The sequence below is a fragment of the Coffea arabica genome, chromosome 8e (genome assembly GCF_036785885.1).
Source record: "Coffea arabica cultivar ET-39 chromosome 8e, Coffea Arabica ET-39 HiFi, whole genome shotgun sequence".
NCBI lineage: Eukaryota > Viridiplantae > Streptophyta > Magnoliopsida > Gentianales > Rubiaceae > Coffea > Coffea arabica.
In genome coordinates this window covers 6884580-6956668 of record NC_092324.1, presented here as the reverse complement: position 1 = coordinate 6956668, position 72089 = coordinate 6884580, and the positions used below count along the sequence as shown (strand labels likewise).

General features: G+C 34.1%; 1 protein-coding gene and 1 long non-coding RNA gene across 2 annotated transcripts; one reads left to right on the top strand and one right to left on the bottom strand.

The window, feature by feature from the left end:
- Positions 1 to 24916: 24916 nt before the first annotated feature.
- LOC140012514 (uncharacterized) lies at positions 24917 to 29763 on the top strand. Its single transcript, XR_011819671.1, has 3 exons — positions 24917 to 25705; positions 25878 to 28052; positions 29489 to 29763. It is a non-coding gene; the product is annotated as an uncharacterized lncRNA (long non-coding RNA).
- Positions 29764 to 32937: 3174 nt separating this feature from the next.
- Positions 32938 to 37577, bottom strand: LOC113703362 (lysine-specific demethylase JMJ32-like). Its single transcript, XM_027224705.2, has 5 exons — positions 36680 to 37577; positions 36303 to 36478; positions 34132 to 34202; positions 33704 to 34027; positions 32938 to 33446 (listed from the first exon to the last, which is right to left on the bottom strand). The coding sequence occupies exons 1-4, from the start codon at positions 37415 to 37417 to the stop codon at positions 33822 to 33824; spliced, it is 1191 nt and encodes a 396-aa protein (XP_027080506.1). The 5' UTR covers positions 37418 to 37577; the 3' UTR covers positions 32938 to 33446; positions 33704 to 33821.
- Positions 37578 to 72089: the final 34512 nt, after the last annotated feature.

The window sequence follows — 72089 nt, the reverse complement described above, 5'->3', positions numbered from 1 at the left end:
GGTTTGGTTTCAGAATATTGCTAGAGCTGCATGGTTTTTCTTCGTTTTTTTTTGTGCGTTAACACTTAAGGTCTTTAGATTGAGGAGTATGAAGGATGTTCGATAATCCTGTTGCTTGAGTTCAATTTGCATTGCACTTAAATTAGCGTGTACAATTCTGCTGCAATGAGTTGGAAGTTCCGGTTGTGTTGCAGCAGTTTTGAAACGAAAAAGACAACCTTTTTGGTCTGCTGAAATTTTTCTGGAGTAGATTAAATTGTCTCTTGGGTGTTTGTTTGTTGTTTGATAGCATCCCACGTATGTGTTAGCTACCATTTTAAATAGCAAAGTGCAGAATACTTTTCGATTGCAACAAGTAGCTAAAAGGCTGTGGCAGCCGTGACTTTCCCCATGCTTGTTTAAGTTTTGCTCTGTTGGGTTTTCGATATTATGACAGCAGACCGTAACCTGTCATTTGCTGCTTTGCCTGTGGCTGCATTTTGTCATATTACCTAAGGTTTTGTGTTCTTAGACAGTGACCTTAGGTGTAGTTTCATCCTTAGATACGGAGGTTTTGTGGCTGCAATAGAGGCCGGTAGCTTGCTGGGTTTGTAATTGCTGAAAGAAAAATCTTGCTGTAGTATCCTTTCTTTCTTGTGTTGTTGATTAGACCAGATTTACCATCTTAATCTTGCAAACAAAATTTCTGGTTTGATGAACTTGCTTGTATGATGAAGTGAATGTAGTTGCTGCTGGAAATTGCAGAAGTTTTGGAAACAAAAGGGAGCAGCCTTTGTTTTTTTAGTTGCAGAATCTTAAGTTTCTACGTATGCATGCATGAAAACCAAAAGAAGCATTTGCATTTTACCTCTCAAATCTTCCATAATGCTGATTTGGCCCAAGTATATTGCAAAACCCATCAAAGTGATCCCTCAATCTTTCTTTTCTTTTCAATTTAATCTTAATTTTATGAATCACTAGTTGTGTAATTGCTTAATTGTTCTCAATGGGTCAAATTCATGTAATTAATGGTAAATTTGAGATGCCTTGACCCCTCATATTCCCTCTCCCTTCCAACTGGGTCCTAAGGTGGGTGCAAGTTGAGTCGTTACTTGGCTTTATTATTTTGGGACCTTTGTAGGTCTTGAATGATTCATTTGGCCTTGATTGTGTTTGATTAGTGGTTGCTTTTGGATCCTAAAATGCAAGTGAAACCACTCATTGACCTTTCCTTACTCTTGGGCCTTTAGAATTCCTTAAATGATTCAATTGGGCTCGAATGGTTGGTTAAGGGTTATGTTTGAGTCCCTAGTGGTTGCTATATTTGAGAGTTTGATGGATCATTCCACTCTTCTTGATAATTATGCACTACGTGATTTCATTTGAGTTGCAATTGTGGGAATTTTGGTGATTTTGTTTATATTATCAATAAATTGGTACCTTGACCTTTTTATTGTTTTGAAGCCATTCTTCCTTCATTTGATCTCCAATTGCAAGGGAGGTAACCTCTATCTCCTTGATTTTCATTTCTCTTATGTGCTCCTACGTGTTATGTGGATATGCATGTCTACTTCGCTTTCCTTGCCTTGTCTAAATTTCTTTCCATTATTTCATTTACTTTTTGCTTTTATTTAAGTTATTCATTATGGGGTATGTGTACGCCTCTTGGCTTGTAATAGATAGGGCTCGGATAGCATCTGGTCCATTTCCCCCTCCCCTTGGTTGCTTGCTTTTGATGCTGCATGTTCATTTACTTTTGTTTTTTATTTAAGTTATTCATTATGGGGTATGTGTACACCTCTTGGCTTGTAATAGATAGGGCTCGGAGAGCATCTGGTCCATTTCCCCTTCCCCTTGGTTGCTTGCTTTTGTTGCTACATGTTTCATTGCTTTATTAGGCTCTTGCATCTAGTCGAGCATGCTAAATGTTACGTGCTACGTGTTTATGAGTATTTGGTATGTCTACTTGCTTTCCATAGTGTGGATGAATGGAATGGATGAATGTACGTCACCACACTAGTCCAACGCTAGCTGTGGCTTCTTTTATCGTTTCCACTAGTCTAATGCTAGTAGGAATTCATAGAAAGGGCTAGTCCAACGCTAGACCCAATAGGATTTTTCCTTTGTTTTTTCATTAATGCATTATTTGCCTGTTCACTACATATCATGCATTTTTCTTTAGTTTTATCATCTGGCATGCTCCTCGATTCCCCTTTCCCCTCACTTTAGGTCTTGCATCTCATGCTAGTTAGAGTACATTTGCCTGAAGAGTCCCCTTAAATATGGGATATAGACGAGTGTGGCTTTTTCTAAACTTTAGCACGCTTATATTCCCTCTATCAAAGAAAAAATCAAGTCACAAAGTTAGGAGTCCCCGTACCCGTTTTGCTTGCATTCCTATAGGATTCATGCATTTCATTCATTCACTATCACTTACTTTATATTCCATTCCTCTTTCTACATTCTCACTTCACACTACTTTCATTTTGCACGTTTTATTCAACTACTTACACTCTATACCATATCACTCGCACACATGCACCTTATGGCATTTTTCACTTTATTACTCTTTACTTACCTTACCTTGTAAAGACATTTGCACACCTCCACTTATATCTTATTACTTTTATCATTTTTCTCACTTCACACAAACTCACACTTTCACATGGCATGCATTCCACTCATTTTTACGTCATTTAGGATTACGTGTGACCTCTCCAAAGGATCATTATTGGGCTTCACAATTAATGTGATTGGCACCACTCAACATTTGAAGAGAAATTTCCCCCATGTCCCCCTAGGTCTAGGTTTTTGCATTCATATAGACATATCCAACACGCAATACATACCTTGGGTAGAAAAATTAGGAAAAATTGGTTTAAGTCACGTAACTAGCCTTGGCTAGGTCGAAGGGGTGCCTTGGATTTTTATCCTTGCCTTCCCCTTCGTCAAATGTGACCCCCGATCCCTCTTTTGGTTACGTAGACCCAAAAGTTCTCTAAAAGGGTTTATTTACTTTTTTATTCAAAAACAAAAATCATTTTTGGGTGACTTGGTACACCCTAACCCTATACCAAGTGGCGACTCCATTTTTTATACAAAAAACCCTTTTTGAACTTTATATGGCCAAACCGTCGCATTATCAAGTCCCATGGCCTTTATTTTCATTTTGCACACGTTCACACACACACGACACACTCACATCTCACACCACACTACACACACCACTCACCACATTCAAAAGTGGGGCGCGACACGGTTCACAATTTATCTAGGTCAAAAGTACAGATTACAGAACCAGAATGTCCTTGTCCGTATGGTTGTCAATACTGAATTCAAATGACGATAACTCAGGCTACACAACTCCGTTTGAGGTGCTTTCAGTTGCGCTGGAAAGCTAAAACATAGGGCTAAAATTTTCATGTTTTGTCCAAAGGCTAATTTGATACAGATCAAGGTGAAAAAATGCAGCCAGAATGAGAAAATGTCAAAACTGTCCATAAAATTATACCTACGGCAGTAAGGGTAATTTTGTAATTTTACATGATACAGTTCTCGGATTGAGCTGAAATTTTACAGGCAGTTATAAAACATCATTTCCTATAACTTTTATGTTTTAATCTAAGGCTGATTCGGCCTCCATCATGGCCGAATGAAACTAGACAGAACAGGGTAATACTAAACCGAAAACTAGAATTCATGCATTCAAGTGCTAATCTTCACAATTCTAGCTTGAAACACTACTTCACCTCCTTATCTAAACTTATTCACATCATATTCTATCTAAACAAGAAGAAATATAGCTGAACAATGCAAAACCCTAACTTACAAATTCTCCATAATCATCAAAACTACTTGCATAGCTATCAATTAACCAAGAATATGAGTTGTATAGCAACTTAAGCAAGATTAAGGGAACTAAAGATGATGGACAGCCAATATACCTCACTATGATGCTTGTAAGAGATATCCACCACCTCTCCTTGTAAAGTTTTAGCACACCAAGTTTCCCCAAGTGCTCAAAGAAGGGACTAATCGATTTAGTTTCTTGATTTGTCACTCAATAAGCTAAGCTACAAGATGATAATGGAGTTTTCTTCCCTTGATTTTTCTCTCTCAAAGTCTCAGCCCCGAAGCTGAAAAATGGAGAAGAATGAAGGCTAAGAAAGGTTATAAGGCTTAGTCCTAGTTTGGGTCAAAGATACATGGATTGCTTCCACTTGTCACCACCAATTTCTCTCTCAATTTTTTGTCTTTTCTCTTGGCTTTTGAAGTCAAAATTTTCGGCTACCTTGATCAGATTTGGAGCTGATATTTAGGCTCTAATAACAATGAGATTAACTTGATAAAATGGTGGTCAAATGGTATGTTCAATCGGTAGTGAACGGTACACTTCGGTTCAAGCCGATTTTCCTTAAATCGTGTATACTAGGGTTTTAACTTATGATTCACTAACTTATTATTATCACTTCTAATCACACACTATTTTCTCATCTAAAACTCACTCTTAATCATCAAATTTAGTACACACTCCGCACCGATTACTCATACTACAAAAAGACGTAAAAATCCTAATTTACGCTAACAAGAAAACAAACGAAAAAACCCTTGATTCTATGTTTGTTTACACTTATTGTGGAGTGAATGAGTAGTGAGGCGTTTAAAAATTAAGAAATGCCAAATAAAAGGGAATTTTAAGAAAAACAAATAAGAAAATTTTCCAGTCGTCACACTCTAGCTCACGAAAGGGCCACGAATATACCATTTAATTACATAGAGGGCCCAAAGCATTCACTTAATAGTTGGAGGGTTAAAAATTCAACTTTTAAATAGTTCGAGAGCCATCGGGACATTTTGCCCTTTTATATATCAAAAAGTTAATGTGCAAATTTTGGATAAAAATATGTGCCCACCCTTATGTATGAAATTGCATGCCATTTTACTGTAGTTGATATGTCGATATGAGTAACATAATTTTCCAAACGGAAAGGATGAAAAAATATTAACAGTATTTAATCTGTTGAATATATTATATTTTCATAGATCAAAAGTTAACGTGCAAAATTTGGATAGTAGTAAAGCAGGTTAACAATTTATTTATGTGGTATATTGTAAGGCCAGTAAAATGTGGAAGTTAAAATTTAGATACCAGCAAAGTGCAACCTATAACAAAATAAAGCTACATAACTAATGCCTGCAGTAGCAAGGTAGTCAGCAATCCATTACATTTTGAGACGCTAAGAAAATGGAAATTTCACATCATGTTTTATTAGCTAGATTCTAACAAGGTAAGTGGAAAATGGAATACATAAACTGTTTTTTTTTTTTTTTTTGCGAGGGGTGTTGAGAATAAAAGATGTTGTATTATGTATATAGTATACAACGACACTATTCATGTGAAGCAGGAATAATAACGTAAAAGATACAAGGATCTCAGTGCTCAACATAAACAAAAAAACTTTGTTGGATAAGTATCCCACATAAGAACATTAACTTATTTATTCTACACATTGTCACAAAAAAACTATACAACAGTTCAATCAGCTAACCAACTTTTGCCCCTTGCAATTGTCTTAATCAATAATGGGGTTTTTTTTTGCAAATTAAACCTAACATGGTTTCTACCATGTTGCAATGTCAATTGATTATGTATAGTTAGTCTCTATTTATGATCACAACAACCAGTTTTTGATATGAGTGTTTCTGGATATGCATTTTGGGACAGACTTTGGGATGTCCCATTTTATGAAAAACCCACTTACTAACTTCAACCACAAAGCATTCATTACTAGATTTCTCAAACTTGTTTACAATAGCAGTTGTTTTCGAGTCCGAAACAAGTAAAGATATGTGTATTACGAAAAACAATCTACAAGCTAATTGAACAAAAGAAAAATTGAAGAAGATAATTAAGAGATTCACCTATTTCTTTGAATGTCCAAGTCTCTACACACCTATTCTTAACAATCTAAAGTATGTAAAGAATTAGATTTTTACCAGTCTAAGCATGCAAGTATAAGACGCTTTCGAAAGAAACAAGCAGGATTTTTTTTTTGTTTTTTACAATCTCTTTTTAGGCTTCACAGGGTGAGAGGAGATTTACATACATAGGATTCCCAAAGGACAAGCACCGCCAAACATTAAATAGCAGAACCAGATAAAGTCTAAAGATAGTTTTAAAACAAAGCATCAAAATCCACTTTGATTATACATCTTGAAAATTACTAAACAAGATGAAAAGAACAAACTTACAGAATTGAAACTAATGAAATAGCATATCCAGAAAAGAGATGGAGGGTTTGACAACTTTGAGTTCGGATTAGCAGAATTTGCTATAGAAGAGGCTGAAAGCACCTTCAGAACCTACAAATTAAAAAAAAATGAATTTGCATATAGATCTTGAAGCAAAATCAAGTTAAGTGAAGCAAAAGAGAATTACAGCCTAAATTACTAAATTATTTTCTATGTTTAAGGAGCGAACAATCTCTTGAATAGTATAGGTGCCTGTAGCACATATTAAAGAGAACATGCAATTACTTGAACATGCTATCTCTGATGGCTATAATTAGTTGATCTTCAAAAATTGAGAGCCCTTGATGGCTGCTATTAGCAAAGCATACATTGTAGTAAAGTTTTAATCGTACAAAAAGCTATAATTAGTTGATCTTCAAAAATTGAGAGACCCTAAAGTCAATTGAAACAAAAAGATTTCTAATTCTCGACAAGTAGAAGGTTGATGATTAGCCATCATCAACCATGTTGAAAATGCGTTGTAAAACAAAGAAGGATCTCACTTAAGTAAAGGAACACCAAAATTAAATGGAACAAGCATAAGAACCTAATCATCATGTATATGAACTACTGATTCTGTTCTTAAAGCATATCACATAAATTTTAACTACTATATCGTTAGGAGCATGACATTCCAGATGTCCAAATAGTGGAAAATACTTGAGAATACAAGATTTATTATTCAATCCTTTATCAGCTATGTAATAGTTATACCCAGAGCTGATTCGCCTATATAATGGAATAAAGAATCATAAAGGTTAAGCCAATAACTTAAAATTCAATCACCACAAAAAATTTCACAAGAAACTAATACCTTAAGGACCACTACGGGCTAAAGATGGCAACAACAATGACAGCTTTTTTTCCTTCATGGTTAGTATATCAATCTAATAAAATTCCCCACAAATTAGAGACCAAAACAAATTAAACATTGAATTTGCTAGATCCATAAACCTAATTACCACTTCCATACATAATATAGCAAGGTCGATGAAAATAACATCATTCAAACAAACAAAAATTTACACTAAAATTAACTATCCAAAATATCAACATTTCAATTTCTACCTAATGAAAACAACCACTGATGAGATGTTTCTGCACATGTGAAAAGTGCCATGTTGTTAACATAGTTCCACAAAATATGTATGCTGTGGTTCCCAACCAAAAAATGCCCACTTACATTTGACCTAATATGACCCAATGGCATAAATAGCAGCCAAACTTTTACAAGGACAGATATGGCAACTCATAGTTAAATCTTAAAGATAAAGACAAATTTAGTACCACTATCTTAACATTTTCCAGGCCATTGTCAGATCGATGAAAATAACATCATTCAAACAAACAAAAATTTACACTAAAATTAACTATCCAAAATATCAACATTTCGATTTCTACCTAATGAAAACAACCACTGATGAGATGTTTCTGCACATGTGAGAAGTGCCATGTTGTTAACATAGTTCCACAAAATGTGTATACTGTGCTTCCCAACCAAAAAATGCCCACTTACATTTGACCTAATGTGATCCAATGGCATAAATAGTAGCCAAACTTTTACAAGGACAGATATGGCAACTCACAGTTAAATCTTAAAGATAAAGACAAATTTAGTACCACTATCTTAACATTTTCCAGGCCATTGCCAGATTTTATAAGGCCGACGGCCATGAGAAGTAAAAACCCCAAACAAGAGACTAAATAAGAAAAAGTTTTGCAAATTCACCAAATTTCACATACAATATATAACTAAAGCTTTCTAAATCTGCAATTGAGTTTCTTAATTTGAGAAGTCACCATGAAAGAAAAGAAAAGCTTGAGTTTAGTCAAATTTACCAGTCCAATATCATCATTCCTGATGATGGAGAGGTTTATCATGCGCTTGCAGATACGAGAGTAGTCATAGCAGAATGGAATGGAGTACCTCACATAAAGGCCAATCGGGACTTATGTACTGCACTTGGAATTGATTTCTTCTATTTTCCAACCAGATAGCATTTGCATATTAGTGTATTTCAGGTAATATCTTGATCTATTTTTGTGGGTATTCCTTTTGATACTAATTAGAAAAAAGCAGCATAAAAACCTTGTGAGGTGAATCGTGCACCACTCCCAAAAAAAACAGCATAAAAGCCATCCCTTGGTTGTATATCTTAATTCCTCATCTTGTAAACAGGAAAAATGGATCAGTAGGAACCAAAAAAAGGGTTCCAAAGAAGAAAAAAATATAGTAGTACTATATACAGTTTATAGACAGCACAAAACCAGTGACTTTGATTAATGAATTTCTAGGAGAGTACGAAAGAGTGAAGGAGAAAGATAAAAAGAGAAAGTTGAATTATACAGTACCCATACCGCATGGCCAAATCTAGTTAATATTTTCTTTACTTGACTGCATCAAACTGAAAAAAAAAATGGCTTAAGGGAAAAAATTTTCAGAACATAACATGAACTTTATAATACCAGGTCTCTAAGAAAAAAAAAACAACAGACCTGGAAAAGTAAAAATCATGGTCAAGGATAAAATTGACTCCAAAATTCCGACTACTATCAGCCAAGAATAGAAAAAAAATTAGAAAATCAATCAAAAGTCACCATAGTCAAGGAATTCATAATAAATAGGTGAAATGACAAAATCAGTTTTGCAGAATATCAAAACATGAACTTTAACCTTTATGATTCCTATAAAGTATATATTTTAACTCAACCAAAAGCAAAAATTTTTCTTGATAGAAAATAGAATGCTTGGAGAGAGATTTACAATTCTCCACTCCAAGATTTAGTTCATGGGTATATGAAGAAGGTTTGGTAAATACTGACTTTCAAATTTTTTGCCAGATACTGACTTTCAAAAAATTTTTAAAGGAGGATTTTCTAAGACAAGAGTAACATGCAAATTAACATACCAATTTATCTTAAAACTTCTATGCTTGCTACTTCAAGAGTAGAAAATAAGATGAATGCACTTTTGATAGACAACTTTGATAGTTTGGTCTATGTATATAGTAGCTTCATTTTTTATATAAAGTTTCGTCCAAGTAATTTTAGAATAAACAAAGCAACCTCTCTTTATAAGGCAGCAAAAGTCACAGACCTTTACTGTAAATTATACCTTATTCATGGTATTGGTTATGGATCTTCAAATGACACCACCATCTCGACCAAGAATTCCAGAAGTCCATCATGCAAAATGGTTACATTTGAAAGCATTTTCTTGCCATGTAACCTGAAATTTGGCAACCAACATTTCATAATCATAAACTAAACATAGGGAGAGCCAGTTACTAATTAAAAGAGGGGATAATTAAATTAGAATATGGTAAACCTAATCCATTCCTTTGATCCCTAGTCTAACAGATATAGTAGGAAACAAATGCTAATAACCATCAACTATCATTGCATGAAAACCAAATAGTGATGGGCCAATAAGACCCTAGCAGAATAAAAATCTTAAAAATCTCCTAGCAGAATAGTGATGGGCCAATAAGCCCCTAGCAGAATAAAAATCTTAAAAAGCAGGATTTGATTATTAACAATTAGTTTAATCAACAGAGAAATATAGTCTATTTCGACAATTTCTTAACTATCTGCATAAGAATCTATATGTCAAAGAAATCACACATACCACTCTTCTTCTTAAAGACTTACTACACATTGTAAATTCTAAAAGTGTATGTTAAAGCAATCAAAACTAAATTTAACCCCACTATAATGCAAACATGAATAGTGTTTAGAGCTGGACCTTGATGTATAAGGTGATCAAGTGACCAAGCAACACAATTTAACCCAATTCACAACCTCTCTCCCTTGATAGGCTCTTTCTCACAAAACCCCCATTTCACATTATATATGCTACTTCTATAAACAAGTTTTTTGGTACAATTGCTCACTCACATGTTACTTCACGGCTCTACAAATATACATAGATAAAATAGAAAATAGACCTGTATACACTAAAATCTAGGGTCAGGGTTCTGAAATCGTTTCCTATGGCAGATGATGGAGCAACGTTGCATTACAGCAGAAAAAAAAGAAGGCCGAACACAAACTCAGAAGCATACTTGAGAAGAAAAGAAAAACACCAGATCTCTGGGTTTACAAATACTTCCAACTTTTGGTGCTTTTGGATGGGTTAAGATGGAGATTTTATTGTAGCTTTCTTCTTTTTTTTTTAAGATCAAAGAAGGAGATGGAAGAATAGTGTTTCAGACCCCTGGGTTATTAATCGAAAGACTAACAAATCCTAGCAGGAAAAATGTCTTTCTTTTTTGAATAAAGGAAAGTGTAAAGATTTAGGGAAATATTGCAGCATACTGATCAAGATGATTTCTGTGTCTCATGCGTTTCGTAGCTTCAAATCCAGACCAATTCTAATAAGGGAAAAAAATCGGTTAGAATCATATAACTCAAAAAAGAAAAGAGAAGAAAGGGAAAAGGGAGGGGAAATGGAAAGGAGAGATAGAGAAAAAAGAAGTACCAAATTAAAAATAACAATTGGAAGAAAGGAACAAAGAAAAGAAAAGAAAAGAAAAAAGGAGATTTGGAGAAGAATCAAGTGGCGGAGAGGGATGAAAACAAAACTCTTGGGAAAACAAAAAAGAAAGGGATTTTTTCAAAAACCTCACTTGAAGTTTCTAACAATTACACATAAATACCCTCTAATATCAAAAATTACACTACACTCCCCTTGATTGACATATTTGATAACAAATTAAGTCCATGTCACAAAAAATAATCTTAAAAGTGATGAATCATCTTGTCAAAGAATTATATTTCAAGTTTGCCCTCATTGACCCTCCAAGAAATGAGTTAAAATTTTGGATAAGAAAAATGACAATAAAAAAAGGAAGACAAATTGGCACCAAGTTGATCCCCTTAGAACATGTAAATAACATTAGTTAAATTAGCATTCTGGATAGTAAAGTCCTGCAAGCACCATTGTAGGGTTGCAAACGAGGAGAGTCGAGTCGAGTTTTGGCCTAATCGAGCCGAACCTCGACATAACTTCATTAACTCGAACTCGAGCTCGAGCTCGATTCAAACTCGAGCTCGAGCTTGACTTGATTCGAGCCGAGCTCGAGCTCGAAAAAAATAAAAAATAATTATTTTATTTTTTAAAAAATAAATAAAATAATATTTTTTTCTTAATAAATAATAAAATATTAAGGATATATATGTAATTTTACTATTAAAATAAAAAAAATAAAAAATATATATATACTTAAAATAAAAAAATAAAAATATATATATATACTTAAAATAAAAAAAATAAAAAATATATATATACTCGAGCTCGCGAGCCGGCTCGTGAGCTAACGAACTTAATATTTTGAGCTCGATTTCGACTCGAGCCAGCTCGAACTTAACTCGAACTCGAGTCGAGCTTGACTCGAGCGGCTCGATTCGTTTGCAGCCCTACACCATTGGAAGTGCAACGGTACTTTTTGGACAAACATATAGCATAAATACTGATGAATGAGCCAAAAACAGAGGCCAAGTTCAACTGAATACAAAGGCAACTAGAGGCATATTTAAACAAGTATCATTCACAAGCAGAACCTTTGAAGAAACTTGTTTTCATCAAATTATCATCAGAGCTCACTTCATGTAGGCACATCATTGAGGATCAAAAACAGAAATTGGGTATGTATGCAAAGCAACAATTAGAATTTTCGAAAGCAAAAGAAATCCTGATAGGTTATATTTTGTTGTTCTAAGTGTGGCTATTTTGAGTGGTTTGATGGCAATGAAGCTAAAGAAGTGAGCAGTTGAAGATAAGAAGATCCAACACAAGTTCAAAGATCAAAAGGCATTGGCATAGATCTTTAACATCTCAATAGCTTTCGATCAAGCTCATATGGTGCAAATATGTCACTATTTTCACTAATCCTTCACAAGATGAAGGATTTTATTAACTTCCCTACCAGATCTCTCCGTTCTCTAGAGCTATTTCTTCTACTCTTTACAAGTAGTACAATTGCTAAAATGGCACTAGAAGCATTATATATCCCAAGGTTAATGTTGCTAGATTACATATAAAAATATTATACTTGGAAAGCTTATCTTTTTTACTTTTCCCCATATTTGTAGTATTTTAGGGATTGATTTCTGAGGGTATTTTGGTCACTTTATTCTCTTGAAAATGACATTTGGTCATATCAAAGTTGTGACGCCTCCACCTCTCCCTAGGGCGAATTCTAGGGTATCAGCGGGACGCCTGCCCAACTCTCGTTAGGATTCACGCACTCGTTCAAGTTTAATAAAGGATCACAAATCAACCATCGATTTAATTAAGAAATACTTCGAATGTACAAGTCCAAAACTCCAAAGGCTAGCATATACAATTACAATCCACAATTCCCAACATAACAAAATTTACAATTTAAGAGCCTCCAATTTCATACAAAAGATATACAAACTTCCCCCAAAACCCGCTAGTTTAGAATCTCCAACTTCCACCTCCAAAGCCTGTTAAGGAAAACAAACTTAAAGAGATGAGCTAACGTCAGTGAGGCCAAGAAAATCAAGCAAGCAAGCAAGTAGCACCAATCAATCAAATAATATACTTGAAAGCGACGTTCACATGAAATTTCATTTGAGTGCACAAATAGGAATTAAACACACATGGAAGGATACAGGAGCTCTCAGGAGCTATTTCCACGTCTCGACCGATTCCGGCCGTTTGAGGTTGACTCTCCGTCAACTCAAGTAGTAACATGACTGTAGTGTTCCGCTTACTTCCTCCATCCAACATAACACCCACTCGGATCCGGAACCAAACATTCATGCAGCGGCGATACTATTCGAGTATGCCAAGCGAGATCTCAAAAGATCAAACTATATCATTTCCCAAGGTTCACCAAACTTCTCGACCAAGCCCTTGCCGATTCGAATTACAAGGTTAGCCAATGGGTAGGGGCGTCCCCAGAAGCATGATTGGTCGATGAGACAACGCTCCAATTGATTTAGAATCGTTCATAGGGTGAGAGGCACCTCCCACTCGAATAGGGTGTGGTACATGCTGCCGCTCCGTGCTCACGAGTTAAAACATTTCGAGTACAAGTGCAAGTCACAAACATTCATGTAACAAGTATCATTTGATCAAGAGAGAGAGAGAGGATAAGGGCAGTAAAGTACACCCTCGCCTCTGCAAGTTCACGTGTCATATAGCACTTGCACAATTACCATTTCAATCATAGTAACATTGAACATGCACTTGACACTCACCATAAGTCAAGAGCAAAACAAGAGCAAAGCGAGGGTCAGACAAGCTCCTCGACGTCCACGTGACCACCTGAGACATGTACAATCACGATTATCTAGGTACTCGACCAAGGCTAATAAGAAAACATCTTCTTGTTACCCACACTCAAGGTCACAAGTTCAAGTCAAGTTAAAGGAGGTTTTCTCGCTAAATCATTGAAATAATACTCAAAAGTTGTTTTCGAGTCAAGTCTTGGCAAGAACTCTTAGTTCCAAAAGAAAGTACCATACTTAACTTTCGGCACGAAAATCGAGAAAAAGGGAAGATGGTTTTCATCTCTCAAAACATCTAATCCTATGCCCAAGTTTTAGAATATTAAGAAGCGTTCACATTTTCTAAACTTATGGAATCAAAATTCATCAAAATTTCACTCATTTTCATAGTAAATGTTAAAGCTAAAGGTTCCAAGTTTCGAGTATAAAATTAGTGAAATTCTTCAAGAATTACTCTAACTAAAACGCTCCATTTTTAGGGTTCAAATTCATGTAAACCAAGAACATAAGACTAGGGGTCGAAATCCATTTCTCAAGTATGAAATGAGGTGCAAATAACTAAGAAAATAATGCTTGTAACCTAGAGAATGTTTCCAAGTGACTTTAGAGTATTGTCACTTTACAAGGAAAATTTCAGTTTTGGCAACCGTTTTTAAAAAATCATAACTTGAGTTCCATAAGTCCAAAATTGGTAAATCTTATACCGTAAGAAAATAAACTTGATGATCTAAAACTCTCTAGAAGACATTTTTTCTAGATTCGAATCTGAAATTAGTCAAATTTTAGCTCCAACTCACTGTTCCAGACAGAATAGAGCAAAACAGTCTTGCATTTTCAGTGAACTTGGAAATTTGGCAAAATTCATAGAAATAGAATCAGCCTTTTAAATTTATACCACTGAAAGAACTTCAAGTATAATTTCAAATGTGACAAACGGAACTCAATTTGGACCTTTATACACCAAGATAGACAAGTTTCATAAAAGCTAATTTTTAGGACCTGGTTCACGGAAATCCAACTTTGGAGCACTTGACACAGTTTGTAAATCAGGTCATAACTAAAGCTTCACAAATCAAAATTTAACTTGGTTTATGGCGTTGAAAACTAGATTCAAAATAATAAAATTCACTAGAAGAAACTATCTTAAAATTCATTTTGTAAGATGAGTGAAAATGAGTTACAAAATGCAGCTATGCTTGTTTCTCGGATTGAAACAGTGAGGAAAATCTGTCAAGTTTGCCGGCTCACTACGGCTCATAGAAAACGAACTAGTAGGTGTATTTTATACCATTGGAAATCCCTCAGAGTCTAGTTTCATATGCTACAAACGGTACTTGATTTTGACTCCTGGACGAAAAGTTATGGGCTGAAACGTACACACTAGTCTGGTATCCTGATCAGAAATTTTCCAGATTTGCTTCCTCACTTTAACCCAACTTTCACTCAACCAAATGATATGCTTTTTGGGAGATAATTTACACACATAAACACCAACATATAACAAGTATTTTGGCATCAAAATAACCACAAAATTCAAAATTAAAATGAAGGAAATAACCAGCAAAATTTCGGATAGCTTGCTCCTTTTTCTCTTCAACTTTTCTTTTCAACTATCTCAACCAAAACCAGGTTACCATAACTCATCAAAACAGCAACTAAACAAGCAATTCCTCAAGGCCACTACCTAAGAAGCCACCTCAAGACATCTACCTAGAATCAAGATTCATTGAACCCATCAACAACCCAAGCCTAACTTAGTTTAAAACTAACTAAACTAACCATAAGTTGGAAGGAAAAAAATGAGGGTTTTGGGAAGTTACCTTTCTTCCAAGTGTAGGGTACAAGACTACAAGGAAACAAGCTCTAAACCACCAAGTTTCTTCCTCCTTCAAGTCTCCCTTCAAGCTTGAGTGATGATCCAAGAAAGTGAGCAAGATTGGAGTGCGTTTTTGGACCAAAAATGGAAGAAAATGAAGCTGAAATTTTGGGCAAGAAATGGTGAAGGGTGGCCGGCCAAGAGGGAAGAAAGAAAGGAAGGGTTTGGTAGCTTTTGAGTGAAATGACTTGATGGAAAGGTGGTATGACATAAAGCTATCTTGGGTGCAAAAGTCAACAATTGAATAGTGGACCATTAGTGCTCCTAATTGAATTTAATTTAACTCACTCACCTCTAATTTCTCAATTAGTTTTTCTTAGTATACAATTGGTCATCTTTAATTCTCCAAAATCACTGCACTCTCGGACCGAATATTATCTCGAAAAATGTGTTTTCACTAATTCTCACTAATCAACCGGTTGAAAAATTAACTTTAAAGACAAATGTGCTAAAAATATAAATTGGGGGCAATATACCATGCAAATGCAATTAAAATGGATGAAATAAATTTATTGGAAAAAATGAATAAATAATTAATTAGATAAGCCAGTGAAATAAATAAATAAATATAAATGAAATAGGTCCTCACATCCTTCACTCTTTAAAAGAATTTCGTTTTCGAAATTCATACCTTAGTTCGAAAACTCCAGATATCTCTTCTGCATCCTGCTCTTAAGAATTGTAAAACCTATTCCGCGCTAGATATCCCGTAAGTCGTGTATCCCTAATCTTTTCACGCGTTTCCGTAAATTCAATTACCTTATTAATAAGCCAATCAGAAGTAATAAAGAGCACCTCAGGAAATTTGTCAATCTACGGATTCCAATCCAAGAACAAATCATGAAATTCTTACCTCAATATCCTAGTGGTCCTTAAGTACTCTCAATGAACTTTAATGTTTCGTATATCAAATTTTATAAGATCTTAACAACGCAGTAATTTCTTCCTACTAGGCCTTAACCCTAATAATCTTTCAAAATGGTTAGAAAGAAACCTCAAGTAATCAATAACTTAAAAAAAATCACATCTAGTTCCATACAAATGTATACAAATATCAAAACACTAAAGGATAAACCTTAAATTCAATAATATCCTATTATAGTCCCCTAGTCATTTATTCCGATAAATTCAAACCTTACATCAAATATAATAAGACTCTTGGGTTCATTCCTTTCCACAAAGAGAAAATATAGCTTTATAACAAAATCAAAATATTTGAAATTTTTAAGAGAAGGATATAAAATTTTTAGAATAACACTCGTAAGAATAAATTCTTAAATTCTTGGTTGTTTGCAAAGACTCCCTTAGTTAACTCTAAAGTGTAAAGGTAAGAACGGGATGACATAAAATACTTGGTTAAAACCTTTTCTTTTATAAATGATACGATCTTAATAACTCAAATTTCATGAAAATATCGTACAAGAGAATTACCCAAATAACTTAAACAAACACAAAAAAAAATAAGATCGTAAATTCTAAATTACTTTTACAAGCACATTTATAGCAAATTTAAATATCAATATCTAAAAGGTGTAGAAAGGCAAAGAAATATATTTTTGAATTGAAAATCTTTGAATTCATCCTCATTTTTTTTCTTCAAACTTCGTACGTAACAGATAAAACTAGAATAGGAGGTTTTAAACATGAAGTGCTGAGTTTTTTTTTCCAAGGTCAGGTATAACAAGTTTCACTGTCAAAAGATAGATTAAATTTCTTCCCATAAACTATCTAGTTTATATCTAAAACTCGAAAAACCAATTTACATTCCCTTTACTCATGGATCATTGAATCTTAACTACTAATCATAGGACAAAAGTCTTTCACCAACACATAAGTGAAAGTTTACAACTCTTAAACCCATATTATCTTCATACACAAACCATTATGTTCAAGCGTAAATAGAGTACTAAGTCATCATTACTAACATTCATTCGTCCCATGGATTAAAGTGAATCATCAAATTACTTCACAACCAAAACAATGACTAACTCACATCATGATCAGACACCAATGTATTCAACATATATCTTTAAACCGTACTCCTACACTATTCATATCCTCAACGCCATTCTCCGGTTTCTATTTCTCACACAAGTTTAAGGCAATATAGGTATAAGAGGGTAAGGATCACGTAATCATAGATGCAATACTAGTAAATCATAATCCAAAGTACAATTATCAGATTTCACAAGATTGATGTATATGATCACAACAAGTACAAGTAAACATATAACAAGTCCAGATATATCAGAAATTAAGCAAGTCTGCAGTGCTAGCACAATATACATTCAAGACAAGCATCAAATTTTAAATTAAACCACCATCGATAGAAACCCTAACCAGGGATTTACTCGCCTAGGCCACGACAATCTTCATAATTCCAATCTCTTCAATTTGTTCAGTTTTAGGTCTAGCACTCAGATCCTTCATGTCCTACATTCGCCATTACACTTTATAAAACTTTAGCCTCTTCATTTTATCTCTTAGCTATCTTTCTCTTTAGTCAATGCAGTTTTGGAACTCCTAGAACTATCCACGAAATCATTAGTACACTCTTGCTCCTCGATCACACTAACTTCGGACACTCAGATGTGATCACTCTACATTTTCAAAACTCCCTCAGTTCTTACACCTAAAGATAGGTTCTCTCCTTGAAAATCAAGAATTTCATATTCAAATATCGGATAAGTTTTTTTTTTATTTATTCGAAAGCGGAAATTTTCCAGTAAGTAAATAGGTGGAAAATGCATTTTATTTCTTTGAAAACTCTTTTGTTTTGGATCAAAACCATCATATGTGGAATTAACTAGCAAATCCCAGTTTCTTATCTCCTATAGCTAATACTAATATTTGCACCGATTCCTTCCATTCCTACAAATACAAAGATAATTCGATTCTCATTCAATCTTTCACTACAAATCTCTCACCTGATGTTTCTTTTCGATATAACACTACATAATTCCTCAGTTTTGTTTCCACCAATGCCATTAAAAAAAACTCTCAAGTATGAATTCTCTTTAACCACTAGGACACAGTAGGTTCTCTAGTTCAGGTAATATTCCAGTTAATCCCACAGTCCGGCATCCTAAACTTCAAACTTAAGATACACTACAAGATCTGAAGCCTAAAGCTCTGATACCAACTGCGACACCCCCACCTCTCCCAAGAGCGAACCCAAGGGTATCAGCGGGACGGCTGCCCAACTCTCGTCAGGACTCACGCACTCGTTCAACCTTAATAAAGGATCACAAATCAACCATCGACATAATTAAAAAATATTTCGAATATACAAGTCCAAAACTCCAAAGGCTAGCATATACAATTACAATCCACAATTCCCAACATAACAAAATTTACAATTTAAGAGCCTCCAATTTCATACAAAAGATATACTAGCTTCCACCAAAACCCGCTAGTCTAGAATCTCCAACTTCCACCTCCAAAACCTGTTAAGGAAAATAAACTTAAAAGGATGAGCTAACGCTCAGGGAAGTCAAGAAAATCAAGCAAACAGGCAAGTAGCACCAATCAATCAAATAATATACTTGAAAGCAACGTTCACATGAAATTTCATTTGAGTGCACAAGTAGGAATTAAACACACATGGAAGGATACAGGAGCTCTCAGGAGCTATTTTCACGTCTCGACCGATTCCAGCCGTTTGAGGTTGACTCTCCGTCAACTCAAGTAGTAACATGACCGTAGCGCTCCGCTTACTTCCTCCATCCAACATAACACTTACTTAGATCCGGAACCACATTCATGTAGTGGCGACACTATTCGAGTATGCCAAGCGAGATCTCAAAAGATCAAACTATATCATTTCCTAAGGTTCACCAAGCTTCTCGACCAAACCCTTGTCGGCTCGAGTTACAAGGTTAGCCAATGGGTTGGGGCGTCCCCACAAGTATAATTGGTCGATAAGACAACACTCCAATCGATTTAGAATCGTTCAAAGCACTGAGTCAGGATGAGAGACACCTCCCACCCGAATAGGGTGTGATACATGCTGCCGCTCAGTGCTCACGAGTTAAAACATTTCGAGTACAAGTGCAAGTCACAAACATTCATATAACAAGAATCATTTGATCAAGAGAGAGAGAGAGAGGATGAGGGCAGTAAAGTACACCCTCGCCTCGGCAAGTTCACGTGTCATATAGCACTTGTACAATTATCATTTCAATCATAGTAACATTGAACATGCACTTGACACTCACCATAAGTCAATAGCAAAACAAGAGCAAAGCGAGAGGTCAGACAAGCTCCTCGGCGTCCACGTGACCACCTGAGACATGTACAATCACGATTACCTAGGTACTCGACCAAGGCTAATAAGAAAACATCTTCTTGTTACCCACACTCAAGGTCACAAGTTCAAGTCAAGTTAAAGGAGATTTTCTCACTAAATCGTTGAAATAATACTCAAAAGTCGTTTTCGAGTCAAGTCTTGGCAAGAACTCTCAGTTACAAAAGAAAGTACCAAACTTAACTTTCGGCACGAAAATCGAGAAAAAGGGAAAATGATTTTCATCTCTCAAAACTTCTAATCTTATGCCCAAGTTTTAGAATATAAAAAAAGCGTTCACATTTTCTAAACTTATGGAGTCAAAATTCATCAAAACTCCACTCATTTCCATAGTAAATGTTAAAGCTAAAGGTTCCAAGTTTCGAGTATAAAACTAGTGAAAATTCTTCAAGAATTACTCTAGCTAAAACGCTCCATTTTTAGGGTTCAAATTCATGGAAACCAAGAGTATAAGACTAGGGGTCAAAATCCATTTCTCAAGCATGAAATGAGGTGCAAATAACTAAGAAAGTAATGCTTGTAACCTAGAGAATGTTTCAAAGTGACTTTGGAGTATTGTCACTTTACAAGGAAAAATTCAGTTTTGGCAACCGTTTTTTAAAAATCATAACTTGAGTTTCATAAATCCAAAATTGGTAAATATTATGCTATTAGAAAATAGACTCGATGAACTAAAACTCTCTAGAAGACATTTTTCCCAGATTCGAATCTGAAATCAGTCAAATTTTAGCTCCAACTCACTGTTCCAGACAGAACAGAGCAAAATAGTCTTGCATTTTCAGTGAACTTGGAAATTTGGCAAAATTCATAGAAATAGAATCAGCCTTTTAAATTTATACCACTGAAAGAACTCCAAGTCTAGTTTCAAATGCAATAAACGGAACTCAATTTGGACCTTTATATACCAAGATACAACAGTTTAATAAAAGCTGATTTTTGGGACCTGGTTCACGGAAATCCAACTTTGAAGCATTTGACACAGTTTGTAAATCAGGTCATAACTAAAGCTTCACAAATCAAAATTTAACGTGGTTTGCGGCGTTGAAAGCTAGATTCAAAACGATAAAATTTACTAGAAGAAACTGTCTTAAAATTCGTTTTGTAAGATGAGTGAAAATGAGCTACAAACTACAGCTATGCTTGTTTCTCGGATTGAAACAATGAGGAAAATCTGTCAAGTTTGCCGGTTCACTACGGCTCATAGAAAACGAACTAGTAGGTGCATTTTATACCGTTGGAAATCCCTCGGAGTCTAGTTTCATATGCCACAAATGGTACTTGATTTTGACTCCTGGACAAAAAGTTATGGGCTGAAACGTACACACTAGTCTGGTATCCTGATCAGAAATTTTCCAGGTTTGCTTCCTCACTTTAACCCAACTTTCACTCAACCAAATGATATGCTTTTTGGGAGATAATTTACACACATAAACACCAACATATAACAAGTATTTCGGCATCAAAATAACCACAAAATTTGAAATTAAAATGAAGGAAATAACTAGCAAAATTTCGGACAGCTTGCTCCTTTTTCTCTTCAATTTTTCTTTTCAACTATCTCAACCAAAACCAGGTTACCATAACTCATCAAAACAGCAACTAAACAAGCAATTCCTCAAGACCACTACCTAAGAAGCCACCTCAAGACATCTACCTAGAATCAAGGTTCATTGAACCCATCAACAACCCAAGCCTAACTTAATTTAAAACTAACTAAACTATCCATAAATTGGAAGGAAAAAAATGAGGGTTTTGGGAAGTTACCTTTCTTCCAAGTGTAGGGTGCAAGACTACAAGGAAACAAGCTCTAAACCACCAAGTTTCTTTCTCCTTCAAGTCTCCCTTCAAGCTTGAGTGATGATCCAAGAAAGTGAGCAAGATTGAAGTGAGTTTTTGGAGCAAAAATTGAAGAAAATGAAGCTGAAATTTTGGGCAAGAAATGGTGAAGGGTGGCCGGCTAAGAGGGAAGAAAGAAAGGAAGGGTTTGGTAGCTTTTGAGTGAAGTGACTTGATGGAAAGGTTATATGACATAAAACTATCTTGGGTGCAAAAGTCAACAATTGAATAGTGTGCCATTAGTGCTCCTAATTGAATTTAATTTAACTCACTCACCTCTAATCCCTCAATTAGCTTTTCTTAGTCTACAATTGGCCATCTTTAATTCTCCAAGATCACTGCACTCTCGAATCGAATATTATCTCGAAAAACGTATTTTCACTAATTCTCACTAATCGAGCCGTAGAAAAATTAACTTTAAAGACAAATGTGCTAAAAATATAAATTGGGGCAATGTACCATGCAAATGCAATTAAAATGGATGAAATAAATTAATTGGAGCAAATAAATAAATAATTAATTAGATAAGCCAGTGAAATAAATAAATAAATATAAATGAAATAAAAATTCGAGTGCTCACAAAAGTGAAAGGGGAGGGCAATGTAATTTTTGATATTGGAAGGTGTTTATGTGTAATTGTCAAAAACCTCAGGAGACGCTTTTTAAATTATCCCAAAAAAAATATTCAGATAAAGTATAAGCTTGGCATGTGAGAAACGCAAGGGAGGACCATGAAAACCTGTGAGTACCCAAGCCTTTTTTGACTATATGTTAAGAACTATTCTGATTTTCCAATTTATAGTTAAGAAATGTTAATCGCACTCCCTTATTTGTTACTCGCACCCATTACCATTTCAACTCTATTGATTTGACAAAAATATCCTTTTCAGTTCATTAACTTTATAACCACCTCGTTTTATAAAATTGTGATTAAGGTATGGATGTCATTAAATATTTGTTGTTTTGATACAATATTGTTTAAAGTATCCATTTTATCCTCATAATCTTTACTGGTTCTGCAGTTTTCTTTGAGCACTATCAACGACGATGGATTTTTCTAAAATGGTAGGGGTGGAATGGAAATAAAAGATGTGTTGGTTACAACTTTGATTTTTTTATTTTTATTTTTTTGGTTATTTTGTATTTTCATTTAGTTGATTAAGCACTCTTTAAAACTAAGTCGCATCTTTAAAAAAAAATTTTCAAACCCACTAATTGGATCGTATCTTTCATTTATGAAAGAATTTCTTAACATTTAATAAAATGGAATTCATCTCATTAGGATAATCATAGTTACACAATGTACAATAGGATTTGGGCCATACGCTCCCAAGTTTGGTCAATTTGTTGAGACTAAGTACCATAAAATGTGAGGTTTTTAAGATACTTAGAAAATTAGAATAAAAAATTTTGATGATTGTTCCCTATGATTAAATTAGGAGTAAAATACAAAAAACACCTTGTGGCTTGAAGTTCGGTCATGATATTTTCTCATTATTTTAAAACCCCCCACATAACCCCCTTGTGCTTTAGACTACTTTGGAAATAAACAAAAAATCATCATGTTTAACGAAAAATGTAAAATTCCTATAGTATCCCTATTTTCAAACTATACTAAATAATAGTTCAGGGTTTAAATAAGATTTTAAAACCCTTGTTACTTCATTTAAGAAGAAAGTAAAATTGAGGGGCTCACTTAAAAATTTTTGAAACTTGTCATCTTCTTACTCTCTGTTTTTTAACGAAAAATTCAGAACACACCCACCATGACAACGCAATGCAGTCGCCACCGACCTAGGTGGCACGCCCTTGTGGCGGAATTTAGTGAATTTCACCTCCCAAATTCCATCTTTAGGGCATATCACAATTTCGATATTAAATTTGGCCGAGAAAATCAAATATTGGCAAAATAAACATGAAAAATGACTGGAGTGATGGAAATTATCGTGACCTGCAACTACCATCTCTTTGACCATAGCAATAGAATTCATCATCCATGATCTTTGTCATCAAAAGGAATGAAGAGAAAACTACTCTTTTACTTTTCATATCATCAGCTAGATTTCCACTTTTTCAAAAAATCCCAAAAATTAAAAATTCACGATCACTAAAAAGATTGGAAAAATTCACCGTCAACTCAATTTTATCATCTTCAACCCATCATTTTTCACCAAAAAATAAAAAATAGAAAAACAGTCCTAAAAAACTTTGCTAAACTTCAGTTTCTAGAACCCAAATCCCTATTAAAAAAAGAAAAAAAGGGAAAAAAAAGAAGGAAAGAGAAAGTCGGGGAGCAGGAGGAGTTGCCACTGTCGATTTCACCGGAATCCAAGCCACAACCAACCACTGTAACCACAACCATTGCCAGAATCCATAATCACATTAACTTCACACGCGAGTGTACCTCAAACTCCATTGATTTGGATGATTTGCATCTAACTTCTAAATAAGTCCAAAACACACGAGGATTACGTGGAGGTTTTTAAACAATGAGGAGGTATTATGACCAATTACTATACTTTACCCTTGAATTGGGGTAAATTTATTTTTTAGAATTTTTCTAAATCATATAAACTTACTAACTAAGACCCTGTTTGATAATCCAATTTAGCACTTAAATTTAATGGAATCAATGTTAATACATTCAAATTGTTTGATAACAAAAAATTGAATATCTGAATTAATTAAGTGACACTGAATTTTTTAGGCAAAATTTCCTCCCAAAATTAAATGATAAACTATTCACTTATCACTGAATATCATATGCACTCAAATTTATTATATTTAATATTTAACAATTCAATAATTGAATGGATTCAGATTTCGGATTTCAAATTTTAGATTTCAGACTTTAATTTTCAGATTTCACTTTTATCAAATGTACCGTAAGACTCTCACAATTAAATCTTGAGATAGAAATTCGAAATTTGTTCTATAGAGGGAATGTTGACTTTTTATTTATTAAGAATTTGACCTTAAAACTATTTTTATTGAATCTAAATAGAGATACTTCCTTAATTATGTGTAATATCTTAAGTAAATAGACATTTACCTAAATAATTTATAGGGAAATAAGTACTGAATACTGATAGTCTGAAATACAATTCACTCAAATTTGAAGGACTAATGTGTAAATAACAAATAATTTTGCCACCTCCCTTCTAGAAGTGACAAGTGTTGTATAGCGTGACATGTGTTCGGACACGTATCATAACACTGTAGTGACATGTGTCATCCAAGCTCGACGTGTCATCATCCTATGACACGGGTCGCAATTCTTTTCTTCTCTTGTTGACTCCTTACCATCCTATCTTCCCATAAATGGGGTCTCTCCCTCTTTATTACACGTAAAAAATTAGAAACTCTCACTTATACTCCTAAAAGGGTAAAGTAAGGAAAAGTGAGTTAAAGAGGAGAAAAGAAACTGTAAGAATTGATTTAAAGGATAAGAAAAGAAAGCCATAATGAGGAGATAGTGTTAGGAAAAGGTTCAATCTTACCTAACACTAAGAATATCCAAATGAGTGGCAATTTACATTTATATAGATATATATTGTGTTCATATAATGTTATAATGTTGAAATATTGTTGCATTGTGAGCATCTAGTTTGGATCTACACTCCATAGTAAATTATGCTAGATCCATGCTAATACTGAATAAAATGAAATGTAAAATTACTACTCTTATGTTTCTAAATGCTACCATAATGCATGCTTTTACTTTCTTAAGTTGTAAATGACCATAAATGATTAATATGCAATTGTTATATTATATACATGATGATTGTGCTTGATCATTGAATCTGTCTACAAGTGAGTTGAATCAATTGTCAGTTTTGTAATTTTTTGCATTGCAAAATATCCATAAACTTGTCTCGCCAAAAAATGATATTATGATTGCATGTGTTTGACTATACCAGTTGTGTATTTTATTGCACTGGTACAACAGGTTATGCCAATATTGTGCCTTGATCCATTGAGCAAGTATGGGTTATGTCGAACATCATTACACACATTGATCCGCAATCCAGTATCAGGATAGGATGTTATCCACTTATTGGGTTGAGACTCGAGAGCGAAAGGCACTTCCGGAACTATCCTATTTGTGTTTGGGTGCAGGAGACTGAACTCATGATGGTGGTATAAGGTGGAATCAGGTTGTCACCAACAACCAGTGCCGTATCTTTTATTGCGTTGTGATTCATTTGTGTTTCTTTGCTTGTCTAATCTACCTTGTATATAAAAAGAATGAAAGGTTACTGTAGCAACTTCTCTTTTTGCCATGTGTATAGTTACTTCTTTTGACAAGTGACAGTCCCCTTTTTTCAGTTGAAATTTTGCTCCGCATTGCACAATGACCGAATTTGGTCTCGCATTGGCATTCAAGTATGAGGTCGAGTTCGGAGTTCCTGTAGCAGCTTCCCTTGGCGCCACGTGGCAGCTCCAGAGCTCAAGTTTAGCTTGTTTCTTTTTGGCTGCCGTTGCTTGTTTCATTGGAGCCTGTTTAGTTAGTGAGGTGCTAAGGTTTAGCACTTTTGGTCAAATGCAAGGTACCTTAGGCTGGTTGAATGTATATCATTATTTTACTTCATCTGTGAACTCACTGCATGTAGTTGTTGACTTACCGCAAGTAGTCGTTGGCTACTAACTTTAAAAGTAGGTTGCTTTTTGTCAAAAATTTAACCATTAGATTGTAGTGCTTTGTACTTTTATCATCTATTGACCGTTAGATTTGTATGATTATCTATGAACTCGGCTGACATTGCTTCGGAGCTCGGGCTACAAAGTTTGACACAAGGGGCGGTCTGCCTGCTTTCAAAGAAAATGGGAAAAGGGCCCATCAACTTCCTATTATCGTTTTGGCAATTTTTTTTTTTTTTTGGTAGAATTGAATGTGTAGCCCTGCAGCCTATGCCAAGTCAGGAGACCAGCCATCTTATCCCTGTTTTTCCGCGTTTTGCTTCTTTGGCTGGATATCTTCCAAGACTTCGATCTTTGATAGGCGTACTTTCATCTCATCTTGACCGTTTAATCGCACCTAATCTATCCTGATTTCTAGGAAAATTTTTTCCCTTGCCTTTTACCTGTATTTGCCCGTCTCTTTCTCTAATCACTCATTCTAACCTTCGTTCACTCTGGTTTTGACTTTTTTCCCTCTTGATTCGCTATGTGCAATTTCATATGGAAGTACAATTTTTTGTTATTAACTTTTTGGTTTGAACATTTGTTTTTTCTTCTTTTTATTTCCTTACCACGGTTTAATGAATCTAAATTTTGTTGGAATATAGTGTTGATTTTTTTGTTGGATTTCCACAACAGATGAAGATCAGAAATAGGTGAATTTATTTTGTTCTCATTTTCGGCTGTTGCCATGAGTTGTGTTTCAGGCTTGATACTAACTGGATTTAAGCTGTATCTTGGCGAGGCAACTCAGATGGCATTTTGGAGTATATATTATTCCAGAACTGCAACTGAGTTTGCAGCCATGGTTGTGCTCTTCTTCTTCGCCTGGCATTGACAAACAAATTGGAGCTTTACTTTTAATTGTCAAAGTTCATTGTTTTTTTTTCATTTATTAGTCCAACGGTAGCTTAGTTTGTTCTTTTGAAATTCTCGTACAAATTCAGTTCTACTTCAAGTATTATTACTTCCTGTTTTGATGCTTTCTTATCACTTATCTCAGGTATTTTATGATCCCTTATAATGATTGCTTATGTTATATTTGCTTCATTAACTCAAAACATGGTTTTAGTATGACACTGCCTTCAAGTGAATATGTGAAATCTCATAGGCATGGCTATCAAATGTTTGATTAAATGTCTGTCTGAAACTTGCGATAATTAGTTTTTAGGTTGATTGCAAATGCAACAATAAATCTAGATGGTGTTTTTTGGATCTCTTGAGAAGGTTCTTTAAACAAAAGAATTGCTTGATTTGTGTTTCTATTGATATCTAAAACTAATAAATTAGCTTTATTTTGAATCAAACGTTGGCTATTTGATGGATTTTAGAGTATTCTAAGCGGTTCAACATTGTCACTCAACTTGCTGTCCAGATACTTCTTCTTCTCTGCATTGAATTCACTGGTAAGTTTCAAAACTTATGTTAACTTAAAGGTCTTTTCCAATTTTATCCTATTTTATGAAAACTGAGTGTAGCGTAACAAGATTGTTTTTTGTTTCTCTTTTGGTGGCTTGATAATATCAAACTCTTAAGACTTTTTCCTATATTTCTGAAAACTAGAAATTCTAGGAAAGTATTTTTCTTCACTGCTGAGAGATAGTCTTTGTGTCTAAAATTTTTTAACTTCTACATCTTTGACCCTTGCTGCAAAGAAAAATAGTTAACCTAAAAACTAATTTCTTTTAATTTTTCTTCTCTTCATCAAAAAGAATATTTGATTTATGCTTTTTCATTTATTTGGTGAGTATCTGAATGAATTTTTGTTGTTATTGTAGGAGCAACAAATTCAAACAAATCTTGCTACCATCAATTGAGTAATAGGTATTTCTTGCTTCTTTTTAGCTGTTAGGTTATTCAAAAATGTTTTGTTTTATTCTTGCTGCTAATGGAGAAATAAGTGAGTCACAGAGGAGTAATTTTTCTAATTTGGAATCTATAGGGCTATTTGTTGAGTTCAAATGCTTGTGCTCTTCTTTTAGCAAAGCTTTTATTAACTAATAATCTGAGCCTTAATTTTGATTGTCAAATTCAATTGTTGAATTATATTTAATAATTTGTATGTCTTGAGCTTGTGATTCAATTTTAGCTTTACTTCTGTAGCTTTGACTATTTTACTATTTTTCTTGCTATTTAATTGCCTGCTCTATGATACTGACAAAAAATTCTCGGTACTTCTAATAATTTTTTGTCCATGCTCTTTTCTTCCTTGTACTCCTGTAGATGTTAAAACTCTATTTTGAAGCTAGAGTTTTGAAATTAGCATGCTTAAGTTGCCAATAATTTTTAAATAATGACAATGCTAAATATGAGCAAATTTAATCTACTGAAAAACTGAGCATTTTCTTGTGAAAATAAAGTTGGGAAATGATTATTATTCTAAGTTCTAAGTCATTAGATTCTCTACCTAGACACTTTGTCCTTACCCGAGCATTCAAATGCAAGGTTAATATTTTTGTCCTTACCTGAGTGTTAAAATGCAAGGTTAATATTTAGAATGCAACCTTATTTATTCTTTTTATAAATTTTTAAAATTATTTATACTTTAAGGGAAAATAAATACCAAAATTGATATTTTTTGTCTAATGAGAGTATAAACATAATGAGAAGGGGTTTAAATGCTAGGTTAATTATTTACAAAGCATATATAAGTGCATCGCCTTTATTTAATTTTATAAACACTCTCCTTATTCCTTGGATTAGTGACAGGAAGAGATATGAAAAATTGATAAATTTTTCATAATACATAGAGATTGGATAAGAGATGATTTAATTGATGGCACAAAAATAAAAACAAATATGCCAGTTATGAGCCTTATGTGTTTAGAAATTAATTTCTTAGGTTTTTATTTGTCTAGGACTTATTGGAAAAAATATGTTAAAACTTATATTTTTACAGTGTGGGAAAAAATATTAAGATGTATAAATCATATCTCTAATTGATATTTAAAAAGGAATATGAAAAAATGATTTTTTGCAATAAGACTACATGTGTGTGCTAGGGAAGATGTATTATTACAGTTTATACTCTGCTTTGGATTTTTTTCATTTATTTACCTGTTTTTATGGCCTATTAGATTAAGTTTCAATTTTGGTTATCATGAAGTGTTTATCCTCTTAGTTGTGTCTTGGAAAGTTTAATTTTCTGACATGTTTCCTTGAACCTTTTATATTGAAAATTTATAAATCCTCACTAGATGTTGGACTCATTTTTGTGTATTTCATGGGGATGTCCCTTTTGTGTTTTTTTTTGTGCGTAGGGTTACTTCTTGACAGCAATCAATTAATCTCAATGGGCATTGGCTGTGATCAATTAACCACTTGTTCTTTTGTGCACCTTAATGGATCTCAATATGTGTTCTTTTGTAATTGCAGCCTATGATTGCACTTTATATTAAGTATTTAGCAAGTCATCTCTTGTCTCTGTAAGACTAACTTGCACTTGAAGATGTTAAGCTATTTGTCGAACTACTTGCCAATCTTTTGTCATCTTCTCTTCTCTTTTGCAATGCTAATGATTTTTTTGTTTTGTTTAGTCTCATATTGTTAGATGCATACTTGATTGGTAATTTATAATTTTAAGAATGCTATTTCACAAACATTACTATTAATCTTATTTTATATGAAAATATATGATAATAGATTATAGGGGGCCTAGGCTGTGCTTAGCACAGCCGATAACCTCCTAGTATTGTTTATATCAAATTTGACTATACATCTAAAACTTACTCACATAGACCTCACTGAGTTGTGTTAACTCACCCCCAATAATAACAAATTTTGTAAATGATGATTTGAATATAGAGATGCTGTATGAGTGATCTACCAATCAGTAAATTGAGGTTTTGTTGAATTTGATGTAAAGAGACTGGAAGTGAGGAGTGTTTGAATCTGCTGCAATGTGTTGTAACTTTTCCATTATAAATTTACTCCTTTCGTCCCATAAAAATAAGCTCACTTTTCCTTTGTGTTTGTCCCAAATTACAGGTTTATTTCCTTTTTAAAGGGTAGGTAGTTTGTTATTTTACTATCATACCCATATTTAATGCACATAGTTATCATCAAACGCATTACTCCATTAGTTAATTATACTACTTGGAATATTAAACACATCACAAATAACTAGATTTACCATTTTTTTTCCAAGATATAGTAACACGTGTCTCTTACTTTGAATGAATGATCTAATGTTAATAGGGGGTATTTGAAAAAAGTATTAAAAAAATAATTGTTGTAACTACATTAACTAAATTTCTTAATTTGTGTGAAAAAAGAAATGGGCCTATCTTAATGGGATGGAAGGAGTAATAAAAGAGTTTGTGTTTCAATAAATAGATTATTGTGTTAACTAAGTAAGTTTTTGTGAGATCTAAGCAGTCCACTACTAATGAGATCTTGCTAGGGGATGGAGTTGGGGTGTGATGTGACAAAGATAGTATAAATTAAGGGTGGAAGTAAAAGTAAAACACCGTGTCAAGAATGAGTAGAATTATGATTGATTCAAAGTAGGTTAGAATAAGAGATACATAAAAGTGTGTATTTGTGCATACTTTGTTATTTTAGGAAATACATAATATTGCTATTCTTGAAATTGTTTACGAATTTTTTTTATGTTTTGTAATTAATCGAAAATTAAGTGAACAAATGAGAAAAAGTCTCAGGCATAGCTGTACTCTATACGGCTTTGATGGGTAGAGCTTTATTTGAACCTATAAAACTGGCTCGTAAAGTTTGACATTCATTTGCCTATCTTCTATTATCTCAATGTCATTTGAAAATATCAGTTATCCCAACTCCCTTTATAGCAGAATACTTGACTAAAGCAAATGCTCTAAGTTACGTGTTTAGAAGGATGATGAAATCGAACATATCTAGGGGAGAGATGGATTGAGTGATTTGGGGGAGGAAATGCAAGTGAAAGATGTTGGGTTCGAATCCTCCCACTTACACAAAAAAATAAAATAAAATAAAATTTGAACATATCTAAGACTTCTTGAAGGTAAACTTAAAATTCACTCAGTGTTGAAATTCTATACCTTGAATAATTGTCAGTTAACTAGCTTGACGGCGTCCAGTCTTTTACTGCTTCAAAGCAGATAAATCTTCCATAATCTTTCTCTTTTACTGTTCCAAATAATTTCTTTCTATTTTAAAGTATATATTATCGTTGTAACTTGGACCATCGGAGTTATACCTGCGGATTAAACCTCAACTCTTCTTTAACCCCAGGTCAATGGTAGAGTGAACTTCAATCTCACAACACTTCCAAAACGGTATTTTTGGAAAGTTAATTATATACCTTTAAAACTTATTCTGGGTCATAAAGTTTGATAAGAAAGAATGAGACAATGATCAACTCCAATTTTGCAAATTGCACTAACTAAAAAGTTTCAAATTATAAGAATGTAACTTGTTTTTAGCTTCCTGATCCTTGCGCAATTCCTTTTATTTTTTTTATTTGTTTCGCTGTAGTTTTTGAACTTTTTTATGCTTTTAGTGTAATTGTAACGGTCATAAGAAGGGAGAACATCCTATCCTCTCAATAAAGGTAGGAAAGCCAACACAAGTTAGTTCAGTTAATAAGGACAGACTACTTCCTCACAAAAGGTCATGTGTTCGAATTTCGTTATTGGTGTGAGGGCTATGTTGATGAGTGATCTGTAAATATCTTTGTAAGCAACCTATGTTCCAGAAGGCCTGTCCTGACCCGTGGTGGTGACCGAAGTCGAAAAAAATAAAGCAAGGAAAAATGTAGAAGTGTTTACAAAGTAGTTATGCAATTGAGATTGCAGACAACAGAGGGAAAGAAAGAAGAAATAGTTTGAGGTCACTCTCTCTTGTACTTCGTCACTTTGCTATTTTCATCTTGTCTAGGTGAAATTCACAAGTGTGCAAAGATTTGAGGTAACTTTCAGCTTTGGGGTCAGGGAAACATTATTATTATTAATACAGGTGGTCATTTAAAGTTTTCTTGGCCTAGGGAAACAAGTTGACCTAATCTCTGAAAAGCAATAATGTAGCCTTAAATTGAAATACTTACTTTGGCATCAAAGTTTTGAAGTTGTATTCTGTTTCTGAGCATTTGGCTTCTTGGTTCTTCCTTCGTGTAGAATCAATTTTATTTTCAAATAAGTTCATCATTTTTGGCTGTAAGTCACAATTTTTAATCATACTTTCTGCTTTGTACAAAGGAAAGGAAGGAACTTGTTAGGAAAAGTCCTAGTGCAGTAGCTGAATTGTTTAAATAGTTCATTAGACCGTTTGAATTTTAAGGTACAACTTTAACCCATGCAGAAAACTTAAAAGGGCATTTTAAAAGCTCTATCATGGAAATTGGCACATTGAATTTGAATAAGAAAAACTCAATGGCGATAGTCTTAAGATAACTCATCATGCTAGTAGCTATTTTTGGACCTGAATTTCCATATGTAACTTGGATTCACCTCAGACTGACTTAGGGGTTAAAAAAAGTAAAAAGAAAAAAAAAAAGAAAAAATCAACCCAATTGTGTTAAAAGACATTTCTAATCTGAGGCACTATAATGATTTTGTTGGACGCTTGGTTCCAACAATTTTTCATAAAACTATAATGAGAAATAAATAAATTCAAACTCCATCCATTTGGATGTCAGAACACTTGTTTGGATTTGCTTCAGATTGTTCTTGAATAACATTATGCTTCTTCAGATATACAGTATCAGAAAATACCATTAAGTTAATACTTTGATTTTCATAATCTTCCACCACACAAAAGAACATGAAATGTGGGCAAATGCGGCAACAAACATGTACCAGCAGATGCAGAAGTGGATTTGATAATTTTTTACAGATTTTCAATAATAGCAACAGAAAAAAAGGCACTGTCAATATCAATGTGGTCGTTTCTGTGTGCAATGTACAGAACAACACAGAGAAGTACACCCCAAACCTATCTGTGCAATAAACCTCAAAATTGTATTTTGAGGTGTGATGTTAGAAAAAAAATCTAAATATATCTCTGGGGACATTGAAGATCAAAGTAAAGCCAAGTTTTGCCCAAGGAGGATCCAGACCCAGTTTGACAACCCACAAAGCCCAAAACTTTTCACCTCTTTTAAGCTCCATCTGAACTCCCATTGGCTCCATCTGAAGATTCTGAACTCTGCTAGTACTGGGATTTGTGCACTTACATTGATATCCCAAATTCTGATTGCAAAATGCGATAAACCCAATACAGAGGCTGCAAGGATGTCCAGGATATACATGTTTAGGACCACCATTCATTAAGGTATAGCATAAATTTGGTCTTTCTTCCATTCTTCCAAAAACAAGTATATTATTATAACGGTAAAAGGTTCTTAGCATTGCCAAAGCTAAACTAGCAAAGGCAACTTGTCAGCTTTCTTAACAAAATGATAAGAAACTTGTAAAAAGGAGTATGAAACCAAATCTACTTCAAACTGCTAACATATGCAATAAGAGCGTGAAGTGAAGTACCTGATCTATCATCATCACTTCCATTAGGTCAAATCATCTGTAGTGTCACCAGTTAGCTTCTCAAAATCCTCTTAGTATATTCTGCTTTGCCAGACTCCAGACATTTACTACAACTAGCTCAATCATCATAATCACTATCTCCTTGCCCTGTTGCATCTCCATTTTGTACAAATTCTATCATCTCCAACTCATCTTCTCCTTTACTTGTTGACACCTTAGAATGTGAATCCAAATGTCCTCCCCGAAATGCTGAGTCACTGATGTAGTTTACGGATTGCAAGAAGTTGAAGTAAGCATATTTAATATCAAACCGCATATCATACCCTGCCACACGAATAATCAATGGTTCATATTTGGAGTGAAGCTACTAGCACAAGATAATTCATAAACAGACTTCCTAATGTCCGGAGGCCGTCAACTGATCTTACAGTAGTTCACTGCAATTGTCAGTCCTCTGCTGTCTGGGCACTGACTAACATGATGGAACCACATACTTGGCCTGCATTAATACATCATACATCACTCAAGCTAATTGATAATCCGCCAGATGCAAATGATGGAGTTAGGAATACACTAAAAACAACAAACTAACTTAGATGTATTAGAAACATCACCCTCCCCCAAAAAACAAAAATGGAAAATGAATAGTACGAGAAAAAGGAATCATTCAAGAAGTCATATTTGGCCATCTTCAGTAACTTTTTGGTTTTTTAAGTGATCCTAAACAATGACAAGAGGAACCATTAGTAACCTGGTCATTTTTGTTTTAGCTGAACATAGGCACTATGCTTCAGTTTGGTTCACTACATATTATTAAAGATGCAAAACAGCTTAAATAGTTTCCTCAAGGAAGAAGAGTACAGAAATTCCTCTGACCAACATGGACCTTTATCTCGATTTCAGCATACTTTGATTCTGGAGATATGCTTCAATCCAGCCACAAGCTATTTTACTTCGATTTACTATTTGATCATTTCCGTAGCATATTTACATGCCTAGTGCCTCCCACTAAAACCTCTGATCTTCTTGGGGTATGCTCTAAAACTATCTCACTTTCACTTAATTTTATCATGCTTGGAAATATATGCTTCTGAATTGCATGAGCAATTCATGCAACATATTTTAGTCTTAGTACTTTTCAATAGAAAATCTTCCCTCTCTATTAAACATTAATGTAAGTGGAACCTATTCATGAACTACATCACCTAATCTCGTGAATCAAAGGTTAAGCATAATAACTAAAAAAAAAGTGGTTTGTGTGTTCAACTTCATTTTGATTCCTAGTATTGTACTAGGTTGACTAGAATTAGTTAGTACTTTAAATTCAAACTGAGGTCAGTATTGTTTCTAATGTACCACTTAAAAAGTAAAAGATATCTCCAATTTACATGACAGCCGGACAAGTTCAAAGCAACAGTGGACAATTACCATCCTGTTAGCTCAAGCACAGGTAGGCATATTCTGGTTTTCAACATCTATAAGGAATGTCCTATCAAAGCATGAAACACACTTCCAAATATAAAGAGAACTTCCAGAAATTAAGCAAATCTACTTGCTTTTTCTATACAAGTATGAACCTTCACAGTTTGATCCACTGGGCCCTAAAGACTAGCAAGGTACAAAAGCACAAATTTTCTGGGATGTGCCATTCCAGTCACAATGTTCATCTAAGGTTGCTATATGGCAAAATCAGTCCACAGATGCTAGATCTCCATAGAGAAGGTAAAGGTTAACACTGTTGAGATAACACTTGAGTCTCACTGTATTCTCATAAGCTACTTACCCATCCACACAGCATTCTCCTCTTAAGTTTTGAACACCAAAAGATTTCTTGTGAATAAGTTATAAATCTTGAAAAAAAGGTTAAGAGATATATATGAAAAAAAAAAAACTTTATCACCATAATTTTCCAAAGACAACGGTGACTTCTCCCATATAAGCACTGTCTAGGTACAAGCTCCCAACAAAGTCTTAGCTGAAACTCCGGGCTAATCATCTGGCTTTACACCGTTGACAATTCATTTCATTTATGTTGATATCACAGGTGAATTGCTCTTATTATGTATGTACTTGATATGAGTTTGTATATGTACATTGAAGTTTGGCAGGAAAAAGATGGCCAGAGCTAAAAAGACTTAAAGCAGAGGAAGAAAAGATTTCCTCAATCTGATTCAGTGAGGTTTGTGAGGTACCATTTTGCAAGACCAAATTATTCGGAGAATAATCCAACATTTCTGATAATTCAACTTCAACAATTAGTAAACAAGTTATTTGCCACTTCCTATGACATTGACCTTCTAACTTTGTTCCTCATGAACAAGAGTAAGTAAATCCCAAGTACAATGTTTCTGAAGTCACTTCAAAATTTATAGAATTTTGAGACTTCAATTAAAAGAACAATAGGAACAACTTTCAAAAGGATGATGCTGAAAATCTACTCAAAAGTCTACTTGCTCAGACAATTTTCTCATACATGCTTATAATAACAAGAAAAAACGTTTCAACCATGAACAATTTCGGTGCAACATACTTAACAGAAAAAAAATTGACCACGGCAGATATGCACCAAGGACAAGTAAAAAGAGAGACAGAAACTCACAAATAAAGGACTTGCCCAGCCTTGACTGTAACTTCAAATGGCTTTGGCCCATTATAGTACAAAGGAAACTCAGCCATTTGCCTGTTTGTGTCCTCAAATGAAGGGTATGGATCCACACTACACCATGGTACATACCTCACTGGATCCTCAATTTCTAATTCAAAATCCTCCGTATCCTACAAAGAACCAAAAATCAAATCACAAACAAGCAAAATGCCAACCAAGACAACATGTTTAGGTCCTTCAACAATCTATTTCATCCACTACCAAAATAAAATGCAATTCCATGCTATAACAAGAACTTTTTTTTTTTTCAAACTAGCAATAATGGAAATACTGGTATAAAAATCTGGCATTGTGGAGAAGATGGATGTCACCTCAGAGTAGTGATACTGAGCTGCTGGATAGTCGCGAATATACATCCTGTGGAGATCAGTAGGCGGAAGAAGCAAAAATCGCTTCTCCCCAGTAATGACAGCATAAAGATTTTCATAACGATCTTTATGAAATGAAGTCACAGACAACTGATTCCCAATCCAAAGATTAACAGCTTCAGGAAGGCATCCCAGGGCCTGAGAAGCCCAGGGGATATGATCATCACAATCCTGGGATAAATCACCATACTCATTTCTAAAACAATCATTCTGTTCTTGCAAATAAGCAACACAACGTTTTGCACCCTTTTCAGTACAAGTATTAGATTCAGAAACCCTTCTCAGAGCAGTCGAAAAAGGGACTTTTTTAACATGAGCTGAGGCAAAAACGAGAGGGGAGGAGCTGGGGTTGGAGTGAGGGTGGGGGATTAGGGAGTCGGCGCGGCCGGTGGGGGTGAGGTGGAGTGAAACAGGGGAGGATTTGAGGGTTTCTTGGAGGTAAGAAGTTGAGGGCCATAAAGAGAGGGCTGGCCAGTGGCTGATGGAGTTGTAAATGAGGCAAGGTTTATTGGGAGAGATGTAATCGCGGAGGAATTGGAGGGGGCTGGGTGGAGTAGGAAGGTGGTCAATTTGGGTGGTGGTTGAGCCTAGGCTGAGGTCTCTCACTTCTTCCCACAGGTTTTCTATTGCTTCCTTGGTGGCGGTGGCGGCGTCGGCGTCAGCGGCAGCGGTGGAGGCCATGTTAGGAGTGCGATGTAAAGTGATGAAGCTTGACGGGATGAAGGCGCGGTAGCGTACTCTTTGAAAATGTCTATGAAGGCGTGGATTTGCTATAAAGAGAAACCGTCAACCCAAAAAAAAAAAAAAATTTCTTGGCGCTAAAATAACCATCAAGCATATACTAGCACCAATTTTTTTTCCTTTTTTTTTTTTTGAGCAAGCCAATTAAAGTTGAGTCACAATTAGAGGCTGTTCCGATTGTACACATTTTTCTTTTTTTGGTTCGTAAAAGTTCGAGTACCCATAGGACCATGGCTAATTTCTCAGAATATTACTAAAATAAAAAATTGTCATAAAATTGGTGTGATTTGAGAATTGATTCTGGTTTAAGGGTGGCTGCAATTACGATATGAGACTATCAATAAAAGTAGTATTAATTTGTATTTATTTTTTTTGGTTTTAATTTTCTCAATTTTCTCCCTTTTTTTTAAAACTTTCACCGCACATCCAATGAGTGGTAAAGCATCTCTACCGACATTCATCACAACCGTTCATCAGGACATGACAAGATATGATCAACGGTCTGCGACAGTTGGTGGCTTTTTTATTTTTCCTGACGCCGCAAATTTGATTTGCAATGTTTAGTTTTTTTTCCTGGCAAAATTGATTTGCGGCGTCAGTTTTTTTTCTGACGTCGTAAATTTGATTTGCGGAGTCAATTTTTTTCCCTCATGCGTCGGTGATGCACCGTTCATCACATTGTGATCAATGAACGCAGATTGCAGCCAAAATATTTTTTTGTTTTAAAGTGAAAAAACAATTTTTTTAATGTTAAAACGCTTTTTTTTTAAGTAAAACCACATATCTCAATTGCAGCTATAGTTTTGTCACCGTCCATCCCACTTAACCAACAGTTATAATTGCGCCTCTTATTATTTTTTTATAAAAAAACACTGACGGCCAGGCCCTAATTTTTTCTTTAAACTAACACCGCAATTTGAATTTTCGGCGTTAGTTTTTCCACCATTGATCGACCATAAAGTTTTTAGATCTACAAAATCAAAGGTACTGATTTAGTCAAAAAATAATTTCCAGTCAAAGTAGCACTACTCCAATTATGTTATGTTGCCGACAATAATGACTCATGTCTCGTGTTCACGGATAATTTCAACTTTTCTCTCTTCTTTATATATTCACTTGAAAGAACCCCAACTCTCTCACAACTTTTCTCTTTTCTCTTTCTGGTGTGGAATCATTATTTTCTTCTTCATCTTCTACCTATTTCCCCATTAGATGCATAATTATCTCTTAGATTTTCGACGGTAGGTGGTGGATTGAGACGGCTTGAATCGATAAAAGCAACATTATAATTTGAGTAGTGGATTGAAAAGAAGCTTTTTTAAAAAATGATATTATCGGTGATAAGGTTAGTTTATTTAAAAGTTTTATTAGTAATAATTTTATAATATTTTCAGTTATTTTAAGTTCAAGATATTATGCTGCTTTTTATGTATTCAATTTAATAGTCAGATGTTTATTTATGGTTTGTTTTTAAGATTAAATGTGTAATTTATATTTTAAAAGATTATTTAATTTGTTTGATTTTACATAATGTGGCAAGTATTTTTTTATTTTTAGATTATGTGACAAATGTGTTTGTTTCCTGATAATTTACATTTTTTTAAAATTATTTGTTGTTTGATTTTAGAATTAATTTTATAGAGGCAGTAGTCTTGTAGGCGAATGATGAATAAAAGATGAATGATGAATACTAATAAATGGTGAATGATGCCAGATATATTGAGTAGATGATAAATGGTAAATGATGCCAGTAAGTCGTAAGTCAATAGATGATAAAAGGTGAACGATGAATAATTGTGAATGGTAAATGGTAAATGATAAATAGTAAATGGTAAATGGTAAATGATAAATAGTAAATAGTAAAAAGTAAGTGGTAAATGGTAAATGATAAATGGTATATATTAAATGGTAAATGATAAATAGTAAATAGTAAATAGTAAAACGTAAGTGGTAAATGGTAAATGGTAAATATTAAATAGTAAATAGTATGTGGTTAAAATTAAATAGTAAAACTAACAATAATACAATGTAAGATAGTGAGATAGTAACTGATAATTTAATAGTACTAGTACTATTAATCTATGGTTTAGTAATATTAATATGATTAATAAATATTAAATAATACTAATATTTTTAAAAATATAAGTTACAGTAATTTTCATTATACAATCATAGTCTAATAGTAACTATGATTAATTAAAGAAGAACCATTACTCTAACAGTTTGAATAATACTATTTGATTGATAACTTTATCTTTATTTATTCATTTGAAATTAATGATTGTTTTATTAGTAGTGCTATTACCAATGAAAACGTTTGTTGCGTTAATATTAGTAATTATGAGAAGTTGTTAAAAAAATAAGTTGACATAAAAATATTTGTAAGATTAGGAAAAAATGTCGATGGACCTTGTATTGGTGTTTCAATTTTATTTGGGAGGCAAAATAAACGAGACCAGAGGATCATTCGTATATGAACCTTCACGGTGTAAAAAAGTCATTTTAGTGAAATATCAAATAAGTTATGATGAATTAGTGGATAGAGTATATACCTACATGCAACTAGATCAGAATGTTTTCAAGTTGAATCTATGATTTAGAAATGCTGTTAGCCAAAATATATTTGTTGGAGTGCAATTGGGGTACGAAGATGATATTGACACATTATATCATATGAAATCGATATCACCATACACGCCATGTGAGATATATGTAGAAGTAGAGCTTCAAACCCGTCATATCCACCGTGATCACAATGGCGAATAAACATCATTAGTTCAATTTGATTTTGAAAAAGAGTCAAACAACATGTTTCATACTGCCGTAAGTGAAAGTGCAAGCAAATGAACTAACCTATTTCTAATTTTCTAAAATGAGATGCAATTTTAAATGATATAGTCCAAACATATAGAGGGTAAGGGAATAATAGTAGGAAAAATATCGTGCAAATGAAAATAACTTAAAAATAGGAAAAATACATGAAATGCAATAAATGTTACACAAGGTATGAATCTAATACGAAAACGGTCTAAAGGATCTAGTATTGAACTAACCTATTTCTACAAGTCCTCACTAACGTTGGACTAGTGAGAAATCGGAAAGAAAAGTCACAACTAGCATTGAACTAGTGTGGTGATGTCATGCATTTATTATAAATAAATAAAACATATAAAGTATAATTAAAGCAAATAAACACATAGAACATATAAATCACATAACACACAGGTATGATATCTAAATGCAAAACCCTAAAGAAAGCGAATAAACACATAAACACACAAGCATGCAAGCAAATAGAAGTGCACATAAAAACCTAACTATTACATTTGGAGGTCTAACTACAATCTAAAAGGGAAATTTGAAAAAAATAATAATAACCTAATTATAACATTCATCTAACTAATTACATTTTTTGTCAAAAATAAAATCTATCTATTACATAACCTAACTAAATACATTTCTTGAGCATCTATCTATTACAATTCGGAATTTAAATGCCCTCCAAATAGTATCAAAAATTAAACATAATGAATGAAAATTTAAAATGAATAAAATGAGTAAATGCAATAAAAAGCACTCAAAACATGCAATCACACATAAAAACACATAGTAGCATATAAAAGGATTTAAAATAATAATAGAAGGTACCTCTCTTGAATTAGTGGTTAAATAAAATGAAATTTGCTCTATTTATATTAAAAAACCAACAAAATAGTCAAGGTACCAATGTAATTAACAATTAAAAAGAAAAATGTAAACATATAGCAAATTCACTTTATTATTATTAAGAAATATAAATAAACATAGAATCTCCTAAAATTTACTAATTAAATGCATTTAAATGAGGCATGATTAATAATTAAAGGAGATAAACCAATTATACTTAAGAAATCAAAACTATTGGGGATCCAATTACAAAAATTGAAAAATTTTGAGGTCAAATTATAAATTTCAGCAAAGTTAGGGGTAAATACTGAACAAAAGATAAAGTTTAGGGACCGAAATATAATTCAATTGGGGACCTATTTAAAGAAATTCAAAATCTTTAGGGTCACGATGGCATTCCTTGAAAGACCAGGGACTAAACTGCAAATTGCTCATCTGGATTTTGCAAGACAACAAGCTATCAGGCCATTTCTCTGTTTCCTTTGATTTGTTCTGGGCCAAATCCTTGAGCCCAAACAATTTCTTTAACCACATTATTTCCATTAGCCTAACCAACTAAAAATCGAGTCTAAAATCCCCAATTCATGCCACAAAATCCAAGCCAAACCCATCAATTCATCAACCAACACCCAATAGAAACCCCAACCCTTCTTGATTAGCATAACCCAAACATGGATGCAAAGCTTTTGAAGATCCAACAGAGAAATCGACGGAAAACACAACAAAAGAAAAAATGAAGCCAGCTTCTGGTAAATCAAAGATGGGTCCAACGAAAGCTATTGTCTTTCGGCCAAACCATTGAATCATCAAACATCGAACCATCCTAAAGCCTTTTGGGCGAATTCAAGTCATCAAAACCAATTTTTCCAAAGCATCAGGAACCACACAAAAAAAAAATCTAAGAACCCCATTCATGAAAGAGAAAACTCATGTAAATGGTTCAAAAATTTCATGAAAAGTGTTAAATCAACGAATAAGGGAAGTTATTATTACCTATAAATGATTGGGGGTTGAATCGATGCGAGAAAAGTAGAAACGATTGTCCAAAATGCTGGGAATGAAGTAAAAGTTTCTGTTGCTGCTTTTCAAGGATGACAAAGGTAGCAAGTTCAAACCCAAATTCGAAGATATTGCAGTAGTTTTTTGCAAAAAATTCCAACACAAATTTTTCTCGTCAACCAACGTAGATTTCCAGGAACAAAAATCTTCCCATGAGAAACCCTATAGAGATCTGAATCAGGTAGAGAAGGTGGCTGAACCACCAGCCCTGGCTCAAGAATAGTTTTCCAGAAAAAATTTTCTTTTCTGTCTTCTCTCCCCCCGTTTTCCCTCTTTTCTCTCTTTTCCGTTGTTTTTTCCCTCCTTTCCCTTACCTTAATGGCTGCATTTTTAGCTCTTTTATATGAAACAAAACCCCCCAAACCCTCACATCAAAGGTGAGGCTGCAACTGGTTTTGTTGGCTCATTTGGAGCTATTTGATTCTCTTGTTTCTAGAGTTTTCTTGGTGAATCTTGTAGAGGTGATGTGGCTTCTTGTACTGGCAATCTTGGAGAAAAAGAAAACGAAGAAAAATCGAATAAAAAATGCTCCACAACTCTAGTTGCATTTTGTACTGGTTTGGTACGAAATGAAGAAGAAGAAGATGCCGCGGGCGTGGACATAGAAAATTTTTTTTTTTTAGGAAAACTGCCTTTTCTTCTTTCTTTTTCTTTTCTTTCTTCTTTTTTCTCCTTTCTTTTTTTGTTGTTGTTTTTCTTGATCCCCTTTTTTCTTCTTTCTTTGATTTTCCTACAAATTAATCATATGAGATAAAAAAAAAAATTTCTTTGGTGTCTACAAATTCATTTTCAAACTTTTATTTCAGCTAAGTTGGTCCTTGTGCTAATACATGTTAGCCTATTTAGTCTATCTAATTAAGGCCAAATTGACATTTTTCTTTTATCATTGAATGAGGGAGTAATTTTGGAAATTAGTCTGTCAACTTAAAGAAAGGGGGGAAAAGTAAAACGGAAAAGAAGTTAAAGATAAAAAAAAAAAAAAAAAAGAATTTAGAGCTATCTAGGCTAGAGATTGGGAGGGGATAAAAAAGGATTTGACTTTTCTCCAATAGATTTTCTCTCCAATTCTCACAATGCACATTTGGATAGATGACACAGGTTTTCATTTACTAGAAAGGGACATGATAATTTTAAATTTAACTAATTCTAACCCTTGTTAACAAATAAAGACACATGTCATATATCTAAATGTACATTGTGAGAAATTGAGAGAAAATTCAACGGAGAGGAGCCAAATCCGATCAAAGAAGGATAAAAAAGGGGAGACTAGAGAGGCAAGTCTCAATTGCCTTAAATTATGGCAATGACCAAGTGTATATGGTATAACTAAAAGGTTGGAATACTAAATAGGCCAGTTTACCAGATCATTTTGTTGTGTTTCTTTGTTTCTATCAAGCTTTGTTTGGATCGATAAATACTGATTGTTCTTCATAATTGTCTACCCCTTTACCAACTCAGAAAAACCACAATTGCTTGTTTTCAACTGAGCTGACAGGAACCTTTGCTAAGAATTATATCAGTCAATTTTCTTTAGACAGCAACGTTAATATAGCAGTTTGTGTTTGTAACTAAATCCTATTTAGAGAAGAATAATGCAATAATTCTTGCAGTCAGAATCAACCTTGTTGAAACAAGTGCAATACTGCATAATCAATTAGTCAATTCGTCACTCTTTGGTGCCGAGTCTTGAAAGTATCCCACAAGCACCAACTTTTTTTTTTTTTTTTTTTTTTGGCTTAAAACCCCACAACCGATCTCTTAAACAAAAAATGATACTTGGATAAATTAAATACCAAAATATTGTTTGTAACTACATGCATCTCATATATCCCTCTCCTCCACCCTCGAAATGTGGGGACTGAAAATTTTTTGAAAAGAAAATTTAAGATTTGATTAGTGATTAATTAAAACTAATCGGCCGAACTTTTTTTTTAATAGTGGGTTAATTCATAATCAAAATTGACTATGAAGACAGCCAGCATCGACAAACAAAATCAGAACAAGGAGCAGCTAATACACGCAAAGCATGAGCTCCCTTATGGTTGTAAATTTTTGTCACTTCTTGAATTACCTTTGTTAATGCTTACAATAACGGGTAAAATTTCCCAACCCTATTCAAACAAAATGTCTTTCGAAGGTCCGTTTGGATTACTATTTTCTAGAGCTTTTGCAGAAACATGTATTGAAGCGATTTGATGTATGTGAAATAAAAATGTGATTAAAAATTGTTCATGAAAAACGCAAAAAATTTTTGAAGAAAAAATAGCGATACAAATGATTTATTTATCCCTTTCTTGCATTTCTTTGTTCCCCTCTTGTTTGTTTGGATCAATAAACACTGCTTTGTTCTTCTAAATTATTTATTTGTCACTTTACCAACTCAAAGCATCCGCATTTGGCTGGTTCATCTTGTTTTCCAACTATGCTGACAAGAACTTCTCCTGAGAAATCCGGAGCTTCCTGCATGTACAAAGTAGAATAAACATTTTACGGATAAATATTTACATCAAATTTAGAGAAGAATAATGCAATAATTCTTGCGGTCAGAATCAACCTTGTTGAAGCAAGTGCAATAATTGCATAATTAATTAGTCAATTTATAACCTTTTTTTTTGTACTGTTAAAGGAGGCCCCTTTTGAGTTTTGACGCATGTGACAATTGTAAACTAATGGGCTCATGATTCAAGAAGTCATGGTGATGGTGGTGAATCCTACAACCATCAGCAGTCAAGCACTCACCCACCGCCCACCGCTCCCCCTCCCCCTCCCCCTCCTCCTCTCCTTCTCCCCTTTCTGCCCTTTTATTTTTTGTTCCTTTTTTTTCACTACAATTCGTACCACAAATCTCCATAAAATTTTGTTTAGTGACTCGAACTCTGGGACTAATTGAAATTTCTTTTACTTTTCCATAATCATTGGATTTTTTTAAAAAAATATTTTTACCCAAACGAGTCAACCAAATATGTATTTTTTTAATAATGGATTTTTCTCAGGGTCGAAATTAACTATATAGAAATCAGTTCTAATAAAAATAATAAGAACAAGGAATAAGTTAACTGTAAATTGATTATAATATTTCACAAAATCTTATATTTTGTTCTTTTTTTTCCCCTGAAAGATGGACCAAAGAAACAATCACGGTTGTTATTTGCTAACCCCATTGATGGGCATTCACTTGCCATGATAGAATTCCACCAAGCAAATACTATCATCTAAAGGTTTTGATGTTATTTTCTTATTGGTCGACTTTATAGTATTTTGACCTTTTCCTATCTTTGGTCCTACAGGATAAAAAGGAAGATAAATCAACCATATAAAACAAACAGATAAACACCTTATTAAAGTTTTCATTTCACATTTACCAAAATTTCCAAACAAAAACAACTTGGATTTGAAACCTTGCCACAACCAGGTGGCAAGATGACACAACGGCATTTAACCAAAGGCAAATGTGGTAGAAAATAAGACCATTACGTCACTTGAGTTGGCCGAGATGTAGAATTGATGTCATACCTTCTTGCCAATCTGAGTTCAAATCTCTCCTGGGATCAAGCCGGGATCAAACATCTTCTGAGATATCTGTCCGTCACATAGGATTTGCCTGATACGTCTTACCCCTTCATGTGATTGATGAACTATTGCACGGAGGGAGGTTTATCTAGTGCACACTGCGCAACCAATCTTTTCACACCACAAAAAGAAAATTCCTAGCCAAATTCAACAATAGCAGCAGCAACGTTAGTGGCATACATGACAAGGAAGCTCGCACGATTTTCCAATTTCCCACACGATTGACGAGTTACGATTGGGAACTTCTTTCCTGGAAGTTTCAACCTTTTCTGCATTTGTCAATCAAATATGGTTGCTTGATCACTTTGAAAAGTAATAATGCACTTTCCTAAAATGAGAAGTTAGCAAAGAAACAAGTATTGATAACCATCACCAGACTGAAAGATGTAAAACCCCATTGCAGCCTTGCAGGTTAGGGCAGATACAATTGAGATTATGGTGCAGTTGTATGGTTATTATATGTTGTACATGATCTGATGCACATTAATATTATTTTATTTTATGTGTAAATTTTATTCATGTATGCTAACTTAATATATGAATGCAACGACGTTTATCAGCATACATCACTTTGAGGGGAAAAAAAAAACTGCATTAATACCTTATGTGGCCAAATTGATTGTCAGTGCAATAGTTGCGTCGTTACGAAAGTCTTTAATAAATTATAAATCATCATAAATAATTTATAATTTTTTAACAGCATTTAAAACTATGTACTGTTCAAGACAAACCCCTACATGCACCTGAGTTCAATTTAAATCACAAAATTCGAAACACTTGTTTGGATCTCCTGTTTTTGGAGTGTTTTTCAAAAACTAGTTTTTCAAATACAATAAAAGTTACAACAAAGTACTCTAAAAGATAATCTAAAAATTAGTTTAAATTTTTTTAAAATTTTACCAAATATCTCATAATAAAGTGCCAATAAAAAATATTTCAAAATATTTTCTAAAATTATTTCAAAATATACTCTAAAAACTCTGCTACAGCAAAGTTTTTCAAAAACACCTCCAAAAAACAGCTAATCCAAACGGAGACCTTTTTGAACTTGCTTTATTGCCCAAATCCGCCCTCCATAGCCAAGTTGATGGTTGTCTGTGAGCGTGACATTTTCCTCCTCTTACACAATCTTACTCCCTTGGACGTGTGCTTGCTTGCAATTTTTCAATTTGCTATGTGGGTAAATTTAGGAATATTTCACGCTACATGTCAATTATTTTATTCATGAAGTTCTTGGGCCTAATAAAAAAGATTGTAGGTGGGTACAAATAGTCTTATTAAAGACAAGTAAGCAAGGTGCGATGAATACACCAATCCTAATATGAAAAAAATACAAAATGTTGTGTTATCATTTTTGTTTTTTCCTAACATGTCAATTATTTTATTCATTTTTTTTTTATTTTTTCAATGTAAGCAAGATGTTTTGAATCTGAAACCATTCGTCGTTCCCTCTTCCCGAGTCATCCAACCCATCTCTTCATCTCCTAAATTCCATTCCATGTGCCTGTGAGGCCACAAAAACAGAACAATCTTGAATATTAACGGGCGCCATTGTCCAGACCACAATATTTTTGGTACCTAGTTTTCAATTCGGGACAAGTAAGATGGAGATATTCATGCTTTTTGAATAATTGCTGTATTCTTATATAATTCGGTCTCTCTCATAGAGTTTTATTACAAGTGTAAATGTTTTTACTTAAAAATTGAATGTACAAGACAACGTGAGTTTAACGTAAAATCTTGAACCAAATTCAACATTTGCACCCCGCTACAAAATTACATCATACCACACCTGATGTCAACTATACTTGTCCTAATTCACATAGTTGTCACTCTCCAACGAAGACTCCCAAACATTAACTTACACAAATGTTTTTGAAGTATATGGTGGAGAAAATTTTAAAGCTATTTTGTTTTTTTTTGTGTAGAAATATGCACACGTGACAATCTAGTCAATGGGTCAACTTTTTATTTTATTTTTCTTGTTGGACCACGTAGAATGTGACCTTTGGTGCATCCATCCAATACTTGAGGAGCCTAAAAAATTGACCTTCATTCAATTAATACTATTCAAAGATAGTTCGGCGATTGAGACGTCCAAGAAACATGTGACAAGTGTCCATACGGGACTATTCTAAACTTGACTATGCAGTCCCTAAATCGAATATGCTAAATTGCTAATCTCGAAAAGAAATGCAGACTTCCTCAAGTTAAGGGAGGGGGCAGGAACGGCAACTGCTGTAGCAGAATCATGGCCAAGATTTGATAAAAAAAAAAATTTTAAATTCAGATTATATGTTATATATTATTTTTTACATCATATACAGAGTTTATAAAATTTTATTCTATAGTTATACGTTGTTAAAAGTAAGTTACACCATGTACATACAAATTTACATACTGTGCATTTTGCACAAAACTTTCCGGAATAGTTGCCCCTCTCCCTCCAGTTACCATGTTGATTTGCTAAAATGATGTTTGGGCATACTTGTATATGATTACATAAATGACAAAAATGTGCATATTCACTCATTCACGTAATTAAACCACAAAATGTGCATTTTCCATTTTTCTTATCTAGAAATAATTTTTCCCTCATTGAGGGATTACCATCTATTTATGAGATCAATGACCAGTGGTAGCATGATATTATCAAAGAGTTTTGGAAAGATTTGTATTCCAATGACTATGCAAGTTGGCAAGTATAACCTTAATAATTCGCATTGTAATGTGGGTTTTTTTTATCATTCTTTCTTACCTGTTTCGTTTGGAATGGGAATGGTTTTTATTTGACTTTAATTCGAATAATAAATTAATCGATTTAAAACTTAAGTTATTAGTGAAGGATGATAAGGGAGCAACATATAACTAAGTACCATATATTGTTATTTCCATTAAATAATTCCTACAATTGTCTACCAAATATTATGTATAAGTATTGTTAACTTTCATAGTCACTCGTGACCCTCATACCCGTTTTACCAAACAACCCCTAAATTTTCTCAGTCAGCTGAAATATACCTGTTTAGCACTTGAGTTTTTTTTATCAAGTTTGTCTGCTATAAGTTTTTTAAAAACTTTAACTACAATAACGTCAACAAACTTTTTAAAGTTTTTAAACTATACACTTCAAAATATTCAAAAATTTACACATTTAAAAAATTTTAAAAAAACTTCTACAGTAAGTTACAGTAAAGTTTTAGATAAACATCTAAAAAACTCACTTGCCAAACGGAGCCATAAGAAGACAAGAAGAACATGATTCTAGTTCTTATCTATTTGTTTCTTCTGGTTATTGAGTAACATGGCTAATACTTTCCAGTTCAACAATGGGAATAGATTGTTTGGCGTTTCACGTACGGTTTCATCGAAGGAATTTGTACCATCCAAAGGGAAATGGGTAAAAAAAAAATTGTCGAATAATGAAGCTATTTATCAAACTACAGTTGTCAGGAAAAATATTTTCAGCACCACCAATGCTCCAATCTCTAAATTCTAAAATAGAGTTTAGACAGCCTGTTGTTGCTAGCAGAAGACAGAGATCAGGAATTTTAGGTTAAGGAAGCTTCCTTGAAAAAGAGAAATGACAAGTGCGCAATGTCGTAGCGTGATGTTATTGATATATCACAGGATGAAATTTTTCTGTCTAGATTCATTAGGTGATATCTAATTCAAACAATTCGCATATACTTTTTCTAATCATAAAAGTTGACCTTATTTGCTACAAATTAACAATTACTCCCTCTGTCTCATTGATATTGTCACTCTCTATCAAAATCCGGGTCTGTTTAGATAGAGTGTTATTTGAAATATTATTTGGAATAATTAATATAACATTTTTTGTGATGTAATGTATATGAAATAAAAAGGTGATTGAAAATATAAAAAGATGAATTGAAAAATATGTTTATAATGCAAACGAAATATTATTTGAAAAATGGATATCCAAACAAACTTGTAACTGTCGAAATTTTTTATATGTATAATCATATTTTTGCAAAATACCACAAAATAAGTTTCTTTCATAAAAAACAAGTAGGAAAGATGAGGCCGGTGAGACAAATGAACGAACTAACGTTTGTAACCTTTTTTTTTTTTGAATTTCGAACTTTTCTATTGTAATTGTTGAAAACGTTTATCTGTATGGTCATATTTTTGTAAAGTACCACAACTAGAAGTTTCTTTGACCAAAAACAAGTAAGGATGATGAGGTCAGTGTAACAAATGAACTATTTCAAATTGTTGTGCAAATAATGGAGTATATATCATGGATATTCCCTCGTGTTTCAAACACTTTTTCATGTTTACAAGGACTTTATCAACTTTTCATAGGTTAAAAGGTCTTTTAGGATCCGAGCTAACCTAAGATTCCTGTATTATTTTCAACAATTACTACTATAGAGCCCCCCTTGGACTGAGAATTCTGTACCAAATGCAGAATCCAGGACCACCCACGACGTTAATAGCCATTGGGTGGTCATGGGAGTTGCCAACATTAATAGTTTATCAAGTTTACTTGGAAAAATTAGTTTTGCATAGATTATATGCAATAACTATTCTGCTTTGTGGAAAAATAAATAGAGCAGGAGTCCTAATTTCGGAGAAAATGCAACTTTCCGTTAAACATTTTGGTTTTGCCAATTTGATTACTGAAAATACAAGAATCTCTTAAATAACAAAACAAGTCATCAACATTATTAATGGTTAAAGAATTTGTCATTTTATTCAATTGGTCTAAGTTTTTTTTAAAAAAAAAAAACTGAAAAAAAAAATTTTTAAGCCAAACGGGCTGAGTTTCTAATGAAATTAACACGCGCGAGTTGTGACATCCTAGAAACTTACATAAGACATAGACTTCGGAACAAATAGACCAAGAAAGTAGTTTTTTCTTTTGGTCGAGCATTCAATTCTTGACCAATTCTTCCATCCCTCTCTATCTCCCTCTTATACTTTCACACTCCACTCCCTAAAACAAAAAGAAATTCTGTTAATAACCTTGGATTTATTTACATATTAAGAGAGCATCAAGTACTATATATATATATATATATATATATATATATATATATTGCAAAAAATGAAATCAAACCACCAAAAGTGCATAAATCCATATGCACCGTTGCCCATTGAACACAAGTTAACATAAACAATGGAACGGGGCCTCTTCAGTTCCAACTTTATACGGTTGTACAAATTAATAGAATTTCAGTGTAAATCTATACAATTTTGGTGTAAACGTGAAATATAGTTGAGTTAGTGTGAAACTCGCAATTGCACTAAAAATATATTACTAGTTTATACCAAAATTGTGCCAATTTGTACAACTGAACGAAACTGGGCGGAATCTCAAATGGAGACGCCCCAGATCCCATAAGATTATCTATTTTAAAAGTAAATAAATCAAACTGACTAATTTTGGGAGTAATGAATGCCTAATTAGTAGGACATTACAAAAAGCCTAGGCCATTGGGCAAAACAGACACTGGCAAATGAAAACGCGGGGGAGTGGAATGATACCTTTTGTGCCTATAAATTGTTTTCTCATGGTTAAGGTGATTTCTTCCCAGCCCCAGATACACACTGTTTTGCTCCAATCTGGAGAGCTGAAACATGTCTACAGGTACTTCTACAGCCGCGGTGAATCATGTGCCATCTGGTACCTCAACTGATGATGGAGTAATCAGCAACGATGAAGTTCCTCTACAAGAAGTCCAAGGTTCCAAGCTCAAAAGAATTGATTCCTTGGACCTCGAATCCAGCAAATGTCACCAGAATAATCACCATGGTTCCATGGTCTCTCCTGATATCCTCTGTAGTCTCTCTCTCTCCCTTGATCACAATCGCACACACTCATAAACCACAAACATGATGGGGTGTTACTTTTATTCTTTTATTTTTGATACTAAGGGGAGTCAAGAATCAAAATTTCTCTTCCCTGATATATTTTCTATAGTCTAGGAGCGTATGAAGGTCTAGAATATTTATAAATTGTTACAGGGGCAAAATTTAAAATTTAAGAAAGAACACATTTTAAGATTTTCAATTGTTTAAGGAAGCAAAATATAGTTTTCTAAAACTTGAGACTGGTGGCTCTTCCTGCCCACTCTAGTTCCGTTTATGTATGCAAGAATTGTAACCTAGGGGCAACATTTGTACCTATCTCATTACCTCATGGAAAATTTATTGCTTCGGGCGGGGTTGAGGGGTATTTACTAAAGGTACAAACTATAGATTTAGAATTCCATGCTTCCAATTCTAGTTCCAACGTAGTAATTCTATGGAATCAAACACACCCTAATGGTAAATAATACGACTTCTAAAATCTTTGCGACTGCGCACACACTCACACACTAATCAAATTTTATGGTTTTTTAAATAAGTATTAATGTAACTCACCATTTATAATAAGCAATATTATCGGAAAAATACCGATGTTTAGCATCTGATGCACCAATTAAATCAAGATTACTACGTGTCACATGATTCTCTACAACGTTGGATCAATTAGAAATTGGATAGGAATTCATGTTGCAATTTTGTTGGGGGGGAACTTGATTATATTAAATCAAAATTTTGTTGGGCCCCTCAAGTTACAATGAAGGTTTTGGTGTGGAACTGTCAAGGAGCAGGGAGCCCCTTGACAGTTCCCCAGTTGAGGGAGGCTAATAACCTCCTCTCCCCGAATATGATATTCCTAAGTGAAACCAAAAACAGGTTCCATTACATGAAAAAGGTACAAAAAATTTTGAGGTTTGAGGAAAGTGTGATTGTGGAAGCTATGGACAGGAAAGAAGGCATGGCCTTGTTTTGGAATAAGGATGTAGAGGTTAAGCAAGTTGTTACAACAGCCCTTACTATAGAGGCTCTGGTGCTTGACCCTGACAAGCAGATTGAATGGTGGTTCATTGGAGTTTACATGAGCTGTGACCCTATTATTAGGAGACAACAGTGGAATGTGCTGACCAGGAGAAAGCAGTTGTGGGGTGATAAATGGCTATTAGCAGGAGACTTCAATGACATACTCTCTAATGAAGAGAAATGGGGGGGACGAGCAAGAGAAGACAGGAGTTTCAAGGACTTTAACAGTTTTATTGAGAATAACAGCCTGGTAGATCTAGGATTCAATGGTAACCCCTGGACTTGGAGCAACAACTGGGAGGATGAGGGGGAGATAAGGCAAAGGCTGGACAGAGGATTGAGCACCATAAATTGGTGGCAAAATTTCGACAAGGCTAAATGTGAACATGTGGAGACCCTCGGATCAGATCATAGCATGTTGCTTATAGATAATTGGCCTAGAATAGAGAAAAGAAGGTCCAGATTCTTCTTTGATAAGCGTTGGCTTAAGAGGGAAGATATAAATCAAGTGGTGGTGCAAGCTTGGCAACAAATAGTTGAAGGAAATAGGATGTATAGGATTACTAGACAGATTGCTAATTGCAGAGTGGCTTTACTCAAATGGAAAAACAGCTTCACAGGAAACACTTTGCTAAGAATCAACCAAGTGAAGCAACAGATCAAGGAAATCAAAGACTCGAGGGATTCAGGATACAAGGATAAGATGGCTGAGCTAAAACGTCAGTTGAAAGAGGCTTACTCTGAAGAAGAGCAGTATTGGGCCCAGAAAGCAAGGATTGATTGGTTGAGAGAAGGGGATAAGAACACAAAGTTCTTCCATGCCTGCGTGAAGGGAAGAAGAAGGAAAAACAGAATGCTTAACATTCAAAGAGAAAATGGAACGTGGACCAATAGTGAGGAGGAGCTGGGGAAAGAAGTAGCAAATTACTATAGAATTCTGTTCACTAGTTCTGGCTGTGAGGGTCTAGATGAGATTCTAAGTGGTCTACCTTCTACTATTACTACTGAGATGAATTATAAGCTAACTAAAGAGGTTGATGAACTGGAAATCAAAACAGCTCTTTTCTCTATGAACCCAAATAAGGCTCCAGGTCAAGATGGTATGACTCCTTTGTTCTTTCAAAAATTTTGGCATGTAGTTAAATCAGATTTAATTGCTGCCATTAGGTCTTTTTTCCATTCAAGCCATATGCCCAAATCCTGGAATCATACGGTCATTTCTCTCATTCCCAAAACACAGAATCCTACTAATCTGAAGAGCTATAGGCCAATTAGCCTCTGTAATGTACTTTATAAAGTGATTTCAAAAATATTGGCCAATAGACTCAAGGATGTGTTAAGCTATTGCATTAGCAAAAATCAAGCAGCTTTTATCCCAGGTAGGCAAATCCTTGACAATGTCATTTTGTCTCATGAATATTTGCATTACATGAAAAACAAAAAACAAGGTCAGAATGGTTTTATGGCTGTGAAACTTGACATGTCCAAAGCCTACGACAGAGTGGAGTGGAAATTCCTTGATTCCATGATGGCTAAGATGGGCTTCGGTACGGTCTGGAGGCAATGGATCTGGAGCTGCCTTACCTCAGTCACTTACTCCTTTAATATTAATGGAGAGCCTAAAGAGTTTGTAATTCCAGAAAGAGGAATTAGACAAGGCGATCCGCTATCACCTTATCTTTTCCTTTTATGTTCAGAAGGCTTTTCCAATTTATTGAAGCAGGCTGAAGGAAATAAAAGAATCTCTGGGATGAAGATAAGCAGGTATGGTCCAAGTATGACTCATTTATTCTTTGCAGACGATTCTTTAATCTTCTGTAAAGCTGAAAGAGAGGAAGCCAGTGAACTTATTCAAATCCTGAGGAGGTATGAGAAGGGGTCTGGTCAATCCATCAATCTGGAAAAATCCTCCGTGTTCTTCAGTAGTAATGTGGATTATCAGAGGAGAAGGGAAGTGAGGCAAAGTTTAGGCACAATTCAGGTTGCTACACAAGGGAGATATCTGGGACTACCTATGGTGATAACAAGATCTAAACAGCAAGTGTTTGGCTACATCAAGGACAGTATTAGCAGGAGAATGGCAAGCTGGAAGAACAAGCTGCTCAGCCAAGGTGGGAAGGAGGTATTACTGAAGGCAGTGTCTATGGCAATGCCAGTCTATACAATGTCCTGCTTTAAGCTGCCAAACAAACTCTGCAAAGAGGTGTCTTCCATGTTTGCTAACTACTGGTGGGGTGAAACTGAAGGAAAAAATAAGATGCATTGGTGCTCATGGGGGAGATTGTCTAAGGAGAAAAAAGTGGGAGGATTGGGATTCAAGGACCTGCAGAACTTTAACAAAGCCTTGCTAGCTAAACAGGTATGGAGACTGATTTCTAAACCAAACCTATTGGTTAGCAAGGTTTTGAGAGCAAAGTACTACCATACGGACTCAATTTTTAGGTGCAAAGTTCCTAAATGTGCATCGTGGATTTGGCAAAGCCTGATGAATGCTAGAGATTTGGTGCAGAATGGAACTAGGAAAAAGATAGGCAATGGCAAGGCAACCAACATTTGGAGGGACAACTGGATTCCGGGAAATAGGGATGGCAAAGTCACCTCTGTGATGCCTCTGAATTGCAAAATCAAAAGAGTAGAGGAGTTGATCTGTGGCTTTCGATGGAGGATACCACTTGTATTTAGGACCTTTAACAGGAAGGAGGCAGAGGAAATTCTGGAGATTCCTATTAGTATATCAGGAAAGGATGATAGCAATTACTGGATACATAGCGGCAATGGCATCTACACTGTCAACTCAGGTTACAAGGCATTGTGCAGAGGAACTGTTCAATACAAAGAAAGAAGAGAGAATGAGGCGGAAACTAGTATAGCAAGTTCTTATGAAAAGCAGTGGAAGTGGATGTGGAGGCTGAACGTGAAGAGCAAGATCAAACATTTCCTTTGGAAGTGCCTACATGGTTTATTACCAGTCAACAGCCTGGTTTTTAAAAGAACACACAAAGGTGATCCAATCTGTGGTGGCTGTGGTGAACAAGAAGAGTCAATTGAACACATGTTTTTCCAATGCAGCAAAGCACAAGAGGCGTGGAAAATGGCTCCATTACAATGGGATGGGTTAAGGGAACAGACAGGGAATTTTCAAGCTTGGTGGACTGCTCTTCTGGAAGCTACATGCAGGACAGAAGGAAAGGAGCATATAGAGCTCACTGTGAACATCCTCTGGCAACTCTGGAAAAGGAGAAATGAATGGCAATTCAATGCCAAACACAGGCACCCTTGGAAAATAATCCAAAAGGCTCTACAGGAATGGCAAGAACAAAAAGATGTCCAGAGCAAGCAGGAAATAGTCACTGAAGATGCGGTAAGAGCAGATGAGGAAGTTGATCAGGAGGAGGCAGGAAGGAATGAAATTCAGATCAGAATGTCAACTAAGGAGCAAGACCAATCCAACCGAGTTGGCATGGGGATTTTTGCATCTACCTTCAACAATCATTGGGTGGCTGCATGGGCACTTTTTGACAGAAAAACAGTGAATCAGTTGCAGTCTACTGCAGAAGCTGTGAAAATGGCCATCATAAAGGCTAGACACCAGCAATGGAAGGAAATTGTTGTCCACATCACCAGCCCCCAGCTACTGAAGATGATAAAGGAAAGGAAGGCAAAGGACATCAAAATGGCTACTTTGATAGATGATATTAATGATCTCAGGTCCTTATTTCAGAAATGCTCCTTTTGTTTAGATAGGAGCTTAGACTCTAGATGTGAAGCGATTAGTGATTATGCTTTAGGCATATTTCAAGATGAGGAATGGATTAATCCTCAGTGTGTCTAACACTCTTGTATAGAATTCCTTGAGCCTTTGCTCATATAAGTTTTTTGCCAATCAATACAAATATCTAACGTTGCAGAAAAAAAAAAAAAACTTGATTATATTATCCAATATTAATAATCTTCATATTTTTTTTTCCTATGTGAAGAATGGTGCACCGTGGTCGGTAATATTGCATCTTGCATTCCAGAGCATTGGAGTGGTTTATGGAGATATTGGAACTTCACCTCTATATGTCTTTGCCAGCACCTTTCCAGATGGTGTTAAGAATACAGAGGATATTCTTGGAGTTCTGTCTTTGATCCTCTACACACTCACCTTAATACCACTCCTTAAATACGTCCTCATTGTTCTGCACGCAAACGATAATGGCCAAGGTAAGAACCAAGAACTATTTCTTCAATTTGCAATATATATATATATATATAATTTCTGATTATAGTTAGCTTGAAGAATATGGGGATGCTCATCTTTCCCAAAAAAAAAAAGAAAAATAAAAAGAAGAAGAAAGAGAGATATCAATATTCAAAATTTCAAGCTTGATTTTCATTTTTACTAGTGCGATCTGTGTAAACTAATTAATAAATTAACCAATTAAGTAGTATTATTTTTTAATATGAGCAGTATTATTTTTTTAAAAAAAATTGTGGTTTAGCCGTTCTTGTTTACAAACTACCAATTAAGTAGTTTTAAGTATTGGATTTTAATTTGCGAAAAATCAGCTGAACCATTTAATGAAGTTTGAAAGTTCTGATTCTTTTTTTTTTTTTGGGTTGGGCTCTAGGTGGAACATTTGCGATGTATTCTTTAATATGTCGGTATGCAAGAGTGGGCTTAATTCCAAGTCAAGAAGCAGCAGATCAAGATGTTTCTAATTTCCAGCTTGAGCTGCCCAGTAGTACGAGCCGAAGAGCATCTAGGCTCAAATCCAAGCTTGAAAATAGTAGAATTGCCAAGTTGCTTCTGCTGTTGACCGCAATGCTTGGTACGTCCATGGTTATCGGGGATGGTGTCCTCACTCCATGTATTTCAGGTACCACTTTTACATTAAGTTTAGAAGTAATTATAGTACATCTATTTTGTAGAAGGTCTTGTCACAAATTTCTAATTACAATCAATGTTTTTAAATCCCAACCGTTAAGTGAATTGGATGAGCTTTCAGTTCACAACTCAAATCAGTTCAACTGGTTCGAAGGTTTTTCTTTTTATCCTTTTAATTATTAAGTAACTTATATGATTTTGAAATTTTAAAAACATTGAATTTAGTTTGAATCGATTGAAAAGTCCATTTTTAAAACCAATTTAACCGGTTCGACCGATTCTTGATTAGATTTGACTAGTTTAAATAACTTTCTAAATTAACTAATGGTTCTAAGTAGTACTACAGTCGATCCGCAGTTTGACCGATCGAACCAGTCAATTCCATCTGATTTTCAAAACACTACTTACTATGTGTTTGTTAATCTGAGGGTTTAGGTAACTAATGCAAATATGCTCTTTGTGCACCCCTCTTCTTTTGGAAATGGGGCAGGAACGGTTGTCCTGTCAGTGACAACCGTTCCTGAAGGTTCACGGCCACGATGTGGCCTCAAAAATTTGTGCGGCTCAGATTACATCATGTAACTCGATTTTCACGCCATGTGTGGGACTCACAAAAAAGTGTTGTAAAATTACGTCGTGTGCAAAGTAAGTTACATCGTGTGCAATGGAAGTTACGCGCAGTGAAAAATGAATACAATTGGCACAAACGGTTGCACCTGCAACCGTTTGTGCCCCTTGTCCTCTTCTTTTGCCTTCATCTTAGGGAAAAGAGTGCGCAATGGATTTGTTGTCTCATTTCTTGTGTCACTCTTTGTCTCACTTTTAATTATATTATTATTTTTCTTTTACAAACATCATGTTTTATTTCTTTTTTGTTTCCTTAAAGTCCAATAATTATTAATTGAGTAATACATAAAAATCAAAAAATCAAAATGCACAAAAAAATGAGATTTTTTTATGAATTTTCTGCTGTATTTTTTTTAAATTTTCTATTATATATTGCTTTTTATTTATTTTTTACTGAGTTAATAATTATTGGATCTTAAAAAATAAAAAAAAAACTAAAATATGATGTTTATGAAGGAGAGATAATAATATAATAAAAGGTGAGACAAAAATGGGACAAAAGATCTGTTGCGAAAAAAATATAGTAATGACAACCCACCATAGACTTTAAAAGAAAAATATTATTCCTGTAAAGAGTTGGGGTGTCTAAATTCTTTTGCCAATTAAAATTGCATAGAATAATATAAAAATAACCTATATATGTAAATACTAAGATTAAAAGTACTGACATAAATATAACATATTGAAACACAACAAATACTTAACAGTTATTAAAGTTTGTATTTTGTAATCTGTTACATCCATCCAATTTTGAATGTCATTTCTAACATTAATTGCACTTTACAATCAATGGCTGATTGTTCGAGACATGACAAACAAAAATTATCCAGACCTGGTCAGCTTTGGGCAATAGGCAACTGGGCCTTTGATTTGATTGTACGACAAAAAACTGGCCGGAACAAATACTTCTCTCCTAAAGGCTAAAACCGGGCAGCAAGGAAAGTCCTCTGGGCCTTTCGCCGCTGGTGAAACTCCCCGGTTTTCATCGTTTAATTTCTAACAGTTGTAGCGCTTTATGTGCAGTCATATCGGCTGTAGGAGGGATCAAGCTACAAACCGATTCCATGACTGAAGGTACAATACACCTTCCAATATGACCTAAATCATTTATTTTTGAATTAATTTTTTAATATCCTGAGAGTGTACGTATTGTCATTATTGAATATATGACAATTCATCTAAATTTAAATTTAAAATCTAAATTTTACTCATATTTCATGCATTGAACCGTGATAATGTATACATAATTAGTATATATAAGATTTACTCTTTTTTTTTATTGTCCTCCTTTTAGTACATAAATTGTTGATTAATGTAATAAGAGTAAACGAAAACATATCATTTAGGCACCATTTGGATTGAAGGAAAGGAAGAAAAAGAAAAGGAAAAGACACCAGTGATAAAGAAAAGAAAGGAGAGTAGAAAAAAGTGATTTTCATATATCTAGTTGAATTAGATATAGAAGAAAATACAATTGTTCGGTTTGGATTGACGCCAAAAGAGAAAGGAAAGGAAAAGTAGTTAACTAGAAATGAAGGGGAAAATGGTCTTTTAAAAAAGTTAAAATATTTCATTAAGATTTGATTATTTATCCGTTCCTTTCCATCCACTTTTGGACATAAATCATATACGAACAAATAATTAAATCCTCTCCCTTGTCCTTTTCTTTTCCTACTCAAAATTCAATCCAAAAAAAAATCCTTCAAATCTTCTCCACTCCTTTCCTTTCCGTCCCATTCCCTCGATCCAGATGGCACCGCAAGGAAAGATCACTTTACTTTTAACGTACCATGTTTGTACTTATTTTTGTTTTCTAGTTGTTGTCGCAAGGAAAGAAAGGGTCATTCATTTCTGGTATCATTACGTTCCTACTTATTGGAGCCCCCTCACAACATTGTGCTACTTACCACTTGGATGCAGGCAAAATTGTTTGGATATCAGTTGCCATTTTGGTCTGCCTATTTGCATTCCAAAGATTTGGGACGGACAAAGTGGGCTACACATTTGCTCCCATAATTTCTATTTGGTTCCTATCCATCGGTTCTATTGGCATCTACAATTTCTTCAAGCATGACCCAGGGGTTATAAAAGCTCTAAATCCAAAATACATTATAGACTACTTTAGAAGGAATAAGAAGAATGCATGGGTTTCCCTTGGAGGAGTTGTGCTAGCTATTACAGGTTCGTTCACAGATCATCATAGTTTATTATTACTTTTTTTAAAAACTTACCTCTTTTATTTATTCTTTTTATAGGCTTAATTAATTACGACAAATCCACAGTTACAAATTGCAAGTGTGTAACAAACTCAAAAATAGTATTATACAGTGGCGAAGCCAGAAAAGATTTTCTGTGGGGGCAAAAGTAACACTAAAATTTTTTACCTACTTTTTTTCTAGTGTTTTAAGCAAAAAAATATTCACAAACTAGTTAAAATGAAAAGACTTTTTTTTTAACTTACTTCAAATTGAACTTTGTAACCCACGTATCCTTTTAAAATATTAGTTCATGAACCAACCTAAAAGACAACATTCTTTCACTTTCTTCATAAGATAAGAAAACTCTGGGAACACACTTAAAATTATATCAAAATTTTATGGATACTAGGAATTGAAGGGGGTACAGTGGGGCCCATGCCCCCATTGCCCTCCTCACTTATAGTTAGGATGAACTCTAAAATCTTGAAACCATCATGGTTAATTTTTGAGACTTTTACCTTAACTAATTTACCACTAAAAATGGATGAAAAAATTGCAGGAACTGAAGCATTATTTGCAGATGTTGGTCATTTCAGTGTTCGGTCCATACAAATAAGCATGTGTACTGTGACATACCCAGCATTGGTTTTGGCATACACCGGCCAGGCTTCCTATCTTCGCAAGCATCACTCAGATGAAGAAGTGGCTTACACTTTCTACAAGTCTATTCCCCGTGAGTAGTATACTATAGTCCATATCTATTTTATTCTTAGTTTGGTCAACCAATTTTAATAGGCAAAGAATAATATAGGTTTTCCTATTTAGGTCTCAAATAAGCACACAAAAAAAAATAGAGGAAGGTGAACTCACTATTAAACATTCAAAATCACTATCCATCCCCTGAACTACAGCACTTTTGCAAAATAAATTGCAAAAAGAAAAAAATAATTAACTCCAGACTTGCATCTTATTTGGGGCCGTAAAGGCAATTATAAATTAATCTAGTCAAATTTTTAAATGTTATGGATTTTTCTTATATTCCACCCCTTAAAAATTCATAAAATTCTTCTTGACCGTTGCATTGCCCTCATCAATTTTCTAAAATGTCCTTTACCCTTTACATTGCTTCTTCAAAAAAAAAAATACAAATTTGAATAAACTATATATTATGGGGATAGGGAGGATTTCAAAGTTCTTGAAATTAGATGAAATAAATAATTTTGACCTTTTTAGTCAAGATAGAAGGATTGGGACTCTTCCGAATCTGTGACTGTAAGGCAAGCAGTATCCTAGCATTTTTGTTGAAAGGTCCTCTCCAATTCAAAATGTAATTCATAAAACGTGTTTTGGTCTTTGTCTGTTCTGTACCAGGTATTGACTAACTTGTTTGTTCTTTATCTTATTCTTGACTTGTTTAATGTTTGTGGACCAGACCATATCTACTGGCCAATGTTTGTGATTGCTATCCTGGCTGCTATAATAGCAAGTCAAGCCATGATCTCAGCGACATTCTCTATAATCCAACAATCACTTTCCCTGGGATGCTTTCCTCGTGTAAAAGTTGTTCATACATCCACCAAGTATGAAGGCCAAGTTTACATCCCTGAAATCAATTACCTTCTGATGCTGGCTTGTGTTATTGTCACCATTGGATTTAGAACGACAGCGAAGATTGGCAATGCATATGGTAATTAGTCAACCATTCTCACCATCCTAGTTTCTTTCTCTTTCAGATGTTCTGTATTCAACCCGTAGACTAGCATACATATTAATACTGTCCATTTGGATATTGATGCAGGGATTGCAGTGGTTTTCGTAATGACACTCACATCATCATTTATGGTGCTGATTATGATAATGATTTGGAAAACCAATATATTTCTTGTAATCCCCTATGTCCTAGTCATCGGTTCAGTGGAGCTTCTCTATCTTAGTTCGGTTCTTTACAAGTTTGATCAGGGAGGCTACTTGCCGTTAGCTTTTGCACTGGTTCTAATGTTTATCATGTTTGTCTGGAATGATGTGTATCAGAAGAAGTACTGTTTCGAGTTAGAGCACAAGGTTTCTCCTGATAAGGTCAAGGATGTAGTTTTACGCGCAAACTCTCATCGTATGCCCGGGCTGGCACTCTTCTATTCGGAACTTGTTCAGGGCATCCCACCAATTTTTGAGCATTATTTAGAGAATGTACCGGCTCTGCACTCAATCTTGGTTTTTGTTTCCATCAAAACCTTGCCTATAAGCAAAGTTCCGGTTGAAGAGCGATTCCTCTTTCGTAGAGCACAGCCTAATGATCTCAATGTGTTTCGTTGTGTAGTCAGATACGGGTACACAGATGTGCACAATGAGAAAGAGCCCTTCGATGGATTACTCGTTGAAAGGTTGAAGAGATTCATAATGGAAGACTACATGTTTTCACGAGACAATAATCAAGAGTTGTTAGACAAATATAACCAAGTAGATGATGGTGCCATACAAGTTGAATCTACCAAGTATCCAACAGCAGTGGAAAGGGATATGGATCTGGTTGACAATGCCTGGCATGCAGGAGTGGTTCACTTATTAGGGGAACATGATGTGGTTGCTGCAAAGGGAGCTAGCACTGGAAAGAGATTCATGATAGATTATGCTTACAATTTCTTGAAGAGAAATGTGAGGCAAAGCAATAAGGTTTTTGATGTTCCTCACAAACGGATGCTTAAAGTTGGGATGACATATGAGCTATAGAATATAAGAGTAGGATTGCATTTGTACAAGTAAACACTAGCTCATAACATGTTGGCTTAGATAGTATTACCATTACCTCGATCTTTTTCTTTTTCCTCCTCCTTTCCTTCTAAATTTACTAAAATCTTGAGTTATCTCTTACTTTGTTGTGTGCCTATTTTGAGTTTATACAGTACAATTTATGGTGTTGTCAGGTAATGGATTGTCAAGCTATGCAAGAATGTGTTAGTGATTGATGTACCAAGTGAAGATTAATCACATCGACCACATTAAGACAAGCTATGTATTATTTATTATGTATTACTATATTAAAAGTATGATGAGTTTTGGCATTGTAAGATGTAAGCACCCTTTTATCTTAGTTTTTGTTGTACCCGTATTATCCTCATTTTTCAGTTAGAGTTATTGTATTTTAATTGTGGTAATAATTAAAAATATGAAATATTCCAAATGATTAAATTTCAATAATAATTGTAATTAAATGGAAAAGCTCCATATTAAAACTATTTAGCAACCCTTACACTTCAACTCCAATTTTTATGTTCGTCAAAGTTTCTTACCCGATACTATTTCTAACTCTACATAGTGTGACTAATTGCATTAGCCAAAATATTAAGATTGTAAAAAATATTAGTCTAAAAAAATAGATGCTCTTGGAACAAAAGAGAAATATACAAGAAGAAAATAGGCCATATTCATTTGGAGAATCTTGACATGAATATGATGTATAATTATGTGCTTTGTATCAGTATGAAGAAATACTAAAAGAAAAGTACAAATAAAAGAATCCAACTATTTCTATCAATTGAATGTCAATTGAAAACTAAATAGATAATCTAAGATGATTATTCAGTATAAATCATTTACATTCATTACTAACATCAATAGCACTTAGAAAAAATGTAAATAATCCAAATTCAACAATGCACCTCAACAAAACAAAGAGGTGGAAGTTGCAGGGTAATTGATAGCGAACCAGAGGCAAAAACCAGCCAACGAGCAAAGTAAAATTGTAAAATTCACCTCAACAAAACAAAATCGTCACCCCTTGTTTTATGAAACACCTCCCAGCAATTACATTAATACAAAAATCGACCCATCCCTGCCTTGATGAATGTTAAGTTCATAAATCAAGGATAATATGCCACATTGATTTAAGAGATGAAAAAGAGCAGTTAATATATAAGTAAGGGTTTGAAATCTAATAGTTTAAACTTTTGGATCAGAGTTAGATTCTTGATTTACATATTGGACTTTCTCAAGGTGTTTTCTCCCTAACAAGTAGTATCAGAACTTCTGATCATGAGACTGGGCTTTGAAGGGCTCTCTCAAGATGTTTTCTCCCTAACAAGTGATATCAAAACTTGTTGTTGGAAGACTGAGATACTCATGGGCAAGTGGATTCTTCTCTAAATTAGATTGGTGAAAATTCTTTTCTTGGGGGCGGACTGAAGTGCCAAGGAGTTTGGCGGTGCGCCATGAGTTTGGTAGGAGGTCTAAGAGATGTTAGATCAAAGAGCCAAGGGTTGGTGAGAGTCTGGAATCCAGTTTGAATGTTGAAAAAGAGTGGATTCATGATTGGAAGAAAAAGGTGACCTTTGGTGTTAAAGTAAATTTGCGTTGAGTATTAAAGTGGGTTCGGAAAAGAACTTGTAAACTTGGATTTAATGTGAGGAGTTACTCATGAACGGGGAAATTTGTTAGATTCAAGAGTAAAGGAGTATATTCCATTAATATGTAAATAAGAGCCAAAAACCTAATAGTTTAACCTTTTGGATGAGAGTTAGTTTCTAACTTACATATTGGACTATGTGATGGGCTCTCTCGAGATGTTTTCTTCTTAACAATGAAAGCTGTAAATCAGTGGCTCTAATTCAAACTGACAGGAATCCGATAGCTCTAATTCAAACTAATAGGAATCTGATAATTCAATTGAAGACAACCTCCGTTCACTAACAATTACTATAAATCATGCAAAATTTCCAACACACAATAACTTTAAGGTGTACTCTATCATGCAGCTTATTCCTTTTCTTTCAATCATCACTTATTTACCCTACATCTACTCCTACTCCTATTCTACCTAATTCTATAGGAGAATCGATGGAGACTGAACCACTATAATCAGACGGGTGTACTACGCACCCATATGGATTTAGATGAAGCCATTTAAAGTGACAAGCCACAGATATTGACAAGTGATAGGAGGCAATGTTTGAACCTTTGACTTCTTATTCCACCAACCCCTAAAGACTTTTGATGGTGGCCAACCGCTCAAATGGCTGCTGGTTTATACAGCTTGTTCCTTACCAACACATTTGTCAAACACAAGTAACAATAAATCAGAAGTATAAATTTGAGAAGTGTAATGATGAAGCACGGGAAGCAAGACAAACAAGGCAGAGAATGAGTTAAATATGTTATTGTGATTTTGATCAGAGTTCATGTATGTGTAAATAAGAACTTTTCCTCCAAGAAAATGCCAGAAATTGTCTTATTTCCAGAACTTGGAAGACTTAAAAGGAGTGTTAATCTGCAACTTAACTTTTATATAATCAAATATCTACGAGGAACTCTATAAACTTGATTGAAGTAAGGTTTACTACATTCATGATGGTTGAATTATCCGACTCAAATGCTTCTGCACTGCACCACTCTGCTCCTAATGCAGCCAATGAATTATCCTTGGGGATCTTAAAAAAAAAAAGTGAAAACGTGGAGTGAGCTCACAGTTCAATAAGCAACCAAATCCCTAACTAGTTGGATTAAGTAGTATACGCATATTATACAACTAGGAGGTGGTCTCCGAGCTACGCGCGGTGGATCAATGCAATTATGCCCTAACTTGTATTGGTTATTGAGAGTTGGTGTGATGTTAGAGTAAGAAGAAGCATGTAAACTATATAGGCTATTAAGTTTATATTAAGATAAATATGGAATGATTAAGATGAGAGTTGGATGTGGAAGTGAAATAGGCTGAAATCATACAATGAAAATTGAAAGTAAGAAAGGGACAAATGCAGGAGAGTGGTGTACATGATAGCTGAAAATGTTAGAATGGTCCAAGCATTAAAAGTTATAAATGGAAAAGCAGTAGAAATGGCTTTGTCAGTTGTTGATGTTGATTCCGTTTATATCTAAAGGTTGATCCATAAAGTAGAAAGTGATGATTTCATAAATTGCATATGCAATGGTGGATAATGGTAAAATATATTGTGAAAAATTTTTTGGTTTAGAAACGCATGCTACCATATTTCAATGTAAATTTTTTTGGTAAAATAAAAGATAGCTATATATGAAGTCGGTGAACTATTGCTAAGATGGATAACAAGGTAAATGTTCGTTAAAAGGAAATTGTTATTGGATGTAAAGTTCAATTTGTAATTGATTTTTACCATTTTTTAGTATTTTTATTTATCAAACCATGTTTATTAAGGATATAACATAGTTTATGAATAAAGGAAATTCATTAGTATTAATAAATAAGGATAACATAGTTTATGAATAATGTTACAGATACAAAAACCTAATGAGTAACTATAATAATAAATTGGCTAATTATAATAATGCATATGAAATACAGGGTACCAAGGGAAAATTATAAGGATTCCCCAGTTGTACCTTAAAAGACTACTCTGAACACAAAATGGAGTAGGTAAGTTGCGGAATTTTGAAATAAATCTCTGTCTATCAATTTCAAGCATAATGCCAAATTACATTGCTTCTTCTTCTTTGGAGTAGCATCTCTCAGTTCAATGCTACGCTGGTCTGGCAACTTTGGAGACCCGTATTTGCTGATTGAAAAAAAAAAGCAAATAAATATAATAACATCACTTAGTAGTTTAGGTAAGCTCAGAACAATTTTCAAACTTTGAATTCAAACAAATCATAAGATTTCATGCATCCAAAGCTTTCCAGCCTTGACGTGGTGAAAAAGGTTTAATTAGTGTACAAAGAAAGGAGCTCGTTGCTAATGTCTGAAGCACAATTTTAATACCTAGGAGTTACTTCAGTTGCCTGAGATCGAACTTTCAGCATCCAGAATTACCTTATAGCACATAAAGTTTGTCCCTTCTGTTTTAAAAAAATCAACAAAAACAAACTTGTTCTAAAATGTATTACTATAGTTTACAGAAAGACTGTTCTTTTAAGCCAAATTCTTTTAAAGCATGGAGTTTTAATTATTTAGTTGAGCTTATAAATGAGTTTTCCTTACCATATTATCGATTGCATAACTCTAGAATTTCCATCAATTTCGAAGCTTTTTCTCAATTAAAACTCCAAATTCACCAAAATTCGGCAATCATTTTGCAAACATGTTAGAAATAAGCGTGCACTTAGCTTTTCACGTCACAAAAACTCCAAAAAGAATGAAATAATTTTGAATTTAACAGAAAAGAGCCCCAAATATTAATTAAAGGCTTGTCAATTTCAAAAATTGAGAATCAAACTTACTTTACTTCCTGCGAAGTCGGCCGACGAACGATATGAATAAGAACTGTGGAACAATTATCGGACAAACTCATATCCTTTTCCAGGAGGTTAAGAAGAAACAAAAACTGCCAGAACAAAAGTAAAAAGGGGGAAAAAAGAACGAACATGTAACCTACAGCAAAAAAAAAAAAAAAAAGAGAGAGAATGATCAGCTAACCTGAAACAATACAAGCTGCAAATATGTAAGAGAAGATGACAAAGAAAGGGAGTTCCTTACAGCAACCACAGACGAAGAAAGCTGCATGCAAAATGTAAAGGGAAAACAGGGGAAAAAGTCAGAACACAAATAAGAACAAATAATGGATAAATGAAAGGTAGAATAAAGAATCAAAGAAGACAGGAAATTTAAAATAGGCTTACCTTAATGCAACGGCAAAATACAAAACACCCATAAACAAAGGAAGTAAAGCTGAGTTAGTCCACGAATGAATGACCGACCAAAAAACATATTGGAATAAACCGCATTATAGATGAGATAGTTCAGTAAAAGAAAAAGCTCACCTGACCAATCTGTATCAAGAAGAGCAAACCCAAGAAGGGGCTTCGAAGGAACTGAGCAATAAAAAAGAAAATAAGAACTGAGCAAAACAACTGCCAAAGACAATCATGTATGAGAGAAGATAGGATGTCGTGCTATAAACAATGACACAAAAAAGGAATGCAAAGAGTAAACACATCACTAACCATTAGCATAAGCAGAAAATCCAGGCAACAATGCATGGCTTTACCCGCAGCAATGGGTTGGACAGAGCAAAGAAAGTGCTACAGTCAAATCAAGAAACTCCTTTCAATAGCCGTCAACAGTAATGGAATTGTGTTTTTTTAACAAATACAACCCAAGGGTAAATAGAATTTTACCTCTTGACATGAGCACGAAGAAGATCAAGAAAACGGTAAAACTAAAACCAATTTCTTGTCATCAGTAAGAAAAATGCGATGGACGGCAAAATTGTAATACGATTGTCCTTATGGTCAACTGAACTGAATTATTACAATGACCACAATCAAGTCCCAATACATCAAGTCCCAAAAGGCGAAACACAAATGCTAAAGGGGTCCAATCGGATGCAACAAAAGTGAAGGCAAATAGTTATAATAATAAGAATAAGAAATATAAAAATGTAGTCAGCATTTAAAAAATATAATAATAACATTTCCATTCTTTTTTTTTTTGCACAAACACGTGCAATTCTCACGTGCAAGGACCACCACAAATTGTCCAATAACGTTTTGTCACATCACAAAGAACAGAACTGTCTTGGCACACCCCTGACCATTTACTACATATATGTGTTAATAAGATAGTAAAAAGAATAAAGCTTTACAATTTAAAGCTTCATAATTTAATAAACAAGTAACACATTAATTAACTAAGGACAATGACAGAAGTCCAGCTGACAATGACAATTCATTCAACAACTACTACCCAGATCACGAGGCAAGCTTAGCCTCCTTAACTTGGGTCACGGGTTGGAATTTACCCCTTCAACCTGGGTCATGGCTATATGCTTAACCTCGGTACAGTTTGATTGCTACAACAATTCCAGAAACGTCCAACTCCACCAAGTCAATATACACATCTCAACAATCACTAATTTATAAACCAACCACAAAATACAAGTTACAACGACAAGAGAACTCAACACTTCCAAACAAGTCACACAATCAACAATTACATGATCCATTTTCAAGAAAAAAAAAACATGGGCAGAAATATATTTCCCTTTAGACTTCAACTTCTTGAAGAACATCTGCAGAAGCTGCATTAGAGTCCTCACAATAACTCTCCAGTGGCATTTTCCGGTTCACGAACCTACAAAAGATGCATATAAATGGGCACTTGTAAATAAGAAATGAAGTAACATCTTTTTTTTTTTAAGAACTAAGCAAGTATAGTATCCTTAGTCCTTTTTCCTTTGCCTTTTGAACAACCATGTAATGTCACTAACATCCCCTTCATTCTCTAGAGTTATAAGAATCATATTTACATCTTTATCAAGAACCATATACCGCAAATTTGTAGTTGCTGGATACAAAAGATCGATGGCCAGTGGCAGAGCCAAGGTTATTATGGAGGGGGAACGGGTGTACATTGTGTAAAAAAAAGAAATTTATTATATGCGTCATTTTCAGACTTATAAATTCCATGTTAACTATTTGGTTTAGATTTTTTTATCCAGTCTAGATATCAAATTGGAAAAGTGCTTTTAATTAAAATTTAATATTAACAAGTTCTTTTTTGTCAGTGGACATTTTGACAAAATAAGAGTGATCCTTAATCTAATGAACATAACAAGGAAGTTATATATTGTGTAATAAATCAAAATTTGCATTACTATATTAATTAAATACAACTACTAGATTCTCCATCTTTTTATTCTTACATTATTACCGGGACAAATATAATCATATCTCAAAGTGCAAAAAATAAGTAAAGAGAAAGCATTATTAATTATATAGAAATGTTGATTTTAAATGTTTAGGAAGAGAATTTCTAAAATTTACTTCTTATTAGTTATCTCATTTTGCACATAAAAGATTGCATAAATGTAGAATGAAGTACTTAATTTTGAAATTTGGCTGATCAATAATGAAAATTAAAATAAAATACTTAATTGAAAGGTGTGCACAACATAGCTAATAATAGATTTTTTTAAGATGAGTTTAAATTTTTAACAATGTAAATTGTAATACTAAAACAATTAATAAAAAGTAATCAACTAATAATAATGCAAGGTCAAAAATATTCAACGATGAATAAAAGTTCAAAATTTTCATAAGGCAGAAATTGGATGGAGGAGGGGGCAATGAAATGTTGTCTAAATTTTAGGAGGGGCAAAGAAAACATATCTAATAAAAATTATTAAAATTTCTTAGGAATTAAAAAGAAATTTCAAAACTTAGAGGGCAGACTGCCCTCCGCCTCTATTCCCTCCGCCTCGGTGCACATGTTTCAATGATGGACTTTTAAGTAACAACACGATTGGCACTTTCATCTAATTATTAGCCTTTGAGCCGGTGACCACCACCAATGCATTAAAGTTTGGTGGGGTGGGAGGCAAGGTTTCACGATTAAATTTGGCCTTCCTTAAAAAAGTCTAGGCGGATACATAGTGCACCCGTCTGATCAGGTGATGGTTCAGTCCCCTTCGGATTATCTCAGAACCTCTTCAAACCCTTCTCTCCCTATAGTGTAGGAAGTTATTGTATAAAAAAAAAAAAAAAACAAGATTGGCACTTTCACGTGCTGCAGACATTAGAGATATCACCTTACTAGAACCAAGGAGACCATGAAAGCAGCTAGTGACCCACATCAACAATTAAACAAATAACCACATGCTGCCGACCACAAATAGTAATTCACTAATACATATTTAATTGAACTTTGACCCACATCAACCAAATCCCCCTAATGAACATGCACTAAACATCATAAAATTGTTTACATCCAGACCAATAATCATACACATTGCACCAAACCTAACAAATATCCATTACCAGAATCAAAAGGCTTTTTTTTAGAGTTATAAAAGTGAGGAAACTCACCGTTCAAAAGCTTACTATTGCTGTGGTGTCCTTTCAGATGGGTTTTAAGATGAAACCTGGATAAGGAACTCGGGGGTAGGATTCCCAGAGGCATCTTTACCTTCAATCCCCCAATAGATATTATATTGTTCCGCTAAAACCTTTTTTTTTTTTTTTGCATGATTTTAATGAGGGTTGGAATGTATGCTTCCTTTTTCTGCCCTTCAATCTATTAGAAGAATTTTATATTATTTGTGACTCAGCCCAGAAAGGACTAAATTGGCTAGACATATATAGTTGAGGGGCTAAATTGGCTCCAACTAAAGTATAGGGACTATTGTGGCTTTTGATAAATAATTTAGGGAATATTTTGGGCTTTTGCTCTGTAATTGTTTTTGAGTGCTTGTGAGATGCTCTCTACAATACTCACATAATGCTTTACAAATTTGATCAGTCATAGTTGATTTATGAACACCCTTTAAATGGAAAGTCATGGTTTAATAATGAGACATGCAAGAAAACTTTGTACTTGTTTATTATAAAAAATAATTTCTTATCATTTATATACATAATATTGTTAATACGATTCATCATATGCATTTAATAAAATGGGATTGCACATTTTATTATTTAGTATTCTAACTCTTTTTGATCTCTTAATAATAGAAAAATGATATCACCATATGTACATTGAAGACATTAATAAAATTAAATTATATTTGCAAATCAAATATCTACGGATTAATTATATTCCTTATATTTTTAGCGTCCTATAATTAATAGAATAATTTATATTTTATAAAATAAAACAAAACTTTAGTTGATGAAATGAGAGTTTCCTTGAATTGTAAGTGCCCTCAATTTATCGATTAAGTAATACCTCTTTAAATTAATAGAATTTGTATAATCCCAAGAATATTAATTTATATAGGTTTTACTGTACGTAATTCTTAACTCATCAATTGAACGGGACCACACATAATTTGTTGAAAGATTTTAAAAAAGAAAAACTATAAGT

Excerpts from the sequence above, each read along its gene's own strand:
- LOC113703362 (XM_027224705.2), bottom strand. The coding sequence starts at position 37,417 with ATGGCCTCCACCGCTGCCGCTGACGCCGACGCCGCCACCGCCACCAAG. Across the intron at positions 36,479-36,679 it reads CTCAGTATCACTACTCTGAG|GATACGGAGGATTTTGAATT; the intron begins GTGACATCCATC and ends GGTTCTTTGTAG. Across the intron at positions 34,028-34,131 it reads GACAATTGCAGTGAACTACT|GGTATGATATGCGGTTTGAT; the intron begins GTAAGATCAGTT and ends TTCGTGTGGCAG.